General features: G+C 32.5%; 3 protein-coding genes across 7 annotated transcripts; 2 read left to right on the forward strand and 1 right to left on the reverse strand.

Annotated features, from left to right (window-relative positions):
- The first annotated feature begins 1144 nt into the window (after positions 1-1144).
- LOC132741783 (putative N-acetylated-alpha-linked acidic dipeptidase) lies at positions 1145-24770 on the forward strand. Of its 3 annotated transcripts, XM_060730047.1 has the most exons (19): positions 1146-1303; positions 7458-7529; positions 7787-8050; positions 8578-8866; positions 12086-12211; positions 14258-14441; positions 15091-15181; positions 15504-15593; positions 16193-16278; positions 16976-17095; positions 17412-17497; positions 17747-17810; positions 18602-18767; positions 19081-19168; positions 20128-20217; positions 20585-20750; positions 22372-22453; positions 23025-23117; positions 24412-24770. In XM_060730047.1, the coding sequence occupies exons 1-19, from the start codon at positions 1284-1286 to the stop codon at positions 24617-24619; spliced, it is 2385 nt and encodes a 794-aa protein (XP_060586030.1). In that variant the 5' UTR covers positions 1146-1283; the 3' UTR covers positions 24620-24770. The 3 variants fall into 3 exon arrangements, with proteins under 3 accessions (XP_060586031.1, XP_060586030.1, XP_060586032.1); XM_060730048.1 differs by lacking the exon at positions 7458-7529 and having other exon boundaries at positions 1145-1303; XM_060730049.1 differs by lacking the exons at positions 1146-1303; positions 7458-7529 and adding an exon at positions 4430-4573.
- Positions 24771-25385: 615 nt separating this feature from the next.
- LOC132741784 (lysocardiolipin acyltransferase 1-like) lies at positions 25386-41122 on the reverse strand. Its single transcript, XM_060730050.1, has 5 exons — positions 40790-41122; positions 38428-38626; positions 37243-37355; positions 33488-33638; positions 25386-33067 (listed from the first exon to the last, which is right to left on the reverse strand). Exons 1-5 carry the CDS (start codon positions 40979-40981, stop codon positions 32610-32612), a joined length of 1113 nt encoding a protein of 370 aa, XP_060586033.1. The 5' UTR covers positions 40982-41122; the 3' UTR covers positions 25386-32609.
- On the forward strand, positions 41088-60666 carry LOC132741785 (mitochondrial amidoxime reducing component 2-like). 3 transcript variants are annotated; one of them, XR_009627332.1, is made up of 9 exons: positions 41089-41181; positions 43776-44006; positions 47325-47501; positions 48273-48447; positions 48804-48944; positions 51244-51308; positions 55098-55162; positions 59237-59311; positions 59709-59773. XR_009627332.1 is itself a non-coding variant. In XM_060730053.1 (8 exons), exons 2-8 carry the CDS (start codon positions 43777-43779, stop codon positions 59833-59835), a joined length of 990 nt encoding a protein of 329 aa, XP_060586036.1. In that variant the 5' UTR covers positions 41088-41181; position 43776; the 3' UTR covers positions 59836-60666. The 3 variants fall into 3 exon arrangements, 2 of the variants coding, with proteins under 2 accessions (XP_060586036.1, XP_060586035.1); XM_060730053.1 differs by lacking the exon at positions 55098-55162 and having other exon boundaries at positions 41088-41181; positions 59709-60666; XM_060730052.1 differs by lacking the exon at positions 51244-51308 and having other exon boundaries at positions 59709-60666.
- Positions 60667-60948: the final 282 nt, after the last annotated feature.

Here is a 60948-nt window from a genome sequence, read left to right on the forward strand (position 1 = left end):
AGTCAGACGTACACAGGGTTTTGTCTTGTTAGACAGACGTGCACATGGTCTTGCCTTGTTAGACAGACGTGCACAGGGTCTTAAATTGTCATTTTAGACAGACGTGCACAGGATCTTGTCTTGTTAGCCAGACGTGCACAGGGTGTTGGGTCTTGATTTTTAAGACAGACCAGGTCACATGGAAAAACCTGTCCATAAGCAGATAAAGAAAAAAATAATCACAAAGTCAAATATAAATTGAATTTTGCCTTCATGACCTTTTTTCTTTTATAAAAAAATAGATATATATTTTAATCGCAATAAAGCTAACTGAATGCATTAATTAATTATTTTAACGTCCCTGTATTAAATCTTTCGATAAAAATGAGGGACAGCAAATCAACTTTATGGTAATCCAGACAATATTTTGATGGTTCTTTACGTTAGAATAGTTGGAAATGAAATGTTAAAAGTAGACGCTTTAAATAATTAAGTGTACTATAAAACTTCGAAAATTATTCCAAGTCCAATTAAATGTTAAACGCTCTAGAAATTTTACAACTGAACCGAAAAAACATTAAAGATTTTCTTTAAAAAAAAAAAAAAAAAAAAACAAAACAATAACAAAAAAAACCATAAACTATATAGATACCCGGTTATGTACCGTGGTTGAAATCTGAGGAAATGTGATTTAGTGTTGCTGATTGTCGTTTTAACACGTCTGCTATTAAAAACAGTAGCATGCATTTTCCTATAGAAAAAAATAACACCCCATCCTCTGAAGGACAATGACTCCCGCCCCCTTAAGAAACCTGTAGAATACCTATTGGCGCCCCTCTCCCCCACCCCTCCTCCACATAATCGATCTCAATTATTGACTTTAGGCTGCTGTCGGTACACGTATGTACGTGGTTAAAGTGGGTCACCACAGGTTCATTTAACTAGGCTACATGTAGTACATATCAAGTATAATGGTGTATGTTATGATTCAATATTATATGTTTTCAATCCATCTTTAATCGATAATTTCATTTTAGATGCAGGTATATCATTAATTGGCCTTTATTCTTCGTTTTTTTGTGATGTATTACACTACAACAAGTTCAGTTCAAATAGATTGATTTAATAAACACTGTTAAAGGTAAATGCGTTACATATATAACTAGCGATGTTGTTTATTTACAAGGGGGAATAAGCATTTGAAAAAAGGTCAATGGACTATAAGTTGTAGAGAGAAAAACAGCAAAGTTTATTTAAAAGTTACATGATGCGTATAATAAATCATCTGACATTCTCGTGTTGTTATGGAAACGTATACATACATGTAAGTACATCTTTATTTCACCTTTTATAAATCAAAATATTTGGTTTCAAAATGAAGCGATATTCGGATAGTGCACCGTTTCGAATACAACTATAATACTAGTTACCCACAAAATATACGCACATATATTATTACAGATTTAGCCCTTATCTCTTATCTTTAATATACAAATGTACGTATATTTTGAGATTTATTGATTAAAACAAATCAAGTTCCTGTGGATAATGCATGTACATGGAGCTATACAGTAACCTGGACTAATATAGACTTACTATCATATCTATATAATAATACCAAGGAAATTAATATCCCATTAACGCCTACAGTAAAGGAGCATGAGGAGTCTGAGTCTCGTTCTTTTAAAATATCTCCTCAATCCCCAGTAGCCAAATCAGTGCTGACCTCGGGCTTACCGCTTTTATGAGCGATTTTTTTTCTATCGATCATTAAAAGCGTCTATCGTGTACATATATAGTATAATTATGATAGAAGTTGAAATATGATCTCATTTAAAAAAAAACTGCTTAAGCTTTGTTGATATATGATAAGTGTTCTTTTAAATGTTGACATTTTGTTTTGTTTTTGTATGTAGGATCAAATTATATGTCACTCGTGAACGCAAGCTCCTATACATTTTCACTCGTGGCTATATCAACATCCAGCAAGCCTTAAAATTATTTTTGTTTCCCTCCCACGTGCCATGCCAGTTTTTTTTCTATCAACATTATATGGGTGTCAAAATAAATTGTGAATGTTTAACATCTGTTTTAAGCTTGGAACCATATTTGCAGTTTTAGCAACATATACATGCATAACCCAGTTTGTATATTTTCAGACTGGTGCAAAACAATAAATATCCTCTGTTTTAAACGTTTTTTCAAGCGAATCAGGATATATAAGCATATTAAGCTCTGGTATATTATATGGCTTTGTATATAATGTTTGCAAGCTTATATAACTTTAAGTACTTTTAAAGCTTACATAACCTAAAATACTTTGAAAGCTAACATAACCTGAAGTACCTCGAAAGCTTAAATAACCTGAAGTACTTTGAAAGCGTATATGGCCTGAAGAACTTTGAAAGCTTACATAACCTGAAGTACTTTAAAAGCTTAAATAATATGTACTGAAGAACTTCGAAAGCTTATATCACCTGAAGAACTTTGAAAGCTTACATAACCTGAAGCACTTTGAAAGCGTAGATAACCTGTAGTACTTTGAAAGTTTACATAACCTGACCTGAAGTACATTGAAAGCTTAAATAACCTGATGTACTTTAAAAGCTTACATCACCTGAAGTACTTTGAAAGTTTAAATAATCTGGAGTACTTTGAAAGCTTAAATAACCTGTTGTACTTTGAAAGTGTACATAACCTGAAGTACTTCGAAAGCTTATATGACCTTATGTACTTTGAAAGCTTAAATGATCTGAAGTACGTTGAAAGCTTAAATAACCTGATGTATTTTAAAAGCTAACATCACCTGAAGTACTTTGAAAGTTTAAATTACCTGAAGTACTTCGAAAGCTTAAATAGTATGTAGTACTTTGAAAGCTTTTTTAACCTGATGTACTTTAAAAGCTTACATCGCCTGAAGTACTTTGAAAGTTTAAATTACTTGAAGTACTTCGAAAGCTTGAATAATCTGAAGTACTTTGAAAGCTTAAATAACCTGTTGTATTTTGAAAGTGTACATAACCTGAAGTACTTCGAAAGTGTACATAACCTGAAGTACTTTGAAAGCTTATAAGTTATATGACCTTATGTACTTTGAAAGCTTAATTGATCTGAATTACTTAAAAAGCCTATATGACCTGAAGTACGTTGAAAGCTTAAATATCCTGATGTTCTTTTAAAGCTTATTTCCCTTGAAGTACTTTGAAAGTTTAAATTACCTGAAGCACTTCGAAAGTTTAAATAATCTGAAGTACTTTGAAATCTTAAATAGCCTGAAGTACTTTGAAAGCTTACATCACCTGGAGTTATTTAAAAGCTTAAATAACCTGAAGTTCTTTAAAAGCTTACATAACCTGAAGTACATTGAAAGCTTAGATTGCCTGAAGTACTTTCAAAGCTTTAATATTCTGAAGTACCTTACCTACCCTGAAGAACATTTGAAAATTTAATAACCTGAAGTACATACATCATGGAAGCTTTTATTATAAAGTGATATAACGATAGATTTTGCATGTATGTGTTGAACCTTTTTTTATTTATTTAGAATTTCCCGAAAAAAACTAATGTAAACACTTGATAATACTTGATAACGCTTATTTTTGACAAAAGATTAGCTGTGCATAGGCTGCATTAAAGGATTCAATTTAATCTTTTATGGTAAAATCTTACGAACTGATAGCTTTTTAACAATGATAAATTTGAAAATTAAGACTACATGTCATTGGAAATGTTACGAAGAGTCATGAATGTAGGCCCTGCGACTACAGCAAAAAAATGCGAGAGAAGGGTAGATGTGGAAAAAAAACGTTAAAGATATACTATGCTCAAATTTTATATTAGAAAATATTGATAATTGCTACACAGTCCCTTTATACATATAAAATGACTTCGCACAAAGTAGATATGTTATGTTTAAAAGTCTACACACTATTGTTGTTCACAGTATGAATATAATGAATATATAGTGTCATTAAAAAAGCTGGCATTTTTTTACGAAAAGACCAACTGAACTTGACCTGTTTTAGGGAATTCAACTTCCCATACATAGTTTATTCATTCTTTTATTCAAATTAGAACATAGTTTATTCATACTTTTATTCAAATTAGACATATACAGTAAGAATTTCATAGATTTCAATAAATTTCTATGATTAAAATATTTTACTCATGGATGAGCATTAGATTTGTGGTCGTAATTTTTATACGGCTCAAAACTCAGCAGTTCATCTCTAGCTATAAAAATATATATTTCTTCAAGGGGTAAAATGCAAATAAGATTTTTGATAACGTTTAATATATGGTACACTGTCATCGACTTTCCACATTGTCTAAATTACCGTTTTGCTTTTCGCGTCATTTTGCATTAAAATTTACACCAGTCCTACTTTATTGGGAGATAGCGGCTTATATTCCACTTGTACACGTGCAAGTAAGGTAACAACAGCTAGGTTATTCTCCGATAAGAGGACATAGTGAGTCAGTTTTGGGAATGATAATTAAAACAGAGGGTAATTAAAACAAAACGTTTAACAGTGAATGGACATAAGGATTTTAACGGTGTATTCAGGACTAAATTATTGTAATTAATAATCTGGTAAGCATAGTTTTTTTCTTTTTTATTTATATCATGTTTATTAGTAAGCTATTTTATTCCTACACCATCTATGACCTGCGTGATGAAATGAACTGTATGACTTAGATATTAAAAGTTTGAAACCGTAACATTTCTAAAGTTTTAAAGATTAGAACATGAAACAATAGAGAAAATAAGAATCCTTAAAGAAAGCCCAACACGGCAAAATTGAAAATGTTCAAGGCTCGGTTTGATTGAGCCTGTTCATGAACTGTACATACTGTCAAGTGCAAACTAAAGTCTTCGAATATATTCCTACCGGTTTACTAGTACATGTAATTGAGTTAAAATTTCTTACAGTGTTTAATTAAGCATGCATACAAATACAGCAAGTAACAATAATTCAAATAAATTTCTTAAGCCACAGTCTCACTTACATCCCGGCAGAGCCCCGTAAACGTCCGGGGTGATCCGGGAACGACCGCGGTACGACCGGGAACAACCGGAGTACATCCGTAACTCTGCCGGCAACGTCCGGGATGATCCGGAAACATCTGGCATTCGACCCCGGATGGAATAAAATATTTAATAAAACTCACTGGGTTGGTCCTGGGCTGTGCCGTGAGTAAGTGAGACCGCAGCTTTAGCTATATATTGTTAGTAATATCAGTATATCACCCAAATTCACTCTGTAGTAACAGTCTGTTTCCATTTTTAGCTCGACGTTTTTTTGTTTGTTTGTTGGTTTTTTTTTAAAGTAGATGTAGTGTTACAGTTATGTCGGCGATGTCGTTGCAATCGCAAACTTGTATGTTGATGTTCTTGGTGTATTGTCTTCATACTTGGCCACAACAACTCTTGGGACAATTCCTTTAGGTAGAACAGACTAACCTTAACCTTGATCTTGAACTTCAGGGTTAAGTGTCTAAATTTTTCTTGCTTTTCTTTTATTACTAACACTAAAATGTAGTTAAGCACGTGCGTTGCTACAAATGACAATTTTTACCAGTTTTTTTCATTTCATATAGAGATACATATATTATGATCACGGGCTGAACAGTGAACACGCTTGCTGATCTTGGTCTATATTAGTCTATATAAGACGCATGGATAAATTCATAGACTCATCCGCCACTAGCAGGTCGAGGGTTAAAGCTTATTTATATTCATATCACATAATGTATTCATACAACGTAATGTATTCATACACTTTAATCAAAATAGGCTAACCGTTTGGTATATCTTACCTGAAGCTAACATATATTGCAAAGTCATAGTATATAGATTTTAAAAATGACAGACAGTGCCTCTAATCATCTAATTACAAAAAACATACAAAATGCTGCATTTTATCACGCATCAACGCTACGTATACAAATCCCGCATGCCTTATATCAGTATAAGGTGGCTAAGTTATCATAATTATTCTTAAAAGCCCATTATGCCTCAGAAATAATATGATTTTTATTTCGCATAATCTTTTTTTATTTTTAGTATTGTGTAAGAGTTTCCAACAATTACTTATTTGACATATAGATAAACTATAATTGCTTCTTTTGCCTTGCTGACAATTAAAGCTGCATGCCTCCAGATGAGCAAAAATATTTCAATATAATCAAACTTGAGAAAAATGTACTAAGATTTTTGGAAAAGTAAAAATATTCAAGATTCAAGTAATAATTTGCATGTAATGTACGATTAATGACTGTTTTTCAGTATTTATAACTATATTTCTACTGCGTTACTAACGGAGTAAGGGCTATTTTTGCATATTTTGTCCTCTTTTTCGAAATTTACGCGGGTTGTACTTAGTGCCATTGATAATGTGTAAATTGCTTCCTTTTGGTTATGTCACTAAAAAATACGTTTAAACACATTTTCAAAATTTTCATGAAAATTAGCATGAATCTGGAGGCGTGCTGCTTTAATGTGAAGAAGTATTTTGTGTGAAAGTCAAAATACTATACTTAATTGATATTTTTCTACCTTTACAAGAAATTTATTGCGAATTTAGCGCTACTTTCGTAGGTATTTAAAAATTTAATATTAAGTCCATTATTTATACATAATTTTACACATGACATTTTAGAGAATTTTATAAATATGGATTTCTGAGGCATAATGTGCCTTTAACATTGCATTTATTTAACATGGGTTTGTATTCGGTAAGGAAGCTGTTGAAAACTTCAGTTTTTGTTTTGGTTAATAACAAGTATATTTAGGTTCCTGTAACACAAACCTTTTACGGTTTTATATCATAAATATGATGCTCAAATTAAGATTTATCAATTTTGTAAGTTCCAAAAATCATTATTTATAAAGATATTACCGAATTGAACATTTCATGTAAATAAAGGGAGGCAATAAAAAAATTATTTTCTATAAAGTCCAAGTCAAATTTTTCAAAAAGAAATGAATGCATATATTTTAATGATTACATAATAATATGTTCCAACACTTGCATTGTTGCCTGTTACGAAGACAAGAGAAAGAGTGATTTTACCTTTTTAATCACACTTCAGGACCTTCGTGGCTGTGTGGTTAAGGCATGCTCGGTAAACCAGTCTATTTACCATGCACAAATGTAGTGTACCGTGGGTACCGTTGATGGGTTTAGGTCGCTGTCTTCCCGCTCACCGCCGTTGGTTCAGATCCAGCGGGGATCCAGGGATCCAGCTTGCTTAATATATGGATTGCAGTGGTTCTACTCCGCTGCCCTATCGTGCCAAAATTAATGCATGGAGGAACACAATGGGTTTTACTTCACCATCTAAGCTGGGAAATCGTCATATGACTTTTTTTGTGACTTAAAACACAAATGACACTCCAGTATTCATTTGTCTGTTGTGTGAAGTTGTTAAATCAAATACATGTATTTGCTGAATAAAGTATTTGAATATTATAGAAATGTGGGTGGTGGTGTGAGGACTAAGGCCGAACTCAGGAACAGAAAACAGTGGCATAGTTTGATACCAAGGTAAAACGCATGACAGAGTGGAAACATGTCGTCCTGGTGTTTGTCATGCTTTTGTGTTTTATTTCTGTGAAGTCAAAAACACATATAAACACAACAAACATCACGAAACACGTAAAACTGTAGTTTGTGCTAAACCGCCAGAATTATGAATTGGACCGATTTTTTTTATCAGTGTATGATAAAGTGTATATGTATACACGATGCGAAAAATACAAATAAAATTAATCCAAATAAAAATGAACTTGAATATGTTTCAGGGCAATGGATATGGAGGAAAAAATATTTCGAAGAAGTCCCAGTAATCGGTATTTGTACATCATCCTGGTTGTCGGCTGCATTGTGTCATGTGTTATTGGTATACTCATTGGGCGTTTCGCCATCCGCCCGGATGACGAACCGGAAGTTAAAGATGGGCTCTACTTAAAAGGGGTTTCGGAATTCCTTGTCAAAGACGGGGACCCGGAAATAGCGGAAGTGCTCATGAAAAACATCAACAGTGACAATATACGAAAATATCTAAGGTATGTGGATAAAGTTTGTGGCATGTGACGTTACTTTTTTAAAATATATGAAATCTGTAATATTGTATTGCAACCGGAGAGAACGTTTATATAGTATTATGCTCATTCGTACTAACGGACATTTGAGTCATAATCTAGCATCAAAGATGGCCGCCGCACATGCGCAACTCTTGATGTACATTATGCGCAACTCTTGATGTACATTATGCGCGCATATATCTTAATTACGCATGAATTATAGATTTTAACTTAACTTTGATATTTTTAATCATTTACAATTTAAATGATTACACATGAATAATTCACATTTCTATAAATGCAGATGCGAAAGTCTTAGGGGATGTTGTCCTTCGTTCTTATATGGTTTCAAACCCGATATTAAAGTCTTATATCATTCTGTTTCCAACAATGTCAGTTTCGCTTATGTCACAGAAGAGGTAAAAATGTTGCAACAAAAGTAATTTCAATACATAGGTGAAAGTTACAATACATAAAAAAAATCATTTCATACATTGAAATCTTTAAAGAAAGCTGACTGAAAAACCTCATTTAGCTGGAACCAATGAAAGTCACGAATTAGCTAGGGAGCTCAGAGACCACTGGGAAGCTGTCGGATTAGATCACGTGACCATGACGCCATATAAAGTACTCTTGTCCTATCCTGACCCGGATGACCCCAATTTTGTGGAACTTTTAGACGGAAATAACGTAACGCAATATAGGTCTAATACTACTGAAAAGATCCTTACTCCAGAGGAAGATAAACCTGGTGTCGTGCCACCATTTAATGCATACTCGGCATCAGGGGATATTTATGTAAGTGCTTTTATTATAGTATCATATTTCACATTGCAGCATCGATTTTGATTGGACAACCGTCATATTTATATTTATCTTATCTTGCTTGTACTTTGTAGTGCTTGCACATATTGAATTTATTCTTATTATTGAATTTATTTTTATTATGCCCCCACTTCAAAGAAGAGGGGATATATTCCTTTGCATTTGTCTGTCTGTCCGTCCGTCGGTCCGTAGACCAAATGGTTTCCGAGTGATAACTTAAGAACCCTTAGGCCTAGGAACTTCAAACTTGGTATGGTGATTGGGCATGACCAGTATATGACCCCTATTGATTTTGGTGTCAAGAGGTCAAAGGTCAAGGTCACATTGACCTTGTAAGTAAAAACGGTTTCCAATCAATAACTAAAGAACCCTTAGGCCTAGGAACTTTAAACTTGGTATGGTGATTTGACATGACCAGCAGATGACCACTATTGATTTTGGGGTCAAGGGGTCAAAGGTCAAGGTCACATTGACCTTGTAAGTAAAAACGGTTTACGATCAATTACTAAAGAAGGCTTAGGCCTAGGAACTTCAAACTTGGTATGGTGATTGGTCATGACCAGCAGATGACCCTATTGATTTTGGGGTCAAGGGGTCAAAGGTCAAGGTCACATTGACCTTGTAAGTAAAAATGGTTTCCGATCAATAACTAAAGAACGCTTAGGCCTAGGAACTTCAAACTTGGTATGGTGATTAGTCATGACTAGCAGATGACCCCTTTTGATTTTGGGGTCAAGGGGTCAAAGATCAAGGTCACATTGACCTTGTAAGTAAAAACAGTTTCCGATCAAGAACAAAAGAATACTTAGGCCTAGGAACTTCAAACTTGGTGTGATGATTGGTCATGACCAGCAGATGACCCCTATTGATTTTGGGGTCAAAGGGTCAAAGGTCAAGGTCACATTGACCTTGTAAGAATAAACCGTTTCTGATAAAAAACTAAAGAAGGAATAGGCCTAGGAACTTCAAACTTGGTATTGTGATTGATCATGACCAGCAGATGACCCCTATTGATTTAGGGTAAAAGGTCAAGGTCGCATTGACCTTGTAGGTAAAGAACGGTTTTCAATCAATAACTTAAAACACTTAGGTCTAGGAACTTCAAACTTGCTATGATGATTGTTCATGACAAGCAGATGCCCCTATTGATTTTGGTGTAAAGGGGTCAAAGGTCAAGGTCACATTGACCTTGTAAGAATAAACCGTTTCTGATCAAAAACTAAAGAAGGCTTAGGCCTAGGAACTTCAAACTTGGTATGGTGATTGGTCATGATCAGCAGGTGACCTCTATTGATTTTGGGGTCAAGAGGTCAAAGGTCAAGGTCACATTGACCTAGTAAGTATAAACGGTTACCACTCAATACTTAAAGGACACTTAGGCCTAGGAACTTCAAACTTGGTATGATGATTGTTCATGACCAGCAGATGAACCCTATTGATTTTGGGTCAAGGGGTTAAATGTCAAGGTCACATTGACCTTGTCTGTAAAAACAGTTTCCGCACAATAACTAAAGAAGGCTTAGGCCTTGGAACTTCAAACTTTATATAATGATTGGTCATGACCAGTAGATGACCCCTATTGATTTTGGGGTCAAGGGGTCAGTGTCATATTGACCTTGTACTTTTCTGACCAATAACTCAACAACTTAAGTTGCCTTGGTTGATATTTTTATATTAAACTAAAAATGCTTTTGGTATACACATTTGAAGGTCTTATGTAATATAACAACTTGGCTGTCATTAATGAGGCCTACAAGATTCATAAAATTTATGCATATATTATTTCTGACTAATCCTCTTTTAACTTATGGAAAATGTGTCTTATTGTAGACCAATCCACTTTAAGCTTACTACTGGCTTCGAAACTGAAATAATTAAATCCACAATTTAGAAGTGGAGTACATGGACATTTATTGCTGGATATAAACTGAAGGATTTTGTAAACGCACACCTGCAATTTATGGGTTTTTTTGCACACGAAACGGAATAAAAAATGAATCTATAAGATACACAATAAGTGCTTCCGTTTTAAAGGCACATTATGCCTCAGACATCAGATTCTATATTCATTCAAGAAATGTCAAACATTTTAATAATAATTGATTTAGAGCATGTTACATGTAGATGTTAATTGCTAAAGAAAGTAGCAATGAATGTGCAGTTATATGTCGTTAAAGTAGTAAAATGTAAACAAACAAATATTTTGACTTCAAAATACTATTTCACTATAATTATACCAATTGCCAACGGAGCAAAAGGAGCAAAGGTAGTTTATCTATATGGCAAATGAGTATTGTTTTGGAAACTGCAACAAGATGCCAATAAATAGACAAGTTTTTATCCTTTTTTTTAGTTTTTTTTTTTTGCTTTATTTTTTTAGAAATAAAAAAATGATAGCATTTCTATAGTGTAGTGGGCCTTTAAAAATATACTAACCAAACGTGTGCGTAGTAAAATGAAATTTATCTTAAACTAAAGACAAAAAAGAACATTAAGATTTGTAGCTATATTGAATATGATAGATTATGACACTTGTAATTTGATTTTCTTATCTAGGTTTTTTTTATACTTAACGTGAAAATATTTCAATATTATGTGACATTATACACTGTAAGTTCGATTACTGATATAACATCGCCTATCTATATAAAAAAATTATGTACCTATTCCCCTGCTTGCTGAATGCGTAAGCAATTTTTTATAACTGTCATTCACTGATTCAGTTTTTCAATGGCGTTTTACCTGGCCCGGTCAGTCCCAATTTTCGTCTGTGTATCTGTACATAGATTATTAACCAAAGATCTGAATTTCAAATCAATAAGAGAACGTAACTGCCGCGGCCAATTCTGTTTTTTTATGCTTAGTGTACCTAGAATGTCTCAATATAGGGAAAGGTCAGTCCCTTCACCTCCAACTAGCCCCAAGCTTCGACCCTCAGTCACAAATGTCAGTTACAAATGATTGGTTTAAGAATAAGTTTTGGTAAAATAAATGGTAAAGAATTCATTCTTTGAGCGAATAGCGTATAATCAGATATTTCCAAGCAGCCAAATGTTCGCGAAATCAAATTTCCTCTTTCGGGGATGTTGAATAAATAAAGTAAATACTTAGCAAACATGTATTTTCAATTCCCGAAATAAGCAAAATTAAATCCTTGCAAAAGATCTGATGATGATTTTTTCCCTTTTTCAGGGCGATATTGTTTATGTTAATTATGGGAGAGTAGAAGATTACCAGTTCCTTGAAAATAACAAAAGTATCAACGTCTCAGGAAAGATTGTTTTTGCTCGATATGGGGAAATATACAGAGGCGATAAGGTAATACGTATATAAGTGTCTCTTAGTAAAAGAAGTCTAATATGGGGAAGTCAAAGGCCGGGACCGCGAAGCGGGCCTCACAGTGCTTTTGCCAATGCCTGGTTATAGACTATACGTGTATATTTAGAAGGAAATAAATAAAAAACACTTAAGAAATAAATTATATAGATTTCAATACCTATCAGAAATTTTTTCAGTGTCATCTAGTTGGGCGCAGCCATTTTAAATGCAACTCGATGATACTGGGCGGGATATTCCAATAACAGAACAATTGCAACTTTTCGGCTGAAGAATAGTCTGGAGATGTTCCGATTGAAGCTGTGCATGAAATATCGAATGACACCTTTAAAATGTAAAATAAAGAATGAACCAACTTTATTTTATCTGACTTCCCCGAACATAAGCTTTGCCTTCTTTCATATTAATCATGTTCAATGTCATTGTTAGCTTGATTTTGAAATAAGTCAATGAAGACTTCAACTATGTTTGAAATAAAGTTCAAATTTGCTTTTCAGTATAAATTTCTAACCTTCACCAAAATTTAGACTTAGAATTCTCATAGTTAATGTACGTCAATGCGCACATATTTCAATATTATCTACACAGATACATGTATACATGTATATAATATTTATACCCCTGCACAACAAAGTTATAAGGGGGGTATACTATTATCAGCTTGTCCGTCCGTCCGGCTGTCCGGCCGTCCGTCCGTCGGTTTTTTCTTGTCCGCCCAATAACTTAAGATTCCTTTGACCCTTAGTCTTCATATTTGGCATGGAGGTTAGTCATGATTAGTAGATGACCCCTATTGATTTTGAGGTCACTAGGTCAAAGGTCAAGGTCACAGGGGCCTTGACTTCAAAAAGCTTGTCCGCCCAATAACGTAAGATTCCTTTGACCTACAGTCTTCATATTTGGCATGGAGGTTAGTCATGATAAGTACATGACTCCTATTGATTTTGAGGTCACTAGGTCAAAGGTCAAGGTCACAGGGGCCTTGAGTTCAAAAAGCTTGTCCGCCCAATAACTTAAGATTCCTTTGACCCACAGTCTTCATATTTTGCATGGAGGTAAGTCATGATTAGTAGATGACCCCTATTGATTTTGAGGTCACTAGGTCAAAGGTCAAGGTCACAGGGGCCTTGACTTCAAAAAGCTTGTCCGCCCAATAACTTAAGATTCCTTTGACCCACAGTCTTCATATTTGGCATGGAGGCAAGTCATGATTAGTAGATGATCCCTATTGACTTTGAGGTCACCAGGTCAAAGGTCAAGGTCACAGGGGCCTTTGCTTCAAAAAGCTTGTCCGCCCAATAACTTAAGATTCCTTTGACCCACAGTCTTCATATTTGGCATGGATGTTGATCATGATTAGTAGATGACCCCTTTTGATTTTGAGGTCACTGGATCAAAGGTCAAGGTCACAGGGACTTTGACTTCAAAAAGTTTGTCCACCCATTAACTTAAGATTCCTTTGACCCACAGTCTTCATATTTGGCATGGATGTTGATCATGACTATAAGGTGACCCCTATTGATTTTGAGGTCACTGGGTCAAAGGTCAAGGTCACAGGGACCTTGACAAAAAAAAGCTTTTCTTCTCAATTGCTTAAGAATGTCCTGTCCGCAATGTATTGATTTTGACATTTTCACATTTGAAGCATGTAGAATACATAACTTAGCAATGCACTGGCTTAGTAACCTCAGATTTGGCAGGGAGGTTGTCCTTGAGCTCTAAATGGCCACTGTTGATTCTGACAAAGTGGTATGCGGGGGTATTCACGCCATGATAGTGGCAGTTCTAGTTGCTTTTTGATTATTAGAAAGAAAATAAATTGCTTGTCAAATATTCTGATCACAGAAAATGAATAGAAATTAGATATTAATATTTTTCTATCCTCAGCGCCAAATTACAATTACGCATGCTTAAGTGTTGTCGTTTTGCACTGACAATAGAAAGATATTTAATGTCATCTTTCCAACCATATACAACATAACAATACATGTAAATATTTTAAACAAATATATTAACTTTTCATAACAGGTTCGTTTAGCTGAAAGATGGGGAGCCGCCGGTGTCATTTTATTTTCAGATCCAAATGATGTAACAAACGGCGATTTTAGCCGAGTATATCCGGATGACTGGTGGCTTCCGCCATCTGGTACCGAGCGCGGAACGCTTCTAATTGGAGAAGGGGACCCAACGACTGCAGACTATCCATCCATAGGTATAGTTTTTAAAAAAGATAAGGCCAGTGAATTTGAAATAACCATACAATGAAGTATTTTAGATTATTAGAATTTTGACCAGCGCTAGACAGTTATATTGCTTTGGTCAAATGGTATAGTGAAAAATGTGTTTGCCCGATATTGGGAAAAATACATAGGTCGCAATTTCGATCTTCGAATGGACAATATCAGTCACTGTCTGAGACAATTACAAATACCCATGTTTTAGTGTTGTCGTTTGGCGCTGTGATTAGAAAGGACATATCATTCCGGTGTCAGTGTAATGTGTCTTGTTGGGATATCATGACAATATATTGAAGGTTTGATATGTCAGGTTCTACTTATCTATTGCCATTATTGACAGTGTGTATAAAAGCAGACTCATCTGGACTGGTTAATTAAAGCATCTTTTCATCTTTCTGAGCAAGAACAAGTTGTAAAATGCTGATGATTGATATAAATTGATCATTTTTATTCACCTAGTTCCAATTATATAATGTTGATGACATTAACGCAACGTAATTTTGATCTACTGCCATATTCAACCCTTCAGAGAAAAGTCTGCAAAATTGATATATTTTATTCATATTGTTCAATACATTTAGATATTATATGGAAAGCCGTTCATGTTATGTTCTGTACTTACAGAAACAGCTTATCGAGAATTATCAACGGATTATTTTGTACCAAAAATACCATGCCATCCTATAGGTTACGGCATTGCAATGGACTTAATGAAGTAAGCAGTTTTGATGCCCCCCTTTTTTTTGTTGTTTTTTTTTTTCATGTTTTTTTTTCTTTTTTTTAAATTTCGATATTTACTGCATAGTACCCATCTACAGTTTATTGCCAATAATTTGGACTTAATTATTATAAGCTTGTACAAACATACGCAATTGTGCTTATTTTAGTTTGATAATCAAAGTATTAACGAATGATTTTTAAATGATATATTAAATAGTTTATTTATTGTAAACAATAATTAGAGCAATTTATTTTGATGAATAAATTTTTTAACATACCAGTATCGACAATTTGACGTTTTGTTGTATTTATTTTAGAAACCTAGGTGGCGACAGTGTACAAGATGAATGGCAAGGTGGAATGAATGTTATTTATAGGTTTGGAGACGAATTTAAAGTACCCGGATGGTAAGAAAGTTTATTCTGTGATTTAGAATAACGATATTTATCAGACATTCTTCTAACATAATATATGAGACAACAGCAAGTCTTTCCCATAGAATAACGAGCTTCATTCAATTGGTTTATACAGAATTTATTTTAGTTCGATTGTGTAGGAAGCTATAAACTTATAGCAACCAGTACTGAGCAATGAGTGTAAAGTTTCTTGCTCAAGGAAACAACGACTTGCCCCTGACGGGGTTTGAACCCATTCGGCTAGCGATCATTAGATTACTAGTCCGACGCGTTAACCACTCGGCCATGTCGCATGTCCCTTCATTCAATTGAGTTATAACTGTATTATTGATGACCTCAAAGTTTACCTTATTACCGGATATTCCGTTGAATCATTTAGATTTTTCTTCTGCTTGATATAAAAATATCAACAATGGATGTGTACTTGCAATTGATAGTCAAGGGAACTATTACAAAAACAAGACAAACAAGTCTTATTACTTAGATCAAAGTAGGACGTTTGTTACTCGTGGGTGTACTTCTATAATTTAATGGATTCAGATTTACCACCCTAAATATTAATGGGATAAATCATCTTTCAATATTTTCAGGAAAGCTCATATAAAGATATCAACAAGTAATCAGAATGCGACAACATATAACACTATTGGTGTAATCAGAGGAAGTGTAGAGCCAGGTTTTTGATTTCATATTTTATTTTAGAATTTAGATCTATCGTTTAACAAAAAGAACAGGAAAAATGCAATTGTATATGGAAAATTTTAATTAGAGTAGAGGAAAATAAAGAATTCCTAAAGAACGCACAAAACGACACAATCGAAAATGTTGCAGGCTCGGTTTGATTTAGCCTGTTCATGGACGGAAATGGAAAGTGCAAAGGACAGCGCGTTCATAATACAAATTAAAAATACTACACAGATAGAATACACGCACAAAGATCAAAACGTTTTGCACGAGTTAAGAGAGAAATGGCAATTTTAAAAGAAAAAAATATAAAAGTGGCTGAACCAGGATTCGAACCTACGAGTGTACGTCTATATTCGCCTCACCCAGGACTCAACCCACGGTCCCAGGTGATGGGCCTAGAAAGTGCTTCTAGAACAGCATTCAACATGTATTGGACATTTTTCAGTACACTGTTTTAATTTATCACAATATGAGACTAGTCTTGCTTTGTATTCAGAATTTGAATAACGGGTATCTTAGACTTAAGGAATTCAAATCACATAGATTCAGATTGTTAATTCGGCATTTTTTACAAAGAATTGGTCAATTAAACTAAATTCTTATGAATATATATGATAGTTTATACGGGGAAAAATGATACTTCATAAGAATATATAGAAACAGTTTTTTGTTTCTTCCGGTTCCAGATCGTTATGTAATAATTGGGAACCATAGAGACGCTTGGGTTTTTGGAGCTATCGATCCTTCAAGTGGAACTGCCGTCATGATGGAAATTTCACGGGTCATGGGTCAACTTGTAAAATCAGGTATTTATCTCTTGTGAGCAATGATGAAAGCAATGATAATATGATGATGATGATATGATTGATGATGACGATGATGGTAATGATGATGATGATTATGGTAATGATGATGATGATGATGATTCAGGTCTGGTAATGGGTATTGTTTTCGAAAAATTAATATACATGTACATAAATTATCCTAGTAATATTGATCAGAGTAATATATTTTTCAAGATCTTGAAAGCAGGTAATATGAATATGTAGAACTGTGAATTTTCAAGGTATTTAAAGAGGCCAAGGCATCAAATTGTAATATACCGTTTTGAAATTTGTATAGGAAAATGGCGACCAAGGCGTTCCATAGTTTTCGGTAGCTGGGGTGCAGAGGAGTATGGGATTATAGGAGTAACAGAGTGGGTGGAGGTGAGAATATCATTTTAATTAGAATACCGATAATGCAAAGATAGTGAAATATGATTTCAGCTATATGAAATTCTGCTAAAATATGTGAATGACTTATAGATATGTATTTTCATGATAACGTGAGGTTTTGGTTTTTAATATTTTTTAGCATAGCGAGTACATTAACATAGAGATAAGAAACTATTTATTGAGGAAATCTTCCATACTTTCAAATTGGTAACAATTTTAATGTGTTTCCTTCAATTTCAGGAATACACGAAAAGTCTGGGGGCCAGGGCCGTTGCCTATGTTAATGTAGACTATGCTTTTGACGGTTTGTATTTCTTTTTTATGTGAGAGAGAGGTTGGGGGATGTGCTGGGGTAGAGGAGTAGTGTGTTTAAAATTTGTGAGTTTAATTAGTATTGATAATACAATAAGTGAAAAGCAGATAAAAAGTCACTTTTATTTTGAATAAGATATTGTCATAGAGCCATTCATAACCCGACCTTACAGGCGAGAGTTTTCTTGTAAACAACCGTTTATATACGGCCATTTAACCTTAAAATTGTTATAACAAATTTATAATATAACAAATTCCCATTATTGAAAAAAAAAGGAATTACATTATAAATTGACAGCAGAAGTGTATAAAGGGTATCTTAACGTCACAATTATCCAATGAAAAGTGACATTACAGATGTGCAATATTAAAAATGTATTAGATCTAACGACAAATAAAGTGTTTGCGATATTCTGCTGTTTTTTTTTGTTTATTTGAAAGAGCTCCGCCGATGTTAAAAATCAACAACAAACTAAAAACATAGAATTCAAAATTCTTACAAAGATTAAGTGAAGTGCTTAAAATGGAATAATCTGCTAGGGATAATAAAAAAACGTGCATTTTAAGTTCATTCTGGATAAAAATATATGATTGTTCTGAAAACAAAACAGGGTGAGGGAATGGTCTGAAACTTTTCACACAAGTTATTGATCTAGATCTTCATCGAATGGTTTAAAAATCACTGAAAAAAAAACTTAAAAAGTCCCGTCATGTAAAAAAACAAAAACGCTGTGGAATCTCTTTTACAATAATTACATCTACTTTTGTAACTTATTTTCACAGGAAATTTTTCATTTTACGCCGAAGGCACACCATTATTATTTTCACCTGTTATCAAAGCTACAAAAACAATCAGAAATCCAAATGAAACAGAAATAGCTGCTGGGCGGACTACAGTGTACGATACTTGGTTAGCTACCTTTCCAGCTAAGAAGTTTGGAAGGCCTAGGTAAGATTTCAGTATTTATTGATAATGAGTTAGACTAATTCAGGCGACTTGTACCGAAAGTATCAAATTCACTTAAAAAATCTTGCACAATCTGTAAGTTTTCATGTGTCCCAAGTTGTCATTTTTTACATTCATAGATATGTTGTGACCATTAATTAATGGGTAGTTTATAGTCGGGGTAAATCTAACATTTATAACGTAAGTAAATGAAGAAATGTAAATTAATAATCTTATGTTCTTGAACTCTGATCTTAATTTTTTTTTGGATAATTATAGAACACTCTAGAATGATTTTTCTCTATGTTATTTATAGAATAGCATTGCCCGGATCTGGAAGTGATTACGCTCCATTCAGGGACAAGCTTGGCGTTCCAATTATTGATCTATGGTATACCTACGATGTAAGTCACACAATTTTGTTTAGTCAGAACATTACGATTAGCTTAACAGTTTCCAAGAGAATATCGAGCTTTTATGATCGCTGCAGCGTCAGCGTTGTTGTCGTTATAGAAAAACTAATATAGCCCATTGTTCAAACATTTCAAAAGGTACCTACATAAAAACTTGGAATACTTGCTTATCATGATAATGTGCAGATGCGATATCTTTGGAGTTATGCCCCTTTAGACCTTAGAATGCCAAACAGACGAGCGTTAACACCGTGTGCGGTGCTCTTGTTATGGTAATAATTATTAAGATACCTAACTTGTCTTGTTATGAAATCAACTTTGTCTGCCTCTTTACAGAGGAACCCTTCTGAAGTTGGGACCACGTTTCCTCATATGATACTAGTACTGGCTAGTCCCAAACACAATAAACTAGAAGCGTCCCTATGCCAGTGCATTTTCAGATTTCAAAATTTGACTTGCATTTGTCTCTAAATATTTAAAATATATACTTTAGATGAACAAATGTAGGTATGTTAAAGCTACTGAATGTTTTGTGGAATGTAAGAACCTTGTCAATACTTTTGCTTTAATATGCCATGGATGGCTGGATTATATTGTTGTTACTTTGGGAAAGGGATACGTAGCACCAACACAGAAGAGGTCATAAATCGCATTTCTAGAGTCGGGTACCCTTCCGATTATTACTTCAGGCAGGAACGGACACCCTAGTAGAACCGCCGACGTTCCGTGAGGAATAGTGTTAATCATTCTTGTATGTTGAATCTCAGTCACAGCGGCATTGTTGAGGACAATTGTCGACTTTCTAAGCTTTACTGGTGGAGACAGACCTCAGCTGCCACTTCTTGCATTATTTCAGGCAAGGGTGGCAATTTTCTCTTGTATTTGATATAAGTGTAGTTGTATGGTTTTTAGAACCATTTTATGTGACAGATTATATACTTTTTTTCTAGCCGGATCTTAACGTTCTGTCGTACCCTCTGTATCATTCAGTGTACGATACGTTCTACATGGTGGATAAGATTGCCGACATAGGCTTCAAGGTATGTCCACCCTTGGAGAACTTAATTCACTTAATTCCATGGTAATGAAATTTTGTCCGGTAGAAGGCATGGTCACTTTTTGGATGGACGATTTGTTCTTTATGTAATTCATTTTTATAACGAAACAGTACAGTATTTATTTTAACAAATGACTTCTTGACTTCGGCTTAAATATTGCAGACAATTCAGTCTTACATAAAGTACATAACTGTGAAACTTCAGTACAATCTTTAAAATTAGATGTAAGCATAACAACTAAAATTTGAGCAGCATTTATTAGGAACTTTCGAAATTTATAACTTCAAACGTGTCTTCTCTTTTTAATCTCCTGGTATGAATCAGTGAATAAATAATTCCTGTTTTACAGTATCATACAACAATGGGCCAAATTTGGACAGAAGTTACACGTGACTTAGCTGACAGTCTTTTGCTGCCATTTAACGTATCGGACTACTCTACTGTACTGAATGACCTTGGTGAATCGTTCATTTCTAGATTTGAACGAGAGATGCAAAGCTTTGGATTAGACACATGTAACTACATAACTGATAAGTTATAGCCATTACGGTCAGCCTTGACAGTATTTTAATAAGTTATTTAGTCACCATAATGGTTCTACGTTGCGACTGGAACCTGGCAGCCTCGGAATACAGTTCTGTGGCTCTACCGACTGATCTTTCCGGCCGCTTACACATTTACTTTCATAATATATGTGTGTGTGGAGCCTGTATATGTTGCAAAGCAGCTAAATGTTTACTGCCACTTGATGTCTCGCCATTACCGCTTAATGTCGCAGCCGCCGCTAAATGTCACATAATCTTCTGCCATTAAATGCCACAATGTTAAATGTCGCACGATTTTTCCTTGCCGTTTAATGTTGTAAGGTTCATGATTAAATTAACTTAGCTTGTGATATTGAATTACATTAATACTTAAGTTACTATATAAATAATGTATATATAATAACAAAAGTTAGGGTATTTGGCAAGATTTAGGTCATTATTCATTTTTGGCCGTCTTGCTACTCGGCATTATTTTTTGCAAAATGAGGAAATCAGCTCTCTGACAGTGAGTTTTAAGGTGGCTCAATGAAAAACTAGTCACTTGAACACAAAAGTTTAGATGACGTAATCAATCGCAATAAACAAAGCTTAACATTGAAGATTTATAAACTCAAAATTTTGAGTTACAATTATTTCTACAGTTTATTCTATGTATATAATGGAATTATTATATTTTTGTAAAACACGAACTTTTAAAAAACGTTTGATATGCATTAAATATGGGAGATATATTTCACATTTTGTTTGTATTATCCTGGGGAGATTTTTGCCAAAGTACGTATTTAAGTTCTATATTCGACTTAACCTACTTGTACAGAAAAGGTAATGTGATGGGTTGCAAAAGAAATAGATTAAACAGGAGCAGCCGACAATTCCAACAGTGGTGAGACTGTTGCATATTTCCAAGCCTAATCTTGAACTGCTGCATTTCTAAAATTTGTAAAATGCTATCTTTCAATCGGGTAATATCAATATAGAAGTTACTAAAGTCAGTCAGCCATAACTTCAGAGCCGTTTCAATCTGCACGGATGTGACATTTGATGGTAAGGGAAAATGGTGTGATATTTAATGTCATCATTATGACATTTAACGTCAGCATATTTTGAGACATTTAGCGGCAATAGGGCGATATTTGGCGGCAAGTGCGACATTTAGCGTCGTTGGAGGGGGGGGGGGGTGTCGGGCGATATCATAAAGTAATATCTGCTGTTCTTTAGTTTTTTGGAAAAACTTGCAAAATATCGTCTGCGATATTAGTCACTGCTACTGGTTAAACTTAAAACTTCCCCATAAGTGCTTCAATAACATTTTTGTTTTGAAAGCTGCATCATGTGTGCCTGTAATGGGGAATGATAGTGACCACAGAATGAGCTAATTTGTTTTGTAATTGTAAAAATAATTTTACTTACTTGTCAAAAGAATCCGTTCATATGTAGAAATTTGTTGCAAGAACGGGACATCATACATGTATGTTGAATATTCAACAGATAATTATACAAAAAATTAACTTGTTTGGAACTGAAGAATCTTACGATAAAATGTAAACAAATGTGTTTTACATTGTTTATTTTTGATTTCATTTTTTTACAGCACTGTTACAGGGTGTCATTTCTAACTTCACACGGGAGACAGAGGAGTTTGAAAAGCGGATAAAAACAGCAAATCTACAAGAGTAAGTTGTCACTACATAATAAATACCGGTAAATAAATCAAGCAATTATAAAGCAAAAAGTGTTACAATATACATATACATGTATATACCAGTATATATCAAAGAACGAAAATTAGACAATCAAGTGTTCGCATGTTCATTTTGATGGCAAAATTCTGCATTAAGCTGAAATGCGGCTTTTACTTTGTAGTTTAAGTCATGGTTAAAACGACTATACAAATATGAAGCTTTGTCCATGTACTTATCTTGGATCAATGCCCTCCTAGGTTGATCTCTACGCACACAAGCCCCTGGCATCATAGCTATCGTTATACATGTTTTGAAAAGAATGATTCCCTGGCCGTAATAGTATGCCCCCACACCTGTTATAGTATTATGACCTCCCCAACCCCACACCCCATCCTCGGACAAAATAATCACTGTGAAGAATTATAATTCTCAAAAATTATAGCCGTCATTTATTTTAAAAGAAAATTATTCTTTTAAATACTATTATGGCCATTCAACAAACGTTAATGACTATTTTGCATCCTTAAATGTTTATATTATATAAGTCTTATTTTTATTTTAGCCCTTTTGTTGTAAGAAGAATTAATGATCAACTAATGCAACTTGATAGAGCTTTTCTTGACCCAGCTGGTTTACCAGGGCGAAAGTTGAAAAGGTAACAAATGTTGATATTATGATGTTATTATAAATTGTTGTGTACAATACTGAACATATTGTACGAGTACACAGCTGTCAAAACTATGGACGGATAATAGCAGAGTCTGATATACGTTTTAGAGCTGTGTTCGAGTCAAATAAAATCGGTAATGTTCTCAACCATGTTTAATGACCTCTTTATTTCACACCACCACTTTTGTTACTTCAATTACACGGTTTGTAACAAGCGATATTTTCGTTATTATTAAACAAATACATGTATGAAATGCGTTTATGTCAGAATGACAACAATAAAGAAATTTAAACTATGTATGGAGATACAATGTAATAAGCATTTTTCTTTGTCCGAAGCGTGCGTTTTCAAAGACTTAGTATAATATAATTTCGTCCGAGTAAACTTTTCTTAGAAAATAAAAGAATGGGTATTCCAGTGTTAATTTTCAACACATGGGGTAGTAGGGAATATGTAACCAGCGACCAAAAATAGTTATTTTAGATATTTGATAATGACTTGCCAACGTTTCAACATTGTACAGTACTGAATGTAAAGGTTATAATACATGTATAAACATCATCACCGTCCGAAGGAACTATTTTCTCTTAAAACATATATTCAGCACTAATCATTTATTGCACACTTAGTTAATGTCTTAAACTAATTTCTTCTACAAACAAAAAACTTAATATCCGAACACATTTATACGAAACTGTAAATGAGAAGCGAGCACTTGACCTGCGTAAGTATTCGCCAAATTTTGAATTTGAAGCAGTCTAATGTTTGACGGATATCGATATCAAAATATAAAAAACTGTGCTACCAACAATATGGAGTCTGGTCGGACTGCATGGGTTTAAGACTGGTCTGGCTCTATACTGGCGGCAGTGTCTAAATACTTCTGAGTCCAGCTGGTTAGGGTTAAGAAGAAAATGGATTTTGACTTTATACCGGATATGACTGATATCCGCGGATATGACTTAAATACCGGATATCACTTGTAATTTTTATATTTTTTCTTGCTTTGATAATTTATAACAATAGAATAAAAATAAATGCAAAAAATCGTTTAATTTGACCTAAAAATGAAAAAGTTACTAGTATTAGTTATATATATAAATATTTGTTGTGCGTTCTACAAAAGTCATATCCGTGGCGGACAGAAGATACCGAATATGACTCGTTATTTTCAAACTTAAAGATTTTTCTTTTTTTCTTGTTATGTACATGTTTTATATCCGCATATGTATTTTTGCATGTATATGCACTTACTGACCTCTGTTCTTCTGCCTTACAGACATATATTATTTGCTGATAGCACGATCGACAATTATTCCGGAAGTAGTTTTCCTGGTCTCTCAGACGCTCTTGTAGAAATATCGCTAGGAAAGAACACTACTGAACAAAGGGAGATTGTGAAAAAACACTTTTCTGTGGTTTTGTTTACTATCCAGTCGGCGGCAGGAACTTTAAAAGATGTGTCAGACTTTATGTATAGACGTTAATGAAAAGTAATAACAGTCGTCAGTTTTTACAGGGGTTGAGATTTTAACAAGTTCAGAAGTATTTCTACATTACTTTTTAAAACAACGACACTGTGACTGTGTAGTTGCTAACCTTATATATTTGTGATATCTAATAAAATTTTATATTTGATGTACAGTAATTGTTTAAATTGTTCAATAGATAAAACAAATGAAATGGACACCGATTTTATTTCGGTAATTATGTGTGTTTCCAGACATAACGAAATAGCAATTATTATATAAGTGGATCCAATGCTGAGTTAGTCCTCCGAGGGATTGCGTACATTCCATGAACATAAAATTGTTGTTGTTTTTATTTAAATGTATTTTAGTGGTTTTTAAGTCATACAGTCACTAATGATTATATAGCAACTGCCAAGGAAAGACTTCATGCATTATTTCATGCACGAGCATGTCACCTAAGTAGAACCATAGACCTTCCGTAAGCTAGGTGGGCAGCTTCATCACAAAGGAAAGTATACAAGGACTCTCACGAGATTCAAACCCACAATGATGAGAGACAAGTGGTTTAAAATCAATGACCTTAACCACGGATGCCTAAGAAATGTAAGTACGCCGCTGATAATTCACGCAATTTTGCTCTTTTTTATTAGAGCAACATAAGGATCTCAGGAGTATAATCGCTGCCAGTAGACTCTGAGTTAATACAATCTTTTTAATCAGGAATATAAGTTAAAAGGTAGATTTATCAAACATTGTAGAAACAAAACAAAAACATCCTTCATACATCTTTTCACATTTAATCTACAAAAATATCACTAAGCATAAAGACTGGCAATGAAAATAAAACACCATTTAAATAGTTCACGTCAATACAATAATAATAACTAGTTACCAAAACATTAACTATAACATGTATGTCATGTAAAATGATGAATACCCATAATGTATGCTGAAATTTTCTAGCTTTTCGCAAAAAATAAAATTTATCTAATTTTAACTCCGTATATTTATATCAGTAATTAAATCTTTGTGAACTTAACTTGAATATAACAGTAACATCTTGAGCCCCCAATGCAACTTAGTTAACAAGAAAAATCAAGTTAATAACAATTTAATAATTACAATCTCTAATTGTTATGTTGCAAAAACAGACAAAAACATTTGCTTCCAGTTTTCTGATCATTTAAGGGATAATAAACCTTGTATACTGGAACAGAAAATTTATGTTATTTTTAGATTCATAATGCGAATTACATTGCTTGAAAAGCAAGTTAACAAAACTTTTACCAATTCCTTTTAAGTCCTCTTCATATAACAAACAACTAGAATGGCATCCATATTATAAAACTTTTTCTAAGTTCTTTCTCAAAACTCTAGATTTTCATTGGTCAAAGAACATTATGAGGCAGTTTCTGACCAATCAAATACCTGAGACCTGTGGGGTCTTAAGTAGAATAACCAAAAAATAAATTATAAACTATACATTTTTATATGTCACATAGCTTTATAAAGAGTCATCAAAAAATTCAATTTTCTTTTTGTCTTTTAATCAAACTTTGTTCAGCAGTTTAAATATACATGTAGTTCAGCTTTAAGTTTGACTCATAAAACACTTGTTAACAATGCTGATATTATGAAAAAATGGTCATAGTATGTCTTTAACAAAATATTCTTTACTATATACATGCAAATTTTTATCTGTCAAGAGGCAGAATGCCTTAAATAAGAAATGCTAGTTATTAAAGCACCCAATCATATGATGATGTCATAAATTTAATCTGATAATGAATAATGACAGGAAAATGTATAAAGATGAATATAAGTTAATAATAGAAATTAAAATAAGGGACAGTTTAGGGCACACAAATAAAAAGATATGTAAAAGTAAAGCTACAGTACAACTATTCATGTTAAATATCCACACAAAAAAAACTTGTGGAAATCTTAACTTGATGGGTCTTTTTTTCATTGATCTAAATGAAAAATAACCCTAATTGACCTTAACAACACAGAATTTATATCTTAAACGGTCTTGTCCTTTTATCATTCTGGACCAAACCATTTATCATTTTTGGGTAAAATTTTACTAATGCCAAACAGTGCAAACCATGATCAGACAGCATGGATGTTACCACTGGTCTTGGGTCTGCACTGGTGGCATGGATGTAATCATCTGCTACCAGCAGGCAAATGGTAAAATAAATATAAAAATTTAAAGCATAAAATCAAATCAAAATAACATATTAAAAATCAACTTCTACAATATATGTTACAATACATTAAAGGGACTCCACTTTGGTTTTTTTTACATGAAGGGACTGGAAATATATTTTGGAGATTAATGTTCCATTTGATGTAGGTCTGAACTTACATAAATTGTGTGCAAAATTTCATATCGTTATTTTGCTTTGTTTTCTAAGAATAATCGTTTTTATTGTGGAAAATTACCAAACATTGAAAATCATTGCAATGCTAATCTCTCAAACCTGGCTAAAATCATGCAAAAAAAATAAATAAGATTTTCAAATTAACTCGAAGAATATTTGTTGCAGATAAGCAACACTTGATCTGTGCAAAAATATCAAATTTTATTTTATTTATAGGTTTTTTTTACCTCAGTGGAGCTCCTTTAAGGATGTGAAAACACAAATCTCTAATGCAGTAACAGAAAGCCTGTAAATATTGATAAATACAAAAAATAAATAACACAAAAATAAACAAAAGCAAGAGGACAGAAAACACGGGAGTATATGTTTGTATCTAATTTTACATCATTACCTAAATGTCTAAAAATAACTTTACTCTTTGTTCTTCTGCTTTAAAAATACATTTTGGAAATTATAATCTCAATTTTCACTATACAAAATATAATTACATTCTAAAAGTATATGACTTTATCATATTCCCTCAGTACATGTATATACTTTTAATAACATGCTCACATTTTGTAACCCTGTATTCCAAATGATTTCTACATTAAAATGTTATACTGAATATGATTGACATGTTTAAAGCCTATATTGAATGTGCATTATGTTCACTTCAGCAATATTTTCTTTGCTTTTACATACAAAATATTATTTTAAACATATTTATTTCAGCTTTGATTGCAAAATCAAGTTGATCAAAGTGAAACGGCATATTTTTTGTCCGAAGTTATCAGTGTAAATAACAGAAATAAAGACCTACTGGGGTAAGAATTTAGCAGTCTGTTAGTATCTAAATGGTCTTTACTTGATTGTTGAAAACTTAAAATTCTAAATTTAAATTCACCCACACATTTAAAATCAACAATAATAACAACATTGTTTTTTTCAAGGTTCCTCATTTGATAAGACCACCCTTAAATATTTAATAATATAATTATATAGAGACATGGCTATTGCATTCTTTAATAGCACCAATTTTTATTGTCACATTCTAAACAATTAAAAATCTGTTTTGAGAGCTAGAATAACTAGTTTTTTATGCTGCATTACAACAAATGCTAAGAGAATATTAATTGGCAGCATGGCTGAATGGTTAACCTGTTGAACTAGTAATCTAAAGATTTTTGGCCGCATGGGTTCAAACCCCATCAGGGGCAAGCCATTGTTTCCATGAGCAATAAACTTTACACTCATTGCTTAGTACTGGTTGGTTCCAGGACTGGATTTGAGAGTGTTTCAGTAAGCTTATAGCTTACAACACAATCTAAAATAAATGTGTATACACTAAGAAAATATTGCATCTTTGAAAACATGACATTACATGACAACATAATTACCCCCCTTGGAATGTCACAAGAAAATCAGCAAAATATACATATACAAATAGTAAGGATTAAAACATATATACTAACTGGGTAACTGATATGTAATAACTGGATAACTGATACATATAACTGGGTTACTGATATGTATCAGTAATCCAGCTAAGAACTAAGAAAGGGTTTTTAAGTAAAGGAAACTGGAAACTTGAGGTATATAAAAGGACTGTTCAGACACATAGATAAAGCATTTTTTTCATACAAAAAATTGAAGCATGACTACCTGAGAAAACAAACAAAGTCCATGCCCTGAAATACTCCATGTCAAATGTGTTCTATAAATAGATCATTTATACATAACATTAACAGTGGTGGATTCTTGTTAAAAAATTATAAATAAACCAATTTCTGTTGGCAAGAGTGGCCATCATTTGTTTTATGAATATATAATATATTAATAAATCAAACCTCATTGGCTGGAATAGATATCATTTGTTCTATAAATATACAATCTATAAATAAACGTACACCCATTGGCCAAAATGGCTGCTCATTGTTCCACGAATAAATAATTTTTAAATATACCAGAGCCTATTGGCTAAAATTGTTTGTTCTTGTTCTTAAATTATAATATCTATTAATAAACCAAAATCTATTGGCTGCAATGGCAATACCCCCCTCCCACATACACACACATATGATACTATTGCACAAAAAGAAAAAAAATGGCTTTTCACACCTTGAAATTCAAACAGGTTGCACAGAAGGCATGGAAGTATTTCAAAGCATTGGTGTAAGTTATAGCAATACTGTAAGGTTATAGCAAAATCAATGTTTAAAGTAACATATCATTAAAATATTAAAATTCAATGACAGTTCATAAGCTAAATATAGATTTAAAAACTTTTTCCATGCCAATGTGCCGTGTGAAGTAACAATATTACACCAAAACACTTCTAAAAATATTTCTTTGACAAAAATGGAAATAATTTTCATCAAACTTAAGTTTTAACAAATGAGCTACAGATTACGTGAAATACATACAGAGAAATTCAAATCCAGTTTATATGTATGTGTTTTGTCAAGATTGATAACATATTAATGAAAATAGGATGACAAAGTTATAAAGTGATTCATGCTTTAAGTACATGTAGTTTCTTTAAAAAGAATGAAACATGGGCAATGTAAGAACTGTAGTGTATAAAATAAAGATAACAGTAAAACTATAGAAACATATAACATACAAATTACATTATTAATTACCTACACAACACAATAACATATCTGACAGCTTAAATTATACATAAATGTATATAATACACTTATTATTGTACATAGTATATAATTTTGTTAATATAATCTGACCAAAAAAAAATTATAGAACAATGTAACATAAAAATCAAGAAACTGATTTTATTGTACATTTTTGTAATCATTTAAAAAAATAGAAATTTGATCTGCATGCATTAAAATGTCATGGCATAAAGAAATGTTGCTCATCACAAAAAAGAACACCAAAATGTCAATGTTGGTTTATTTTGAAATCTATATAACCTTTATTATCATATATAATATTCTTTTGTTCAATTTTATTGCAAAATCCTTAAAAGGTTTATGCTAGAATTATATAATTACATAACAAATCCCTTAACAATGTTAAAGCATGGCAAATGATAACACAGCTCAGAAAATAAATTTGTTAATCTAGTAACAGATTGAAAATACATTCCAGTGAATATCACACCTCCGGTAGATTTCTCTTCATATTTCTATTAAATAGAACCTCAGAGTTCCTTCCCAGAAACAAATTTCTATATCAATATTTTCACATCAGATGTTGAATATAAACTTAAATTATATTTTTTTTTAATAGATATACATGTTTCAACTCTAGGAATTTTCATCTGTAGCACTTCACTTAGAACAGTATATAAGATCTTAAAAAGCACCGCATTTCCTATATTTAATTTCAACAATTTAACTTATAAAAATATTCATTTATTGGCCGCTTCATCATTTTACATATAAAACTAGTTAGTGATATCATTAACAAGTGAAATATAAAAAAATATCGATCTTTCAGCTTTAGATAAAAATTTACTGTATGGCACTGAAGATTATAAAACTTACAAAATATTTCATTAGTCATAAATAACTTTCAATTAATTTTTCATTAAAAATAGACAAAATTCATTTAGCAATTAATTCTTATTAGTTATTAGTTTTTTGGTTCTCCATCACAAATTTGGGAATGAAAGATCAAATCTAACCTATAACTATAGAGGATATTGAATGAGTGTAAGTTCACTACCGAATTTATTGAACCAGTTGAATAAAATTTTATTATGGGGAGCCTCTGGCAAGCAAAATATTATTTTATTCAATGACTTCAATAAAATCAGTAATGAACCTACACAAATATAACATTCTATTAAGCACATAGCCAAAATAAAACTGTTTAAAAATTATGTAAAAGAATCATTTTTCATTGACACGCCTCTAGTGTAACACTTAAATTTAGCACATCTTTACACTAATGTTTGTATAACGTATATGACATCATGTCAAAATATATGCACATCCGTCTAATACAATTTTTATTGAGTCACAAAATCAGCACAGGTTTGTAATAATTGACAATCTCTTACAAAAAACAAGGAAACCCTAAATCTTACTCTTTGATACATCATTATGACCGTAATAGCCAACTATAATGTAGTTTTAATGTGTGGTCCGACCCTGTTTGCTTTTAATGAACAATTACAGCATCCATGTGACTACTGTAAATTTATTCAATAATGTTCTGTCTTATGTTTGCATGCCACTCTGTTTGGTATAGAAAGAAAAAAAAGCAATAGAATATGAGAAAACTAAATGTTGGCTTACTTTTTGTTTTATTTTTTTAAACCCTTTTATCAAAGATAAAATAACTCTCACATTTCGACACATACATTAAGTAGCTAACCCCTCACTTTCTTTGCTTTTTTTAAGCCAAGGTAAAAAGATAAAAATCCTGCATAAAATGTAACAGGTTGAAAAAAACAACAAAAAACAAGTTTACTGTTACAATGGACTTTTTTGCCTATGTAAAGATAAATATCACAACATTATTAGCACAAAGACTTGATGTAAATCTGATTTGCCAAATGACTAAGAGATGATTAAGCTAATGGTAATATATGAAAATATGTACCAATCTCTAACAAGAAAAATAGTTATTTAAAACTTTAACGATTATCGTCACTTTAGTGCAGTAACAGTTTAACTCATTATATAATATTGTAAGAGTTAACCTGTTACTGCACTTAGGTGACTATATATGCCCTTTACAAAAATGTACCTGCTTTTGTGTAATGGAGTTGCCCTGTTTTGAATTTTGGAACAGTTCATTTAAAATTGAAGGGATTCCAGAATGGAAATTTAAAAATGAAGCTTGTAACAGCATAGAGCCTGAATAGCAGACATCAGGCTAGCCTGGCTCTTTACTGGTGGTAAAGGCTAAGAGTGAGTGAGGTTTAAAAAAGTGTTGGAGCACCACAATAATAAATACTGTATTCCGGTATATACCGGACAAGGCGCTTGAATAGAGAATTGCTAAAATCTCGCCTTTTCACCTGCCGAAATGCAATTTAAGACATCTTATTCATCTGTTCACACCAATTTATATATGATAATGAAAGAAAAATCGCCAAAAAAAGCAATATATTTCTACTTTGTGATTATGATTTCTGAAAGTGTCTAGAGGTATTTAACTTCAACACTGTATTGAGTTAAATCCAAAGACTATTAAGTATATAACTATCAGTTGCAGCAGGTTTAAGTATTTAAATGATCAATTTAAAAACATAATGATCAGACAGGCATTAAAAATAGAGTTACAGGAATGGCTCTATCTATGTATGTATATACATTCAATACATGTATATACATACAATATTTGATAAAAACCCAGCATCCTACTTTATTCATACTGGGCATCTACATGTACATAAGTACATCGTTTATTAAATGCTATGAGATCAAGACAATACAAAGGGATGCATACATGTACAAATGTATAAGAATAAATATTTTACATATCATATATATATACATGATAATATATATATATACCTAAATACTTAATAAGACATTAGGCTATCACTATAATATACGTTAGACCATCACAAAAATATGTAAAAACTGACAACAAATTCATGAATGACTTAGAAAAAGATAAAGAATTCACAGACATGTTTGTACCGTATTTTTATATCCTTATTGGATATTCATTGCTTTAGCTATAAGAATGTTGAACCCTTGCGTGTATTTTGATACGCAAAAATAAAACACAGTACATAAAGCTACATACACCCATGCTAATGGGTAACTCCACAGGACATAGGTAACAAATACATGCCAAGTTGACCATGCTACCCAGCTATACATAAATAAAGCCCCAATTAAACTTTCATTAGATCGAAGAGCCTCCTGCCCTGTGCCGTCAAAAGATTTCTTTTCGTAAAATTCTTTAAGGACCGCCTCTTTCTGACTCCATTTTTCTTTACACCAATTATCCAGATCGTCTTTGTGGGTGGGGATTTCTTTATTTGGAAACCAGTCTATCAGAAAATGGATCTCTGATGGGAAATTTCCCTTAATTATATCCATTTCATTTTGGGGAATGGTTTTTGGATATGCTATGGTGATATCTGTGACACAGTCCAATATTTCATCTGAAACACACAGATTCTATATTAATATAAAATTCAAGCATACTCTATGAGTATGTTTCTTAAAGTTATATGTCTCATTAACACAGTTTAGTAAATCAATAGTCAAAACATGATAACTATAAAGAAGTTTTATAAAGATTTAATAACATAACCTTTGTTGTCGTTATTTTATGACAAGATTATAAGTTAATGTTTAAAATCTATGAATTTTCCATTAACAATCAAGTTTTTACACCAAATTTCAATATATGTACTGCTTTCTTTGATTGAAATAAAAATAAATTAATAAATTTGCAGTAGCCATGTATACAAATTTTATAAACATCACAATTCTCCAATGTATATCTATGTAACAAACATTCTGTATTATATTACAATAAATCATAAATAAATCTTATTTCAAGAAATCTTCACAAATACCTTTCTTCATTGACTGTACAATATGGGTAAAACCCGTCGTCCGTGGATGAAGCACATAGTTATACTTTGGTAGGTTATTCTTTTCAGCGTGTGCGTCACTACGCTTTTTTGTATTTGCCGTCAAGTCTGTACCTTCTGGAAACAGCAAAATCTGAAAATATGGAATTATTTTTAATATACATGCTATCAGTATTGAGTGAGACTAAAAAAGTAACACTTAATATCATATTATGGCATATAGCGGACAAGGCACTTGAATGATTAAATGCTAAAATCTTGCCTTTTCACTCGCCAAAATGCACTTTAAGATGGCTAATTCATCTCACATCAATTTATATACGATCATTAATGAAAAATGTTAGAAAACGGTACTGATCCAACACTGTAGTGAGTTAAATTTGTCAGTATTTCTTTCTAGTTATATTCTATTTATCTTAAATCTGTATTTTGTCAAAAATTTTAAAGTTGAAAAAATACCCCAAAAACATTGACACAAAAATGTGGCATTGTCGTACTCGAGTCATCAAGTAACTGGAGGTAAGCAATTAAATAATTAGCTTAGATATCTAAAAAAAAAATTTATATACATCAGTATGGTAATAAAATAGGATTGTATAATTTTTATGTCATACCAACTTAATAATATACTATTACATGGGTCTTTAAGTGTGCAGTTTGGTTGAAAAACAAAACAAATAATTTTATGTAAACTAAAGAATGATGGATTTTTTACTGTTTTATTAACTTACAGCTCTAGGTAAAAGATGTTACCTCAAAATATTGTTTAGCTAGCGGTCATGAAAAAATAATTTAAACATACTGTAGGCAAAAGTATAAATGAATATGATTATGTACAGAAAATGTCATGTAATCTTCTTTGGATCTGAAAAGCAAGGATCGAGAATCAATTCTGGGGTGATTCTAAAAACATATATAATGTATAATAACTTAGAATGTAAATGAAAAATTTGAATGTAAAAAATGAATGTAAATCTATGTTGCAAAAATATATATTCAATTTTTTTTTATAAATACAGGATTTCTTTTCATCTTGTGGTACGAGCAAGGGTGCACATATGAAATATGATAATTTTCATACCAAAAGATGAAAATAAATCTTGTTTTTATATAAAGAAAACTTGAATTTTCTGTTAATTATATACTTCTTTGCTCTTACAATTCAAAAGACTTCCTTTAATTTTGTGTAATGTCTGAATTTTGAAGAAAGTAGTCCAGCAAGAAACCAGTGAAAATACAGAAATTATGTTCTCTGCAGTGAAAAATAAAATGTTTACAGTGAAATTACAGAAAATGAAAATTATGCATTTTATTTTGAACATCAATATTTCATTCATAAGAATATAATATAAGTATTGGTTACATTTCATTCAGTGAATGTAAAATTCTTTTGTGATCTTTAACTGAAATTGTGATAAACATGTACAAATTTTGCAAGCATTATGCATCAGTGTCTTAAATTTAATATTCACTTTTACGACACAAATTATGTTATTTATCATGGCATATAATATATGATATTATCATGAATATTATAATAAACACAGAGTTCATGAAACAGTATCATTCTCAGATCCAGCGATTTATACTATATAACCGTTTATAAAGTTGGCTTACGACTGACTTGGTTTATACAGAATTTATTTTAGTATGATTATGTAGTAAGCTATAAGCTTAAAGACACACTTTTGAATCCGTTCCTGGAACCAACTAGTTATGAGCAATAAGTGTAAAGTTTCTAGCTCAAGGAAGCAACGACTTTCCCCTCACGGGGTTTGAACCCATGCGACTAGCGATCATTAGATTACTAGTCGGCTGCGTTAACCACTCGGCCATGCCGCCACTCTACGGCTGACTTACATGTATCTTTTGCATTGTGATAGTCACAGATACCCCTTAACCCATAACCTGCCTGAACTGATAGTTTTGCTTTGCCACCAGTATTATAAGAGCCGGTCCAACAGGCACATATTCCATGCAGTCTGACCTGAGGCTCAATACTGTTGGCTGACTTATTTTAAATATTAAATGTTCATCTTGATATCCCTAAAATGATAATGATCAATTCCAAAAATTAGTAGGTCAGGACAAGTCCATTTTAGAAATTCAGCAGGTTAAAGGGTAAACTAACAATGGTAAATTTCAAAATTTCAAGCAGGACAATTCCATTACATTAACAAACATAATAGCATTATAGCACATATAGGTTACAAATCAATTTTTTTTCAAATTACTTGGGAGTGAATCATAAAATATACATGTACAAATATGTGATCTTGTATATAGTCACCAGCATACCAATTCTCTTGTATAAATACATGTAATTTACATTCTTCCATGGACACATTCAGGTGAATTCTTCTTTATCACATGAGGTTGAGAGAAAATGCCTTTTTTTGTTTCTTTGTTTGTTTGTTTGATTGATTGATTTGAGGGCACACCAACACTATTGGCCATAATGGTGCCAAAACAATTTTTTGCTTGATTTTTGCTAACCTTGAGAGTGTTACAAATTAGGGGTCAAAACCAGCTATTTCTTTTCTTATCAAGATACAAAAAAACATTTCAATAATATTAAAATAATGTTTAATTGTATGCAAACAGAAACCTTTATATAAGTAGAAGTAACTGTGTAGCATTTTAAATTGATTTGGACACTCCACATAAAATGTTCAAACAACAAAACATGATTTAAAATAATTTATCAAATTCATTTCAAGCCGATTTTAATAAATCTAACCAAAGATGTACACAGACTTACGAGGCAAAATGAAATTAATTTATTATTTCAAAGCAGAAATTAAATGCATAAAGCTAATTATTTTCCTATCAAGGCATTTCCTCTCAATCCTGTAAATTTTAAATTCCATTTACATATACATAATTTTTTGAAGAGATAGTTCAAGAGTACGTGAAACCGCATAGAGTCAAACAGGTGGATCCGCAAAGTCTTCCCGGGGAATTCAGCCCGCCGCCTATGGTGGCGCGTCGGGGTGCGGGATCCTTTAACAGGACCCCGTCCCAGCACGGTTCTTAATTACATGCAATTATTGGTTATTTTCTGAAAAACAATCCAATATCCAATTTCATGATAAATGAAAGCACCAAAAAAGATTTTTAAAATTGAGTTCAGTCTAAAATGCCACCGAAATGCAAGAAATAAAACAAATTTGTTTGATTTTTCATATATAAAATCCATTTTTCTTCAGCAAATTATGAAATTTGGATTTTCTTGAAAGAACAAACAAATTTATTTTTATACATACCTCAACCTCTATAAATTAACTGTTTCAACATTAAAACAAAATGTAATATTTAATAATGAAAGCTCAAATATATAAATACCATTACAATGGTACTATTTGTTTGTGTTTTAAATCGAATCATAAATTAAGCAGTTCTATTTTCTATGTGTTTTGAAGTTTACATGATATTTAAAATGAGCCTTTGCCAGGAGTATACAGCAAAGCCAATCTGCACACCCATGCAGTCTGACCAGACTCTATACTATTGGCTGACCAACTCAAGTTTCATCTTGATTTCCCTAAATTTGAAAATGGTAAATTCCAACTTCCCATTTTTGTCCATTTAAGAAATTCAGCAGGTTAAGCCTTAATGTGGATGTTTTACCTTAATGTCAGATCTATTCAAATAAAAAATATATAAAATATTGTATTTAGAAAAAAATATCTTGATGAATGTATAAATAAAGATAAACTGATAAATCAAAGCCTTACCTGAGGTCTATAATCAATATGTTTGTACACACCAAGACATTTTGATATGGTTCTCTGATCGTCCTCCCACTTCCTGTCCAGAAATATAAAACCAGCGATCTGCATAGCCCAACCTGTTCAACAAAATCAATCATCAGTTTTGACCATAAGCAGTATCAGTAGATAAAAAAGGCGCCAGACTCCATAATAGGTCTATTGTTTGTTTTTGTTTGGTTTTACAGTGCACCAACATAGTTTAGGTCATATGGCGCCAAAACAGGAAAGATGATTTTGGCTAATCTTAGGTCTTACAAACTTCAAAGCAACACACGGGGTCAAAAGCACCTCACCTGCTGGAGCTAAGACATGCATCGTAATAAATCGTACATACATTGTAACATATAAATTATTACTTGAATCTTCAATCTTTTTTACTTTTCTCAAAATCTTAGTCCTTTTTTCTTAATTTTGATTTTCTTGAAATATTTTGGCTTATCTGGAGGCTGCAGACAGTGACATCACGTCCCATCCCAGTGTACATGTACATGATTAGTGTACTGGAAAAGGACGTTATAAATTAAATTTTGTCATAATTCTTTTTTAATTCACTATTTAGTTTCACATATTAACATAAACAATCAATAACTTGCATGACCCACAAGAAATAACCTTTGAAAATTATCAGTAATGTTCACTTGATAAAAAATGTGGGGCAGTCTTTTTTTATTTTAGGCAGTTTTTTCAAATTTTATCCTAATCATTTGTCATTATCAATTATACCAGTCATAAAAGTCCTCAATCTTTTTAAATACATATCTATAAATTCAGCTCAACCAGGCAACAAAAAAATGGGCATAATGTTACTTCAAGTTTTAGATCGATATGCATGTAAATTATATTGAATTATAAAATATTTATAACCAGGAAGAGAACGAAAGAAGTAAAGTAATATGATCATTTTCCCTATCTTAAACCAAAAATAAATATATGGAAAAAAGTGATTCCTCGCAGACTTGTTTGATTTTCAAGTCACAAAGACCATTAAATAAACATGTATGTGTAATTGTCATGATATGGGAGCTTATCTGCTTATCTGCTGGTGAAAGACCTTAGGTGTTTCTTTTTTATCAGACACAAGTGGGCACCTGAGTAGAACCGCCTACCTGATTGTTTTTAATAGGCAACTAATAAATATTTCAAACTCACCTATTCCTGGAAGATATTTCAGTCCATTTTTCAAGCTGATAGTATAGCGTCTGGTTGATGCATGCCTGACTTGGTATGAAAACAGGTACAGCCAATCAAATCTTGTACGGTGATTCATAATCATAAGATTAGATGCTTCGTTACTTGGAACTCTGCCATAAATGCTAACCTTGGTCTGGAAAATTACTTCATAAATGGACTGAAAATGAAACAACATTATATTGTAAGTCTATTAAAGGTTTAACCATGTGTCTTTAGGAAAACAAATACAGTAAAAACTCTAAAAACAAGTCCCTCTGAAAACTGGAATCCTCTGAAAATGGGACTTTTTTAAAAGTCTATTTTTCCTTATTATGAAGTTATAAGTTCTACTGATAAAATGTTACATGTTTCTTTATGTTTTGGTGGTTTATTCAGATATTTTAACAAATTTATTATCATGTCTCATCAGTCTGCATGTATCTGCCAACCTACTTAGCTGGATAACTTAAACCAGCAATTACCAATATCTCTGCAAGGGTCTTACTACTGATCTCTCATGATTTCTGAATCCTTGGTGGGAGACAAGTGACCATTAGACTCAATGTCCAAGATCATCTGTCACAGAGAACAACTTTGACCATTGTAAACATGTCACATGGACACATGGATATTAGCTTTTACCATGAGATTAGTGACGACAAAAAATTACAGTAATGTTGACTATTTTTATAGTGGCCTTCTGCTTAAAAATTATTATATGTTGGAAAAACAATTCTGTGTTGTTTCAATCCAACTATTTCTGCACTTTTATCTGGGAAAAGTGCATCATATCACTGTTTTAAAAGCTTTGCTCAAAACAGCGCCCAGAGTCAGTGTAAGCTATTTATAACGGCCATCAGTGATGTTCTGTTCTAAAAAGAGAAGATTAGATTAATTAACAAATCGTCCACTTTACTAATTTAAATATAGGGAACAGACTGCATGGTAGATTAGACTGGTATCGAGGTTTTTCCTTTAATGTTTATGTATTTTATTGTTGGCAAATTTCATTTTGCACCTTTTTTCTTTTGGTTTGACAATTATATAAAACGATTTATCTAAAAATAATATATCTAACCTTTAGAAAAGCTAAAAGCCGCTTAAATTTGGCTTCAATGGTTTGATCCATTTTTCATACTTTCTTTTATTTCCCCAGGTCAAACCATTGGCTTCAATGGTTTGATTCATTTTTCATACTTTCTTTTATTTCCCCAGGTCAAACCATTGTAAAAAGACATTAACCATCCAAAAACAGGTTTTATAGTACTGCCATGGAGCTAAATATAAGATGGAGAAGAAACTGTGACGTCACACATTTAAAATCAGTATCGGCAGACTTTTGTTCCCGCAAGTTATCATATGTCGATCGCAGGATTTTGCGAGATTTGATGCATCATGGGTAAAAGTAGCCAAAATACCGCCATATTAAATTCCCAGAGGTACATTAACAAAAAAGACTAATCATGTTTTCTACTTATATAAGAAGCAATAGTTATTTATTCTAAAACGTACAAAAAACACTTTTCCACACAAATATTTCTCCGAAGAAAACCCATGTCGGCAATGTAAGCAATAATTCACGGATATCGCCGAAGTTAAACAATAGCGTGAAAATCGGAGACTAGCGGAGACTCACCGAAGCGCGCAAAGGATTGTGGGTCTGAATCTGACTATCGTCTATTTTCGGAGTTTCTTATCCGTTGTTTATATATCTGTGGTACTTCTAGACTGACGCACAATGTCAAAATAAAAGTGACATAAAAAGAACTTAAATCCCGAAGATGCAATATTAGTTAGAACTGGCTTCCATAACTTTATATGTCGCTTTTAATAGTTTTATTTTGACGTTGCTACAGTATATTATAAAACCTATTCGCTGAAGTCTAATATACATGATATAACTATAATTTTCAGTCAAGAAATATTTTGAGCGAGCTCGACGAGCTTGCAAAGCCAGCTTTACAGTAACACCTGTACCTGCTAAGTGATGGTTTTGAAAACTTTCATCCGAAGTACCGAATTGGACATATCGCAACTTTTCAAATTACAAGTTAACGATAAAAGCCGATCGATGTACTCTGATTGAAATCGGAAGCGTAGACTCAGGTGTCCTGTGCACTTATATAGGAACCATAATAGAAAGGGGGAACCAGAATAAATGGAAGCAATGTATAAAATACCGAACGACAATTTTAAAACGGAAAATGTAAAATAAAAATGAACGATTATTTTAAACTACAGTATCTTACGGTAAAAGAAAATCGAGCTCGCTTTGATGCTTTGCCTTTTTCATATTAATATGTCAAGTCAAAGTGACATGAGCAAAAGGTATCAAACTTACCACACAATATAGTTTCCATGCCCATATAATCTTGTCAGTAACACTTTTTGTATACACCGGTGCGATGAAAAATAATGGGAGGATCGGTGTCAATAAAAAGATCGTTCCAAAGTAGGTGGAATAAAATATAAGGAAAACAAAACTTATGCCCCTGAAGCATCGCCAGTAACTTTCTATGTTTGTTTTTGCCATAACAATAACACAATTATGATTGACTTCAATCGAAGATTCGATCTCCAGTGTTAAAGAAAATAACAAGAATAAACTTGTGTTTTTGTTGCTGTCAAAACACTTTCATAGTTGAAGTGCTCTTCTTTCTGAAGTTTAGAGAGCACTTCCGGTAACAACAACAACAACAACAAGTGTCTGACTAACATTTAAGCAGATTTAATGTAAGTTTCGTTACTAATACATAATGTTTTTGGTAGATTAAGCACTTAATTTAAATTATGCATTTAATATGAAGAGTATGGCATATTGATAATAGACTGCCAGTCCTTTTATTTCATTTCCTTTTATCTGCAATATTTATGCCTGGTGATTCGTACAATTGTCAACTCGTACTCGTGTAAATTGCCACTTAATATTAAAATATTTTTCTCAAATACTTACTTACTGGCGTTCGCTTTTTTCAAATGGGAAGTGACAGTCAAACTCAATTTATTGAGAAAACATTGTAGGTGAGGACTTGTCATTAACAGATTAAATGGGAAAATTTGCAGCTTAACTATGGCTCAACTATGACTTCATTAAAATGTGTGATGATACTGATCTGCAAAAAATATGCGCAAATCGCACAGCCGCACGACCAATTTATTTTTATAAATACGTACTTACAAATTTTAACCTGCTTAGTGTTTTGAATTATTTTTATAAACAGTCGATTTACTAGACTGATTAACAGTTTGCTGATTTACCAAAGTAAATGTGTTACGATTCTTTTGAAATACTGTGATCCTACCAGACAAAAAATAATTTCAAACTAGGGTTGGACACCGGTTCCCGGTATCGGTCCTATACCGAATAGTAACTTCGTAAATTACCGGTATATACCGTTTCGTAAAATACCGGTACTGGATTTGATACTTTTGCAATTTTGTAAAAAAAAATAATTTAATAGTCAATATGTAAAAAATATAAGAAGATTTTTAAATAAAAACAGCCTACAAACACGTAAAACAAACTATGAATTACTATTATCATGCGGCGAGTACGGCTTTCGCGGCAAACTTGAAGTTTGTGACGCGGCGATATTTTTGTAAAAGTATTATGCCGCTTATGTTCAAGATAATAATATTTTTGTACTCGGCAGGAAAATATAATTATTTGAACTGATTTTGCTAAGAGTTTGTAAGTTTTAAAAGTCAAAGAAACAACGAGAAAACAAATCAAATACTTGAGTAATCATCGGCACATCGCACACAGTCCTTCCAATCACATCGCACACAGCTTTTGCCGTAATTACAATGTAAATCCAACATATGACAATTGTTTATTCAAACAATGCTTTTAAAAAATAATTAAATCCTTTTTTCAGTTTAAGTCTCTAAACACTCATAATGAATACATATTTAATGTTTCCAGGTTCTTTTCATCCATTACCACATGTACAAATCCACACGTGAATTACGATTTTAACATAAATGAGGCCGAAATATTCCAACAAAATATGCCTTCTTTTGTTTTTGGTGTAACACTGAACTATTATTAAACATGTATACATTTTCTTAACAAAAGAATGCCGACAGAACTTCAATCAAAAAGTGTGAATGTCGGCGGCTCTTTGATGGTGATATAGTAACAACATCAAAGGGAGGCATATTCTTTTGAATAGCCTATTATGCACCTGTCAAAGTTCAACTTGTGTGTATTACACATTTAGATCTGTGATACTTTAAACAACTGAAACATATTTCATATAGTGTTTGTAGGATTTTTTGCAAATGTTGGTTAGTATTTTTGCGTATTTGAGCAGTATGGAATTATGCAATTTGGTAAGGACAATACCCTTTTTTTCTGTAGCAAGATTTTCACGGTGCATGTTATTGAAAAATAAAAGATGTGTAAAATTGAAGGGTAAATTCAATATTAATAAATACCAAATCCTTATTATTTGTAAAGCATAGGTATTTGCTTTATGACTTCTACAAGGACTAATATTAGGTTAACATGAAAATGTAAACAAGTCATTTTGGAAACAGTCTGTGCTGACTGTGCATATACATGTATTTCAAAATTTCTAAGTTTATTACTGTTGGAAAATATGTTTCTGCTGTTGTAGTAGAACAGACTGGAAACATAAGTGACTTTGAAAAAACATCTAATGAAATTTCTTACATGTAATTATAAATTGCAAAGTAAGCCAACCAATCCAGCGATTTCATTTATTACAGTAACCAATAATGTGATTGAAAAAGAATATCAGCATCAGAATAAAATTTCTACACAGTAATAATAATAGCTGTAAGAAAATGATAGATAACCAACTGTCTTAAATTCTTTCAGATGTAGAGATATCAAGATTAAAACAATAATTTGTAGACTTCTCAGCTGCAGACTGCTGTCCTGCATAAGATATGTTGCTGTGTTTAAATTATGTCATGTACTTTTGATGAAAAAGTAAAAGTATTTTACAATTAACATGTGTAAATGTTGTAAAAAAGAGTAAACACAAAACAACAAAAGAAAAGTATACTTTACAGCATGAAATTTCAGAAAGACCAGTAATGTAACATATTTATTTTCTATTACTACATGTTATATCTCTTCAGTTCTTATACTTGCAGCAACGGGTTTGGTATTGTAAAAGTATCAGTATCGATAAAATACCCGTATCGTTTCGTCAGTACCGGTATCGGTATCGGACCGTTTCGTGAGGAACGATATCCAACCCTATTTCAAACACTAAATTTTGATAATGTACCTGAGCACCTTAAACCAAATATGAACAAATATTAGTTGAGAAATCTTTCATTCAAAATTACAGAATGTTTGATAACATAGATGACAGATTGAAGTTTTTGTTGGGCCTCACAGCAGCTGCAACTGCAAAATATTTGGCAGTGTATTGGCTTCGTAGAAAGAGACAAGACAGATTTGAGCTGGTTGGAACAGTTAAAGAATTAATCTGCTATCCTGTGAAGTCATGTAAAGGTGTATATGTCGATGAAGCAGAATGCTCCAAATTTGGCCTCAAAGTGGAGGGAATAACAGACAGGTTTGATATTTACACAGAGCTATATCAATAAAATGGAGAGCAGGCTATGACTCCAGTGTTTTTTTTTCACTTTTGGGGGAAGGGGGTCGGTGCCCTTTGGAGGGGGAAAAATGCAATAGGAGGGGGAATTTGTTTATTTATTGTGCCGGGCATTTAGATTTACCCTTGTCCGTCCGTTCTCTTTTGTGTCGTACGTAACTTAAAAAGTATTTGACCTAGAGTCATGAAACTTTACAGGAATGTTGATCAGCATGTGTAGTTGTGCACCTGGGTATTTTCGTCTGGATATTTTTAGTATTTTTAGAGTTATTGCCCTTGACTTAGTAAAATTTTGCAATTTTCAACTTGTGTCGCATGTATCTCAAAAAGTATTTGACCTAGAGTCATGAAACTTTACAGGAATGTTGATCAGCATGTGTAGTTGTGCACCTGGGTATTTTTGTCTGGATATTTTTAGTATTTTTAGAGTTATTGCCCCTGACTTAGTAAAGTTTTGCAATTTTCAACTTGTGTCGCATGTAACTCAAAAAGTATTTGACCTAGAGTCATGAAACTTTACAGGAATGTTGATCAGCATATGAAGTTTTGCACCTGGGTATTTTCGTCTGGATATTTTTAGTATTTTTAGAGTTATTGCCCTTGACTTAGAAAATTTTTGCAATTTTCAACTTGTGATGCATGTAACTCAAAAAGGTTTTGACATAGAGTCATTAAACCTTACGGGAAGGTTGCTCAGCATATGTAGTTTTGCACCTGGGGTTTCGCTTGTGGATTTATCCAGTATTTGTAGAGTTATTTCCCTTGACTTAGTAAAAACCGTTTCATTATGTTGTTATTTGTTCCTTGAGTGCTTGAGTTAGAATCAACCAACTTTGCAGGAATAATGATCAACATCACTGAATTACAGGAATAATGATTCACATCACTGTGAAGCTATGCGCCTGGGACTTTGCATGTGGATTTTTTTCAGTTTTGTTAGAGTTATTGCCCTTGAGTTACAGTAGTATAAATTTGCAATTTTCAATTTGTTCATGCATAGCTCAAAAAGTATTTCACTTGTAGGCCTGAAAGTTTACAAGAATGTTGGTCAGCATGACTGTGTACTTATGCACCTTGGGGTTTGCTTGTGGATTTATACAGTATTTGTAAAGTTCTTGCCCTTAACTTAGTAAAAGATTTTTAGTTTTCAAAAAATATTTGACCTAGAGTCTGAGTCATAAGATTGACAGAACAGTGGCGCGGTGGGGGCACTCGTGTCCTATGGACACATTTCTAGTTTTATATTGTTTTCTTTTCGGTAGAAAAGGGGAGCAGCTCTTGCAACACAAGTTTAAAATATGTTGCTTTTTAGCTCACCTGAGCATATGCTCAGGGTGAGCTATTAGGATCACTCTTTGTCCGTCGTATGTTGTCCGTTCACACTTTTAAAACGACATCTCCTCTGAAACCATAAGGCAGATCAAAATGAAACTTCACAGGGATGTTCCTTGTGTGAAGCCTTAACAAAGTTGTTCAAAGAATTCCATTCCATGCAGAACTCTGGTTGCCAATGGCAACCAAAAGAAAAAACTTAAAAAAATCTTCTTTTAAAGAACCCAAAGAGCTAGAGCTTAGATATTTGGCATGAAACATCTAATGGGTGTCTACCAAGTTTGTTCAAATAAAAGCCCTGGGGTCAAAATTGGTCCCCGCCCCAGGGGGTCATTGATTTTCCCTATATGCATATAGTAAAAACTTAAAAAAATTTCTTATAAAGAATGCAGAGCTAGAGTTTAGATACTAAGCATGAAACATCTTCTAGTGAGTGTCTACCAAGTTTGTTCAAATAAAAGCCCTGGGGTCAAAATTGGCCCCACCCCGGGGGTCATTCATTTTCCTTATATGTGTATAGCAAAAACTTAAAAAATCTTCTTTGAAAAAAACAACAAATAGCTAGAGTTTAGATATTAAGCACGAAGCATCTTCTAGTGAGTGTCTACAAAGTTTGTTCAAATAAAAGCCCTGGGGTCAAAATTGGCCCCGTCCCAGGGGACATTGATTTTCCTTATATGTTTATAGCAAAAACTTAAAAATCTTCTTTGAAAAATCCTGAATAGCTAGAGTTCAGATATTAAGCATGAAACATTGTCTAGTAAGTGTCTACAAAGATTGTTCAAATAAAAGCCCTGGGGTCAAAACTAGCCCTGCCTCAGGTGTGTCATTGTTTTTAACTATATATGTAAAGAAAAAAACTTGAAAAAATCTTCTTTTAAAGAACCCAACAAGCTAGACCTTAGATGTTTAGCATGAAACATCTTCTAATGGGTGTCTACCAAGTTTGTTCAAATAAAAGCCCTGGGGTTTAAACTGGCCCCGCTCCTTGGGCCTATATACAGGTGAGCGACTTTAAGGCCATCATGGCCCTCTTGTTTTAATATACGAATCTAAAGTATCGACGCGTCGCATGTTAAACTTGTTGGGACGCCGGAAGTAGCTACCTTACCTACCAGAGAACGATTTGTAAACAACCTTGCTTAACAGTTAGTCTTACAGGCATAAAATAAAACAATTTTCGGCAGTTAGTTGCAAAATAAAATGATATTCATTGCAGGCAAATTTGGGCTGCCGTTAAGGGGGAAATTTCTGCTTTGAGGGGGGAAAAACATACTATTTTGAAGGGGGAATGGGGCCGAATTTCGCTGAATATTTTGGTGAAAAAAAACACTAGACTCCATACACTTAAAATCTGTATTATCTCGCATGTTCACATTTTGTGAGATTTTCTGAGATCATGTTAGACAAGAGAAAATTTACCTATATGTACGACGCCATGTTATCTAAAATTTGTTTTGTTTACATTTTTGAAATTACTTTTTGTTACTTCTTTTGATTACCATAATATGGTATTGTAAAGAAGAAGCAAAAAGAAGAAAGAAGTTGCAAAGATGTAAAAAAAAAAAAAAAAAAAAAAAAAAAGAGAGGATATGAATTATTCGATTCTCATGAATAGATGAGAATTTAAACAAATTTTATTACGTAAAACAAGAAGGTGGAAATTGATCACTTTAAAGAGCCAATTAAACTCGTGCAAGGGATTGTGGGTCAAGATCGGAAAATTTTCTATTTTAGGAGCTTCTTATGCCTCTGCAATTTAATTAAAGTGTCTGAAGTTTTTTTTTTTCATTTCAAACCATAATTAGTTTTATAACAAAACGTAAAGTATCAGAAGCAAATAATGTTTACTCATAAGTATACACATGACAAAATAATTGATTCAGGTTTTGTCTCCCAAAACTGTAAGATGTATCATAAAATGTTATTATTTCCATATTTTGATAGGCATTTCATGGTAACAAGAGACAATGGGCGTTTCTTGTCACAGAGGCAGGAGCCTACAATGGCATTGATTTCAGTAAAAGTTATGGGGACGGAGATTGAACTAAGTGCGCCAGGAATGGTACCTCTAAAATTGAGTTCAAACATTCAGAAGACAAGATACAATTTATCCAAAGTGGCGTAAGTTTTACTTGTTGCATATTTATGTAAATTTAGCTTTCAGTCAATGGAGATGCGGGACTCTAATAGTCTGCTGGCAATAGATTTTACCCTTGCAACCAGTGCAGACTAAGATCAACCAGCACATCCATGCCATCTGATCATGGTTAGCACTGTTCACTGTTGAGTCAGTATGAATTTTTAAATTTTTCTTTAAAATGATGATTGGTCTTTTCCAGATCGAAAAATGGTTAAGTCCATTTAAGATATTTGGCATTATAAGGGTAAATGATAGATTGATGCTTTGTATGTCTGGTGCCGTTCAACACTTAGACATCTACTTCTCTGACACTTAAAGTCAGGGTTACTTCAAACATTGCTGACAGAATCTTTGCATGGTGCCTTCTGTTGGGGTCCTATTGAATTGATTGATACAATAATCTACTTTTAACATTATATTCTTGTGATAGACGATACAATTATAGATATATTCTGGTGTTATTTAGTATTATTCCCTCGTGTTTATATTTCATATATTCTAAGTTTTGAAACTTATACGATAATAATAATAATAAGATTTTATTAAAAGGTTTTAGTCCATTATTTTTGCTGTTATGAAACTTTTCTTACTAGTATGAATTTGAACACAATTTCATGTCATTATATATGATAATACAAACTCATGTCATTTTGCCATTTCAGTAGGTCATAAATTATATTCATTTGTACCAGTAATTTTGCTTCAATTCTGTTTTTAACCAGTTATGATTATTTAATGAAAATATATTACAGAGTTTGGGACTGTAACACACAAGGTTTAGACTGTGGGGATGCAGCTGGACAATGGATTTCTAAATACCTGGGAAAACCAGGCTGTAGAATTGTGTTTTGTTCTCCTGACCTGGAGAGAAGAAAATTTATAAATGAAACAAAGCCATGGTTTACAAGGACACTTGAAACAGACTATGTAAGACGTTTTGCTGTTTTTAAGCTTGACTATTCAAAGAATAGGGAGAGCTATTGTATTCTCCCAGACATTCGCATTAGTGTCACACTTCGGTTAAGTTTTTGCTTGCAAATTGTTATCTCCAAAACTACTGAAAGGAAGTGGTTGACACTTCACAAACTTATTTGCTAGCATAATTGGTCAATATCCAAGACCTTCAACTTTGACTGGGAAAATCCAATTCAGCCAGTGAATATGATACTTCACTTAGTGATTCTATAAAAAGTTCTGTTGACTACTGTTCTGACTAATGAGATTGCAGCTATATTTAGATCATATGATAATGATTATTATAATAATGATGCATGTTTTTACAGTCAGGGTATGCGGACTGGGCGACCTATCTATTCCTGACCACTGCATCGCTAGAAGCTCTTAACAAACAACTGAAGAAACCTCTAACTATGAAAAGTTTCCGTCCAAACATTGTTATTGACGGTACAGATGCATTTGAAGAGGTATATATGTCTTATGTTTATATTTTCTTAACATGAATAATGGACAGTATGTAAAAAATTTGATAATTTATGAATGAATAAACTTTCCATACAGAAATACATATATAGAGATATAAAATTATTTTTCAGTCTTTTGATGTTTAAATTCTTCTTTTAATGCTAAAATTCTGCTTTAGATATGAAGTAAGACAAAAAATAATTTTTAAAGTTGTAAATTTTGAAAATAAATCACAAAGTAAATTATGCATTACATCTGGAACATACAATACGATGTTATAGTACATCCCAGATTACATGTAATTGTACTTGTATTTTCTGAAATAATTGGATGAAAGATTCACCTCTGTGTTCCTTGCTTATTGTTAATACCTCATGCTTTATTTATAATCAAGAATATACCAGAGAAATTGCTACATGTGAAAGTTATTTGTTAGTCTGCTAGTGAACCTGTTAAAAAGCAATGTGATATCATTTAAATGTTTCATAAACATACTCTCGCATTCATCATGCAAGTCAATTGCACTACAGTAAAAAGTGTGTGAAATCATATTTCTTTATTTTGAAAATAATTTTCATTTTAAGTAATTTAAAATTAACTCTTCTGAGGTCCAAAAGCCTAAAAACACAAAATTTAAATTTCTGACATAGATCAATTGGGGGCATTTAAAACAATAAGATATGCGAAAGGTACTTGAGAAATATACTCGGAATAAATTGCATTGCACACAAGATATAGGTCTAGACCTATATCAAATGGAACATCATTCTCAAAAAAATTATTTCCAGTCCAGTCATGCCAAAAAATATAAAGGAGTCCCTTTAAATACAAATACAAATTACAAATTACTATTTCTTGACGATCAGATTTTTATAACAGTATTTCTCACAGATAGATTCTGCCTACAGTGTCGTATATGTTTGCTATATGTAAGCAATGAGTCTATTAGATGAAAGGAATTACTTTACAGATTTGATATAAAACTGCAATTCTATCATTGTCATTCCACTTTTGAAAAAGATTCAAAAGACTTTTTATCATATGATACAATGTTCAGTAAAATCACAATCTCATTAAAATTATATCCTAACTGTTTCCACTACCCTTCGCTAGGTAGCTAAGAGTAACAAAGCGGAAGGGATGATCTGGGCTGCGTTTCATGGAGAGTCCTAAGTTTATCCTAAATCCTAGGACTTATGACCAACTTTAGGAGAAAAAGTTTTTGCACTTAAGACCGTTTCAAGTAACTGTCCTATCTTTTGTCTTAAACTTAAGACTTGTGACCAATTCGCTCTCCTGAAAAAAGTTACAAAATACAATGGCACGCGCATAATCCCGGATTGGATTTACTATGTAATTGATAATATCAAGTATAAAAAGTAATGTATTGCCCTCTTATCCTGTTGAGTGAAAATATATACCACATTTCAAGAAAAACGATAAAATAACCGTTTTATTTAATTTCATAGTAAAAAAATGGTTACGATGTACAGCGCGCAGTAATATTATTATTTATAGATGCGTCTTGTTTTGCACGCGATATTTGGCGCTACATTGTGACGTCATGTAAACAACTCTTTAAACGTCTGTACAGCGTTAATGACTGAATTAAAGATATTGGTGTTCGGATTTATTTTCTTAGTTAGACCATTATCTATCATTCTAGATAGTTTTCAAAACAAAATTCAACAAAAAATTGTTTGATTTTTGAGTGGTTTAACTTAGGACAATCTTAAGATACCTTTAAAACACTCCTAGACTTAGGACTGTTTTTGGTCATAAATATAGGAGTCATAAGTTAGGACCTTTTTAAAGACTTTCTTTGAAACGCAAAATTGTCACAATTTTTATCTTAAGACAAACTTAAGACTTAGGACTCTCCATGAAACGCAGCCCTGATTTTAATGAGATTGGTAAAATCACAACATTGTGTCATTCTTAGAACTGTATATCAAATTTATAATAAATTGTGGTTGGAAATAACAATTTGGCATTAACATAAAAAATCCTGCATTAAAGGAACTCCACTGAGGTCCAGAGACTAAAATTGTAAATTTAAAATTCTTACAAATATCAGCATGAACAATGAGGAAATATACTCAAAAACAAGTTGAAAGTCATATTTTTGTGCTATTTTTAGTGGTGTCCCTTTAATTAAGTACAGAAAATAAAGAAAAAGATCTTGAATGATTTCAAATCATTCTGTATGTTTATGAAATAATATCACACATTATGTTCATTAAACCTGCATATCATACATTCATGTGCTTGATAGAAAAACTTTTCCTCTACGCCATTAAGGACACCTGGGAAGAAATTTTGATTGGAGAAGATGTACAAATGAGATGTCTGGATGCCTGTTCAAGGTAGAGTTTTTAACTTCATTGTTAAAACAAGAAAGAAGAGAAAGAAAGGCTTAATTTACAGATAATTTACCAAAAACTTGAAACAAATGATTTTCATGGAAGTTGGTAAGTAACAATTTTAAATGGAAAATGGTATGAATGGTATACATGGAGCTGGTAAGTAACTTAAACTAATGGCTTCCGTGGTTAGTTACAAATGGTTTACAATGAAACTTGTACTAGATGGATGGCAATAAAATTGGCAAGTTACAGATGGTTTACAATGAAACTTTTTAAGCTACAGATGGTTTGCAATGAAACTAGTGACAGATGGCTTATATAGAAACTGGCAAGTTACAAAATTAATGCTTTACATGGAAATCTGCAAGTTACAGATGGTTTGCAATGAAATTGTTTAAGTTACAGAAGGTTAACAATGAAACTGGTGACAGATGGCTTACATAAAAACTGGCAAGTTACAAATGATTTACATGGAAACCTGTAAATTACAGATGGTAAACATGGAAACCTGCAAGTTACAGACTGTTGGTTTACAATGAAACTGTTAAGTTACAGATGGTTTATATAGAAACTTGCAAGTTACAGATGGTTCACATGGAAACCTGAAAGTTACATAATGGTTTACATGAAAACTGGTAAGCAATGAGAATGTCTTGCTTACAGATGCATCGGTGGAAATTTTCCATTGTTGTCTGGAAATTTAAGATTTTAGCCATTTTAAAGGTAAGTTACAAATTTTGAGATCATTTACTAGTATATCAAAGATACATGGACACAGGTAATGGCATTAACAGTATATATAAAACTCAAAATTTCATTATTAACATGTATAAAACAAATCATTGTTTATATTTCCCATTTTCTGCTTTATACAAAACAACATGACTACTGGCATGAGTAAACAGCCTTTAATGTCATGAATTCTTTTTTAACGGACATATATTTGTTTTTAACCAGGTTTTCAACGAAAACCGGGTTATTGTAATGCCGAAGTCAGTGGGCAGACATCAACTTTTTGATTTCGCTCAATAACTTATGTTTGCTTTGGTCTATTGACACCAAACTTGGTGTGTAGGTTGCTTATATCAAGAGGCAGCTTTGGATTGTTACCCAGGTGTCTGAGATCAAGGTCAAGGTCAGTGTTACTAAAAATAGAAATTCAGTTTGCGCTCAATTACTTGAGTTTGCTTTGGCCAATTGACACCAAACTTGGTAAATGGATAGCTTATATCAAGATGCAGCTTTGGATTGCTACCCAGGTGTCAGTGATCAAGGTTAATGTATTCAGTTTTCATGTAATAAATTCAGTTTTCATGTAATAACTTGAGTTTGCTTTGACCTTTTGACACTGAACTTGCTGTGTGGCAGCTTTGGATTGCCACTTAGATATCTGGGAGCAAGGTCAAGGTCATTTGCTTACAATAGAATTTTCAGCTTCTTCTCAATTGGTTTGACCTATTGATTGCTGTCACATCAAAACTTGATTGTTGAAAACCTGGTTTTCATCGCATAGTGGCGCTCCTTGTTTAGCTCTTAAAGTGATGAATAACCATGGCAATTATTTATCCTTTCCTGTTAATTGTTAAACATCTCAAGTGTGGTTCAGATTTTTGTTTTTAACATCAACCACAACATTAATGTCTTTTGACATCATTTGAATCAAGGGTCAGTTTGTCATGCTGGCGGTCATTTATAATGTAACCTTGCTAGTCGTCTTATTCAATGAAATCCGTGATATATTAATGTGGCATGCATGCATATTAGCACATTTTTCTGTTTGTTGTTTCCACTTGTTGCTGAAAGTTTGATTTGAAAATTTTGTGTCGATAAATCTATACTATTTTCTGTAGGTACGTGTATATCTTATAAAATAAGAGCCCTTGTGGCTGAGGTGTTGCTTTTAAAGGTTGAGGCATAAGAATTGCAGTCACAGTTTATCCCTGCTTGATCATAAATGGCGACTAAATGGGCTTGAATTACAAGAGTCTATGCATCTCATAGCATCTCAATAAATTAGGGTGCTTGTCGAATGGAATAGGCATTGTGAATCCTGCTTTAAAGATTGCTTTTTCAGAAGTTATAAATTACAATGTATAAAGCTTTTTCTTTCTTAAATCTTTCGAAATTCAACCAAGTATGATACTTATTTGTTTGTCTATGTTAGTCTGCATGTATGTTTGCTCCTATAGATTATAAGATTGTAAATTTTTCAAGTAAAGGCCTAATTTAAAAAAAAACATTTGCAAGGTGTAAATACTCAAGAATTTTCATGCTTTGCATTATAATTGAAAAGACTGTTCCCATCAGGCTTTGCTTGTCACTAATATTCATATATTAACTTTGCTTAACTGGTACAATTTTTAACCAGGTTTTTTGAAGGAAAAGTCTAGTTATTAGATTGGGTTTTGTCGGCGACTCGGCAGGCAGGTTGAATGACGGGTATATTAACAATTTCTTCTGTGCATAACTTCTTCTACACTTCAACAGGAGCTTTATCATCACATGTCCTGACACATACATGTGCTGTCAGTGTTTACCATTAAAACATTTTTGATGGATTTATGGCCCTTTGTTGTTTTTTGGGTTTTTTTTGTTTGTTTTTTTAAAACCTACTACATTTCTCATGCAATTTAGACTAAACTTTCATCGAAGCTTTCTTATAACACTGTCTAACATTTTGACAGATTTTTTTGCAATTTTTAGCCTAGAATTTTGAGTTTTGGGAAAAGATGTGTTATGGGAAGAAATCATTGTCACTCACAGATAGCTCTGTTTTCTGCTATGCTATTATAATGTATAATATATAAAAGCATAATAAATGATGCATACATTTAGTAAATCATGAACAAGTAAACTGTACAAAGCAAACAGAATAATCAAGCAGCATAATATACTACTATAATCTAATGAATAGATTATTATTATGAATAAAGTTTATTTATTCTGAAGTTTATTGTTTGTAATAATAGGTATCTAATTTAAGATACAATAAGCATTTTAAATCTGTAGAAACATGAAAGATACAAATTAATTTTCATCAATTATAGATATATACGGAGTATTATGTTGTAGTAGCTTTCTGAGGCTTTGTATTTTCCAACGTTGCGAGTAGCAAAATACATGGACCCAGAAAGCTGCCACTACATAATTTTCCTTTTATTATATACCTTATCATTTTAAGTAAAAAGGAGTTTCAATATACTTCACTTCTATCGGTAATTTCAGGAAATGAAATGTAGCTGTCATTCATAAATGACGGATGAATATGTAATTTTTGCAAAACTGACCACGCCTTCCATAATTTTGGTTCCTGTTTTTAAATGTGTTATACGCAGCTAAAATTGGAACCAACATCAAAAATAGTCCAGCACTTCCATATATGGTATCGTATTAATAATGTCACTGACATAATACGGAATTTTCTATCCATTGAGCTTATTCGCACTTCAAGATTTGCGTGTATTTTAGGGAGAAAATTTATAGGAATGTGATACAATATATAAGTAAAAAAATTTAAAAAGCCAATATGTCCCCAAATAATGTTCAGATTGCAAAACGCTGACAAAATGCACCAGGGCACTTGATCATGAAGCTTCTGTGAAACATAAACATTGAAAACCTGGTTTTGTCGCATTGCGTTGTTTCTAATGTTAACTTTACTGCATTTTCCTTGAGCTTTATTTTTCATTTGTTTCTTTCTATATATCTGATGCCTTTGCTTCCAACCTAGTCATGAATCCCTGTGTTTTTGTATCTTTGGGTTAATAATTGACTACTTGTGTTAATTAGGATGGTTGGGAGGAGGTTATTATAGGAGACAAAGTCCAGATGAGATGTTTGTCTGCCTGTGACAGGTTTGTTATCTTTAACTGTTATCTTTAAGCCATCCTCATTAGCATTTATAGATTGAGATCATGACCATAAGTTTGTGAGTTATTAATTTAAATCACATGTTTGTGTCAGTTACAAAACTCGGGTTCATAAGCTATAGATTTGTGAGTTTTGATCTGTATAAACATATTAGGGGCGTCCATGGCTGAGTGGTTAAGGTCGTTGACTTCAAACCACTTGCCCCTCACCGCTTTAGGTTCAAATCCCAGCAAGGACTTTTATGTAAAAAGCTCTCCAACTATTTTATGAAATGTTGTGATTCTACTCATGTGCACGTTCATGCCTAAAATAATGCACGGAAAGGCATCTGAGGTCTTCCTCTACCAGTAATGCTGGAAAGTCGCTAAGTGACCTTTACTGTGTTGGTGCAACGAAAACCGAACAAAATTATAAAAAAAAGAAACTGTTTATTTCAGTAGAACTGAAATGATATTTTTAGCATGCCTGTGATAAAAACAAACATGATGACAGCTTTAATGTTCATTGTTTTACGTACATTATTATGCCTTCAAGTAGATACTTTAAACTGATATGTTTATGCATAACATTGTTATTGCACCTTATGTGATGGGAAAATTTATGTGTAGTGTAGTGAATATAGTTATGGGCCACTTCCAGCAACCTTGCTGTTGGCTTAACCCTTCAGTTATAACATTGAGTATCTGTCTATTAAGCTTGAGGTCTGGGGTTCAAGAACCAGTTCATTCCTGAGGATTATAATAACTACATGGTTGAAAATCAAAATGACAATACTTCTACCATGTTATTGGCAGGCATGAAGAATTTGTTAATTGTAGAAATAATGGCAGTGTTGCTCAGTGGTTAACACATCTGACTTAACTACAATGTAGTTATCTAAGGATTTTGTTGTTTGCTTTAGCAAGAAAATTTACACTCACTATCTCTTGTTGGTTCCATGAATGGATTTGATTGTGTGTATAAGCTTATCTATTTTATCTATAGCAATTTGTTCTTGCACAACTACTTTATTATTTGGATTCAGGTTTTGGTATGCATGGCTGCAAATAAAATATTTATCATAAATGGGCTAAAAATTTGGAAATGTAACTTTATCATATTTCTGAATTAACTCTTCTAAAGAAACTTCTGGTAAAATTCCATTAGATCATACTCTGTTGTAGTAAATATTTCAATATTCTTTGTAGTAAAGATTTCTGTCTTGTTTGTAGTGAAAATTTCAGTCTTGTTTTGTAGTCAAAATTTCAGTCTTGTTTTGTAGTCAAAATTTCAGTCTTGTTTTGTAGTCAAAATTTCAGTCTTGTTTGTAGACAAGATTTCAGTATTATTTGTAGTAAAGATTTCTGTCTTGTTTGTAGTCAAAATTTCAGTATTATTTGAAGACAAGATTTCAGTATAATTTGTAGTAGACATTTGAGGCTTGTTTGTAGTCAAAATTACAGTATTATTTGTAGTGAAAATTTCAGTATTGTTTCAAGACAAGATTTCAGTATTATTTGTAGTAGACATTTGAGGCTTGTTTGTAGTCAAAATTACAGTATTATTTGTAGTGAAAATTTCAGTATTGTTTCAAGACAAGATTTCAGTATTATTTGTAGTAGACATTTGAGGCTCTTTTGTAGTCAAAATTACAGTATTATTTGTAGTCAAAATTTCAGTCTTGTTTGAAGACAAGATTTCAGTATTATTTGTAGTCAAGATTTCAGTATTATTTGTTGTCAAGATTTCAGTATTGTTTGAAGACATGATTTTAGTATCATTTGTAGCCACTATTTCCGGCTTGTTTACTGGTCGGAGAGATAACTCCGACGCATAGATAACCCCAACACTTGATAAATATAATTTTTATAATTTTATTTTTCAACAAAAAAGCATATGGTCACCTAGTAGTATAGGAGCAGGACAGAATATGATGATTTTTTGTAAGTTGGTAAACTTTTTAATATTTTTCAATTAACCGAAACTTTTCGTTGGCAAAAACTGCTTCAAAACGTTCTTTTTACTAAATTACAATGAGGTAGTAAGAAATGTATTGACCACAGGCCACTGACTTTGGAAATATTTTTGAAAACTTGTTTTTACATCAACAAAAAATAGATAAAGCATATAAGATGTAAAAATGAATTAATGATGCTGATTTTCCTGTCATTTTTTACTTAAAAATTTAAGTGTCGACTTTATCTACTGTTGAGGGTTAAAAAGACCATGTTTTGTATACCCCATTCAGGACCTTAAAGAAGTACCAATTCTCATTTTCATACATAATTTTTGTAGTGTCATGTAAAGTCTTTGAACTGAACTTTATTTAGGTGGTTCAATATTTAAAATATACAGGAAGATAATTAAGATATTACAAAAAATATGTGATTTAGTGTCGGAGTTATCTCTCCAACCAGTATAGTCAATATTTCAGTTTATTTGTTGTCAATATTTCAGTATTGTTTGAAGACAAGATTTCAGTTTTATTTGTAGTCAAGATTTCAGGCTTGTTTGTAGTCAATATTTCAGTATTATTTGTTGTCAAGATTTCAGGCTTGCTTGTAGTCAATATGTCAGTATTTTTTGTAGTCAAGATTTCAGGCTTGTTTATAGTCAATATTTCAGTATTATTTGTAGTCAAAATTTCAGTCTTGTTTGAAGACAAGATTTCAGTATTATTTGTACTTGTTTGTAGTCAATATTTCATTATTATTTGTTGTCAAGATTTCAGGCTTGTTTATAGTCGATATTTCAGTATTATTTGTAGTCAAGATTTTAGGCTTGTTTATAGTCAATATTTCAGAATTATTTGTAGTCAAAATTTCAGTCTTGTTTGAAGACAAGATTTCAGTATTATTTGTTGTCAAGATTTCAGGCTTGTTTGAAGACAAGATTTCAGTATTATTTGTAGTCAAAATTTCAGTCTTGTTTGAGACAAGATTTTAGTATTATTTGTAGTCAAGATTTCAGGCTCGTTTGTAGTCAATATTTCAGTATTATTTGTTGTCAAGATTTCTGGCTTGTTTGAAGTCAATATTTCATTCTTTTTTTATGCTCCCCGAAAAATTTCGGGGGAGCATATAGTCGGTGCCTTGTCCGTCTGTCCGTCCTTCCGTCTGTCCGTCCGTTTTCTTGTCCGGAGCATAACTTGAAAACCCGTGGAGATAATTTGTTGAAACCTCATACAGTGGTAGAGGGCATTGAGGGGGAGTGCAGAGTCAAAGAACCATAGCTCTATTTTGCCCGGTTTTTTAATTATCTCCCCTTATAGAAAAATCTTGTCCGGGGCATAAATCTAAAACTATAAGAGATATCAACATGAAACTTTGTAGGTGAATAGATCTCAATGGGTAGATGTGCAGTGTATAAGAACAATAACTCTTTTTGTCCTAATTTTGGAGTTATTGCCCTTTGTTTATTTTAACACTTTGAACTTTGTCCGGAACATAACTCTAAAACTATAAGAGATATCAAGATGAAACATTGTAGGTAGATAGATCTCATTGAGTAGAGGTGCAGTGCAAAAGAACCATAACTCTGTTAAGCCTCATTTTTGAATTATCTTCCCCTTTAGAAAAATCTTGTCCAGGACATAGCTGTAAAACTATAAGAGATATCAACATGAAACTTTGTAGGTAGATATATCTCAATGGGTAGATGTGCAGTGTACAAGAATCATAACTCTGCCTTGCCTAATTCTGGAGTTATTGCCCTTTGTTTATTTTTACTTTTTGAAATTGTCCGGGACATAACTCGGAAATCATAAGAGATATCATCAAGAAACTTTGTAGGTTGATAGATCACATTGATTAGAAGTGCAGTGCAAAGAACAGTAACTCTGCCTTGCCTAATTTTGGAATTATTGCACTTTGAACTTTTTCCAGGGACATAACTCTGAAACTACAAGAGGTGTACTTTCTGTGTCCAAAACCTATTCGGGGAGCATCACCCGGCTCAAACCGGGCTCTTGTTTAGTCAAGATTTCAGTATTGTTTGAATGTTGTACATGTCTGACCTTGATGACCATAAGTAATAAAAGAAGATGGGTTTGTTTTTCAACTTGTATTGTCTACTTTCAGATGTTTGTTGACTACAGTTGATCCAGAGAAAGGTGTTAAAAGTGAGGATGGTGAGCCTTTGAAAACATTGCAAAGGTAAGGTCAAATGCAGCAGTGATAACAACCAGAATGCAGGAACGAAAAGTTTATAGCTTTCCTCATCAGTAAAATGCATAAAATGTAGTCTGACCAGGCTGTTTATTCTTTACAGATCAAAAATTTTAATTGTTTAGTCCCAAATGGATGAAGAAGTATTAAGCTATCTGAAGCAAAAAGTAAATTCAATTCATAAAAAAAAAAACAACAGTAAAATTATATTGTTACCCCTTATGTTATTGTCAGTCCTGGAAATATTTGTATGTCTCTGCCGGAATTCAAACCCAAAGTGATTATGGGCAAGTTGAAGGAAACAACCTTAACCACTCGGCCTCAGATTCCTGCCTCATTATTCATGTATTGAAAAATGTCACATGTTTTATATCATTTTTTCCAGGATACGCGGATCAGTGCCCCCATATGACAAATACAACGAGTGTGTGTTCGGTATCAACGCGGCACCAGATGTGTGCGGTACAGTTCAAGTTGGCGATCCAGTGTATGCAATCAGAAAGATTAAATAGTGTATTAGAATACAGTTAACTCTAGAATACAGTTGATTCTGTACAATATTAGGGCAATATTTTAAAGCTTACAGGATATATTATTCTGTAAATTATTGTGTAAATATTTTCTTCTTTTAATACGTTATAAAATTTAATTGGAAAATGTTCATACTTTTGCTTTAGTTGATAGATTATGATCATTTTTTGTTTATCTGTCTGTTTGTACCGATGATAATGTCTGTTTGTACAGACAACTTTTACTCTTTCAAATAATGTCTTCATTTTAATGGCCTCCAAAGAACCTTCATACTTGGATACATTTATGCCACTGAATGAGAATTGTTATGATGTATTGATACATGACCTTTGATATTTAACCTTCAACTCCTAAATGACCTTGACATTTATGGTAAAATTTTCAAACGTTCAGGGAATTTCACTAGACCTTTGTTAAACATTAGTCAATTTAGGTCAGGGGAGCATTTGTGTTTACAAACAAAACTTGTTTCTGTTTGCTGACTTTTAGAATCTTATCTTAATGAATTGTATTATTAGAAATGGCATTTAAGAGGGCATTTATCAAAACTGGTGATTATATTATCCAAGTTAACAACCTTTTCAAAAATTTCCTACATTACAGCAAGCTATACTATTATACATATTCTTAACAGTAAGCCATAATATTGTACATGTACAACATAAGTAACAATATCACACATTTATAATTCTTAAATAAAACATATTGAAAGACAGATTTATAAATAGTGACAAGAAAAATCAACTAAAATTACAGTATGAAATTTAACATTTAAAACATGTTAATAACTTAAATGATAAGGAATACTTATACATGTTATAAGAAAATGATAGAATGAAAGATGTACCAGGACATGTGTTTATGACACATAAAAGTGAGTGTGAATTTACTGGTCTAAGCTGTATATAGACCTGCCCTAGCAAAGCACAGAAAGTTTGTGTTCATGCAGTTAGATGTTTTGATTATTTTATATTCAATGTTTTTATATTCAGAAATACATAGGAATCTAAAAGATTAAGACAATCAAAAAGTAATTAAGATGCATGTTAGTTTAGTTAATAGATAAAAATGTTTATTTTATATTAGACAAGTGG

Source organism: Ruditapes philippinarum, unplaced genomic scaffold (genome assembly GCF_026571515.1).
Source record: "Ruditapes philippinarum isolate M1 unplaced genomic scaffold, ASM2657151v2 ctg267_1_1_1_1, whole genome shotgun sequence".
In the NCBI taxonomy this organism is placed as follows: domain Eukaryota; kingdom Metazoa; phylum Mollusca; class Bivalvia; order Venerida; family Veneridae; genus Ruditapes; species Ruditapes philippinarum.

Excerpts from the sequence above, each read along its gene's own strand:
- LOC132741783 (XM_060730047.1), top strand. The coding sequence starts at position 1,284 with ATGGAAACGTATACATACAT. Across the intron at positions 1,304-7,457 it reads ATGGAAACGTATACATACAT|AAATGTGGGTGGTGGTGTGA; the intron begins GTAAGTACATCT and ends TGAATATTATAG. Across the intron at positions 20,218-20,584 it reads TTGCCGACATAGGCTTCAAG|TATCATACAACAATGGGCCA; the intron begins GTATGTCCACCC and ends CCTGTTTTACAG.
- LOC132741784 (XM_060730050.1), bottom strand. The coding sequence starts at position 40,981 with ATGGCAAAAACAAACATAGAAAGTTACTGGCGATGCTTCAGGGGCATA. Across the intron at positions 37,356-38,427 it reads GAAATATCTTCCAGGAATAG|GTTGGGCTATGCAGATCGCT; the intron begins GTGAGTTTGAAA and ends TTTGTTGAACAG. Across the intron at positions 33,639-37,242 it reads ATATTGATTATAGACCTCAG|ATTTTGCTGTTTCCAGAAGG; the intron begins GTAAGGCTTTGA and ends CCATATTTTCAG.
- LOC132741785 (XM_060730053.1), top strand. The coding sequence starts at position 43,777 with ATGTTTGATAACATAGATGACAGATTGAAGTTTTTGTTGGGCCTCACA. Across the intron at positions 47,502-48,272 it reads TACAATTTATCCAAAGTGGC|AGTTTGGGACTGTAACACAC; the intron begins GTAAGTTTTACT and ends AATATATTACAG. Across the intron at positions 51,309-59,236 it reads TGTCTGGATGCCTGTTCAAG|ATGTTTGTTGACTACAGTTG; the intron begins GTAGAGTTTTTA and ends GTCTACTTTCAG.